This window comes from Triticum dicoccoides, chromosome 1A (assembly GCF_002162155.2).
Source record: "Triticum dicoccoides isolate Atlit2015 ecotype Zavitan chromosome 1A, WEW_v2.0, whole genome shotgun sequence".
NCBI lineage: Eukaryota > Viridiplantae > Streptophyta > Magnoliopsida > Poales > Poaceae > Triticum > Triticum dicoccoides.
Window position 1 is genome coordinate 485077159 of NC_041380.1, and position 70965 is coordinate 485148123.

Below are 70965 nucleotides of genomic sequence, written 5' to 3' on the forward strand. Positions count from 1 at the left end.
AAACCCAGTTGGTATCCCAGGTCTTCTACTCTCTTGGCCCTGATTTTGGTTTCCATGACGAACAGCAGGGCAGGACCTTCTTGCTTCACCAGCCGGCGAAGCTCTCGAACTGCCTCGGGGTTCCCAAGCCCCCGACAGTTCCAGCTTATACAGATCATTGGGATGGGCAGCGCTGCTCTGCAGACGCTGCCGAGTTGTCGGGCGTTGGTTTATTCTTCTTCGGAGCTCTCACCCCAACCTGCTCATCCCCTTCTGTGGCACTTGTTATGTCTGTCTCCTGATGATCAACTTGAGTTTCCAGGATCGGGTTTGTGCCATCCGTCAGGAGAAGTGGTGCTGCTGTATCAACCCGCCGGTAAACTTGTTTCGGCACATCCTTCCTCTTGTTAGATTGTACTCTATTTTTGACCGGGGAATTCACCTCTGCCCCTCCTTTACCGGCGTTGCTAGAATTCTTAGACTCACGCTAGCTGCTAGGACCAGAGTATTGCTCCTTGTTCGAGCTGTCCCCCGATGCAGCTGTTTTCCAGTCCTCTGGTGCCCTCAACTTAGAACCAAATGGCAATTCACCCTTGTCATCACGAGGTCCTGGAGTTGGGTAAAATAATTCTGAATGGCCAAGTCTGCCGCAAGAGAAACAGAAGTGGGGAACTTGCTCGTACTGTATGTCATACAGATATGTCTTCTTTCTTTTGGCAGAGTCAATCAAAATCCACCTCCTCGGAGGTTTGCTAACATCATGAGCAATTCTAGCTCGTAGATATCCACCCACATGATCGAAGTGAACCGAAGTGGCGTTCTTATCAATCTGTTGTGTGATCAGTTTACCCCAGGAATAATCCTGGAGATTGTAGGGGAGATTTGGGACCCTAGCCCACATATAGAGCCGGTCAAACTGGACCTCATCGGGTCGCATACAGTCCTCAAACTCAGCGAGTACTACAATGTTCTTGCTTACATGCCACGGCGAGCCGAGCAGATCCAGATGCGATCTCGATCCCGTTGCGTCTCGAACTCTGCCACAAAGGTGTTCTCGCCCATCGATCTGAATTGCAATCCTCTAGGGTTCCCCCAGGCAGGCCGAAGCGCATTAGCGATGGTCTGGATGTGGAGCAGCTTTCTGTGCAAAACCCTACCCGCCAGAAGCCACTTTTGCGCTTCTTCTTCCCTGTCATCGATGACTAGAGGGGTCGCCTCCTCATATGTGATCCCAAGCTTTCCCAACGCCTCCTCTAGTTGTTCCCTAGCCGTCTGCGAGGAGCTAGGGTCCGTCTTGTTCTGCTTGCCGCCAGCCGATGTCGCCATCTTCTGCCGGAATCAGGTGTCGCCCCGCCGGAGAGATCCGATGAGCGTTTCTCCGTCCACCGAAACCCTAATCGCCGCCGCCAGGGTTTTTAGGTTTTCAGTTGCGTCCGACTGCAAAGTGGCCTAAGCAATCCAGACTGAAATAGATTGTTTTACAGTTTTTTATTCTTGTTCGATTAGCCATGAATTTAGAACCTCGAATCTTAAGGCTCACAAACTTGTAAAGTTCGTCATGTTTGGTTAGGTCATCCTGGAAATCTGATTTCGTCTCAATTTGGTGACCGTTCAATAAAGCTTCGTGGGTTTGTTAAAAAAAATGTGTTTTTTGAATTTTTCTATTCAGTTTTGTGGGGCGGCGGCCGTTTGTTCTAGGTGAGAAGGGTTGACCGAGGCCGGGCGGAGATGGCGGAGGGGAAGGCGAGTCTCCTCGCCGGTGAGGCGGAGATGGTGCGCGGCCAGTCCCCGCATGGGGAGCTCGTAGGCACGAGGCGTGCTTCACAGGGATGGCTCCAGGTTGGAGAGATGTGGGCATGAAGAGGAGCTCAACGGAGCTGCCCCGTCGTGCTCGCCACCAGCAAACTCCAGTCGGTTGGGGCAGTACTAGTCGCCGGCGCCGATGAGGCGCAAGGTATATTTATTCGCCCCCCTGCAGTCCTCGCTCCGTCCAATTTTTGTCCTATGTGTCTGCCCTCCTTCGTGCTTGATTCAGTTCGTCGTGATTCTCGCCGGCGCCGGTGGTTTAGTTCGTTGGTCTTTGGCAGGAATGTTTTGCGGTAGCTTAGTTCAACCGTGGCGATTTTTCTAGTGATTCATCAGAAACGCGCCCTGAATTTGTTGCAGCCACCTCTTCCGCGCGTGTCATCCTATCCCCAAAATATCCCTCGCCAAGTGCATGTTGTCTTGGATGTAGATGTCTATTTTTGTTTCTACGAAGTGTTGAGTGTCAATTTTTCATTTACTAAGCAGATGGTGTGTGGAGCAGGTACATGTATACATTTTCTGGCATAAACTGTTTAGGTGGCAGTCCTAAACTGAAATTATGAAATTTAGTTCATATTTTTGGAGGTATACAAGCAGTGCGGCATGTCACTCGCAACTCATGTTTATTTCAGTCATTCTCAAGCAAGTGGATGTGATCTAGTTTTGGTACTGTAGGTTATGCAGGCCGGCGTGCCGGAGACGGCACCATTCTCTCACTGCGGTGGCATCCATTACCCGACGACGGCGTGGATTTAGGACTGTTATACGTTTATGGAGCCTCGTGTCAGCAATTATCCAAAAACTACAGGGTTGTTGACAGCTCAAACCTCGGCCAACATGGTCGGTCTGAACCATCATGAGCTAGCAGGCAGCTGAGGTCTGCACAGGCTTGCTACGGGCAAAAACGTTAGATGCGGCTAATGCATGTAGGCGAAGGGTTTCTTTCTGTTATGCGGCGTCATAGACAAGTACAGCGGCTCGCGACGATTTATTCAGTGCGAAGAGTCATTATGGCAGCAGCTGGTAGATGAACTTCAGTGACAGCAATGCATGCAAATCAAGTGTTTTTGTGTCGTGTTATTAAGGACAACAGCTAGGAAGAATACATTCAGGTTATTAGTTTACAACTTGATCTCTTCGCCTTCTTCTTCATTTTAATTCTTTTTATTACGTGAATAACATTTTATGTTATTAAGAGTCAGAGCTATAGTGAGCAGTTTGTTTTGTACAGCCATGAGATGCAACATTTTTTTTTACTTTTTACTGTTAGTCATCAAACTCCGCCTATGTCTTCTAGGCATAGCCGGTCCCAAGCCCGGGTAAAGGAGGAGGGTTGTGATAGGCTTGGCGAGCCAACGTAAAAACTAGCCAGTCCCATAGGTATGAAACCGATTTGAGCGAGAGTAGTACTAGGATGGGTGACCTCCTGGGAAGTCCTTGTGAAAGAGTTTCATATCTAAGGGTTGTGATAGGCTTGGCGAGCCAACGTAAAAACTAGCCAGTCTTTTGGGTATGAAACCCATTTGCGCGAGAGTAGTACTAGGATGGGTGACCTCCTGGGAAGTCCTCGTGAAAGGGTTTCATATCTAGCCTACCCCAACTTGTTTGGGATCAAAGGCTTCGTAAGATTCTAAGAGATACTGTTAGTCATCAGTTTGTTTTTACTTTTTTTTGCCGCATTAGTATGTTTGTAGCAGACTAGTAGTACCAGATTATGTGATGTTATAAAGTTGTTCATTTCCTATCAATTTTCCTTAACATAGTTGGTTTTGTTCATGTAGACTCCATCTCACGGCATGGGCTGGGCATATTGAGTGTGAAATGCCTTTGGAAGCACAAGCTGATGTTAAGGCTGCAGAAATGGACGACACCGTTGTGATCCATTAGTATTTGATTCCAGCCAAGTGTCGAGATTAGCAATGTTCAGTCCACCATGAGCTTTAGCCTTCGTTTTGTACTTTTTTTGGGTAACATTTAGTCCATCCTTTTTTATCACGAGGAACATGAGCCGCTGAAGTAATGTGAAGACTGGGTAGTTTCTTCAGTTTCTTTCGTCATTGTTTAGGCATGAGCAGATGAAGTAATGTGAAGACTAGGAGGGCCACACAGGCATTTGTGTCTAAGTTAGTTAGCATAATTTTTTACATTCATTTCAAAGTCCATCATTTTTATCATCGAGAGAAGATCAGTTATCTCTGTTTGTTAGTTTAAGTCATCTTTCATTCACTCACCTTAGTTTCTTATTGTACCTCAGTATCTTAGTTCAATTGGTTTTTCTCTCTTCAGTTGTACATTTTTCTAGGTTTCAGTTTCAGTGTCTCCTTTCCTTAGTTTCGTATCTCCTTTTCAGTTTTAGTCTCATTTGTTCCTTAGTTTCATTATGTCGAAATTATTTTTCCTCTTATTTCAGTCCTTCATGTTGTGATTGTTCAGTTTATTCATTCGATCGTTTCCGTGAGTGCTCAGTGTTCAATTTGTATTCATTCTCTATCTCAGTCCTTCAGTATATATGTCCTCAGTTTTCTTCAGTTTCAGATTTCTGTATTTTAGGTTCAGTGTCATTTTAAGTCTTATTCAGGTTTCAGTTATTTGTATCTTTCTCGTGCTACTCGTTCATGTTCCTTGTCCTCAGTTGTTTTGTCATTTCAGTATTTCAGTTTTAGTAATTGTTCAGATCGTCGTCACATCTTCTGTTAGACTATAAGTCAATGTTCAGATAGTTGACTCATCATTGTTCAGTTGTTCTTGCATCATCTTAGTCATATTCAGTAGGTGTTTTTTTTTCGTTATCTCATGTTCAGTCTTTCTCTGTAAAAGAAATCCAGTATGTGTCACTTTTTCCTTCAGTTACAGTCATGATTATTGTCATGTTTCAGTTTTGTAGTCAGTCTTCGTTGTTATGGTCATTAATTCCCCTAGGACAGTTAGCTAGTTTTACTTTTACCAAGTCATTTTCATTCCTGAAATAAAGGTATTATTATTCCTCAGCCATCAATTATCTTCTTTTGTCCTGAGTGTCCAGTTTGCCTCTTTGTTCAGTCTGCTCATGATTAACTCAGCAAGTCTCCCACACTAGTGTTTATCAGTATCTCAGTTCTAGTTTTCATTTTCCTCATGATTGCACAGTTTTAGTTTTAGTTTCTTCAGTCTCTGTTAAGTGTTTGTATACTCAGTGATTGATCAATTATCAGATTTTTATGCAGGAAGGTGATCGCATTTTTATTGAGTTCTTCTCTGCCAAGTGGAACAACAGGGACACAAGTAAGCCTTATCTAACTCTAGTACATTTTCTTTATGTATAAAATGATTCACAAGTAAGGCAATCACATAAATGCAGCATATATGTATAAATGAAAATTTCAGTGAAGGAAGGGCAGTGTGTTGCTACCTGAGATGATTCCCCTTGGGGTGGCTCCAGGTGGTTGTGCTCTGGATCGTAAGCAGTAACCCTCAGATGCTTCCTCCGGCTCAGCATGCATGCTTGTTTCATTTGATTCAGGTGTGTGTTCTCCACCCGCAGCAACCGATGTTTTTTCAGTTTTCATTAGTCTCTATCTTCGGAAGTAGTTTCGCATGTACCTCTTCTCTAAAGGAATGGAAAGTCGCATACTGTCAAAGCGTTCCCTTTTCAGTCAAGTATTTTGACTTATATCACTCAGCGGACAATGCATGGTTCCTTCATGTTTGTATTATTTCTGTATCTCAGTTTGTTTTTGATTTATCCCCTGCACAGGATGAAGTGCTAAGTGTGTTTCTCCTACTGGCAAGACACGGATGCGAACAGCACATCGTTTCTTCACTTTTAGGTTTTCTGTATTTCATGGTTAGGTTCAGTGTTATTTTCAGTCTTATTCAGATTTCAGTCTTTCTGTAGACTTCTCCTGCTGGGTAATCGTTACGTAAATCAAGGGCTAGGCATACGAACAAACACAGCCATATGATATAATCATTGAATATTTGTAATTTTGGGTAAATCAAGGGCTAGGCATATAGGCAACTCAATTGAACATGAATTCTAGACATATGAAAGAACCGACACGGCGAAAATCTTTTTTAAAAGGAAAAAACATGTGTTCCTCACAATGAGTACTACTAGGAGATTTGCCTTAGAAGTTTAAAGGTTTCTGAACAATTCATCGCCCAACATCGGAGTGCGGACTGAATCCAACTCTAGTCGTCGGTGTTGCCATTGTTCCAGCGACATGGGTCATCTCCTCTTACCATTGTTGTTATCTTCCCTTTCTCTTCTTGCTGCTGCTTCCTGTCAATAACAAACGTTAGGGTGCAGTCGATGGTGAAGCTATCTTCATTTAGGCATGACGCCGCCTCTAGCTCTGTCTTCTTGACGATTAAGGGGTTGAACACGAAGTTGTGGCCGCCTAGCATCTGCTTCCTGTAGAAGAGAGCGTGCTTGTTGCTCTTGTCCAAGATTTGGATGGCGATGTCGATCCCTGAATCTGAGTGCACGACGGAGATGTCGCTTGTTGAGTGTCTCACTGCTTTGATGGAGATGGAGTCGGCTGAAGTTTCGTTAGATCCATTGGGGTAGAGTATGATGCACCAAGCGAAACCGATGAAGCGAAACTTGCGCACAGTCAGCAACGAGGCGGTTGGCATCTGTGCAAATTTTGAGTAGCCCGAGATCGTGATCGAGTGGTGAATCGTCGACGGCGACGGGCAGCTGTAGGGTATCACATCATACTTTTCATCGGCCATCATCATTGATGCCTTAGAAAAGTTGGAGTTGCACTTTAGAGCTAGCAGATTTCGATATAAGCTTCCTCTAAGCCGGCGCCACCATTTGGATCTAGCTGCTGCCTTCTTTTGCCTCTTCTGCTTCTTCGTGTCGATGAACGTGAGAGTGCACCTCACGGGGATGTTGTCGTTGTGAACGCAAGATGTCACCTCCAGATCGCTCCTATTGAGCTTCACGGACACGAGCGGGATGTCACCGCCGAGTTCGTGCTCCTCGTGGAAGATGGTGCGCTCCCAGGTGTTGTCTAGGATTTCTATCGACACGTTGATGCGCGAGGCGAAGCTTGAGCCGCCATGGGGAGAGATCCAGACAATGACACCGTTAGGTACGCCCCTGATGAAATCATCGGGAGTCAACTTGACTTCCCAGGCTGCGCGGAAGAACAACCACCGGATCAGGGTCGTCGGGGAGCCAGGGGGCTTCAGCCAGAGATTAGAGAAGCCGGGGATCGCGAAGAGTTCCATCATGGACTCCGTCGCCGGGAACGTGACGCTTGCCATCGATGATGGTGGATTAAGTCGAAGTCGACCTGGAGATTGGAAAACTCAAAACGGAATGAGCGCCGGCCTGCTTTGCATAGCGTATATTAAGATAAGTATATGGAAGGACAATCGTCGTTAAGATCGTGTTGCCGCCTTTCATAACCATGCATATGAAGGACTTTCTTAACTTGATCGACAATGCATTTTCCGGTAGTAATTTAATCCATGATTTGACTTCCTGTATTAATGTGATTGTGCCCATATTAAATAAATGTTACTTAATCTTGTCGTGATTTAATTTCCTAATTATATTTTAGAATTTTATTTCCTAATACCTTATTGGCCTCACTACAGGAAATACTTCTCAGCCGTGTATGTTTCATACATGGCAAAGGTCATTTTAAACACGGCGAACAGTAAGTTGAGTGTTACACTTGGCATAGTGCATTCGGCTTAGAATGTTTCAGCTTAGAGTCTATAAGCCGAGTGTCACTTATCGGGCATACAACTTATAGGTAAGCTGAGAGTATAAAGTAGGGGCACACGGCAAACAAAGTGGGATCACGACCGGCAACATGAAGCAGACGTGCCACGTGGCCCACCTGTAAGCCGAGTGTTCTTATAAGCCGCGTGCTAGGTAGAATACACGATTTACACGTAAGCCATAACATCTACTTCCTCCGTTCCCAAATATTTGTCTTTCTAAGCATTTCAAATGGACACAACATATGGATGTATGTAGACATATTTTAGAGTGTAGATTCACTCGTTTTGCTCCGTATGTAATCACTTGTTGAAATCTCTAGAAAGACAAATATTTGGGAACAGAGGGAGTAGCTTAGCCGTGTGTTGCGGGAAGTGCATGGCTTACAGATAAGCCGAGTGCTGGTTATAAGCCGAAAGTCCTTTAAGAGTCACCGTTTATTCATATGCCGTGTCTGGCTTTCTAACACTGGTCGGGGCTCGAGCATTTGCCACGTGTCACATATAAACCGTGTACTATGTGGGCCGACACTCGGCTATAACTAAACCGGTAGGTGCAGACTGGTTCTTGTGGTTCTGTAAGCCGAGTGCGTTTATACATACGCGGCTTTTAGATGAATACAAGCCGAGTGCATTTACTGGGCGGTACGGCTTAGCTACATACACCGAGTGTTTTATCATGGGCTAGACGGCTTAGAAGTCGTAAGCTGAGTGTAGTACTCGGCTTATATACCAAACTGCATTTTTCTATCTGTTTGTTGTGACAACCCTGCAATTGAAACAAAAGAATATATAACTCCATCAATATATATCCAACAATAGATACATCGAGTATACACATGCATAGATAACTCCATCAAGTTCAAAATATGCATACATATCCAACGATAGATACATCAAGTTCACACATGCATATATAACTCCGTCAAGTGCATACATATCCAACAAATTTAGAACCAAAACCAAGTTCGCGAGTGCATAATTGGTAACATAGTTGCACATTCACACCAAACATAACCATATTGTTCATCAACACACAGTTCGCACCCATGAGCTCCACTGCTAAGAACATAGCATGTACGTCCACCGTTGATGGCATCCTCTTTGCAAACCTACAAATTCATTATGACAAGAAAATTTAGATGCAAATTTTCAACAACATACATAGTTTCAATCTTGGGTTTTAAGTTTGTAAGTAAACATCAATACAAAGTTTACAAAGAAGTTTGAGATCTAAGTTCAAAATAAAAAGCGTAAGTTCATAACCAAGCTTGCTTCGCCATACCGTTTGCATTTTGTTGCATCATCTGTAAAACAATCACGAAAGATATTTCATCAGTTGTAGAAGAAGAATAGCAAATATAACATCAACAGAAAAGAAGTAACATTTTCCCCAATGTATGCTAACCGTGCAAGATATCATCGATACCAAAATGACGACGAACTGAACAAAGATTATGTTCTTCAGCCCATCAAACCCGGTCTGACCTACACCCTTGCCTACTCCATCATTGCACTTCGCTATGAGCACGAACTTGGAGTAATGATCCTCTGCCTGCTGCCTAGTTGGAAACCCTTTATAGAAGGTATTGTTGTGACCGTCCACCTGTTCACTACATTCCTCTCACGTATCGTACACTCCAGGAGACCTCCCTCTACACACCGTATGCCACCTCATCTACCAAGAGAAGAACACGCATGATTTGAACAAGCAAAACATGAGAAGCAATCGGATTTTGGAAGAAAAAAATAACATAGACAACATAAGCATTAATGATTCAGATACCCAAAAGCACCATCAGAAGTCGACATCAGTAGCTACATTCAGTACATCAGCATCAAACTATCTAACAAGGCTACTCTTAGAATGGAGCTCTATCCAGACTGGTAGTCTGTGAAGCCGATGAGTGTGGAGTCGGAAGAGGTGGGGATCTCCCCCTCAGTGGAGGAGCAAGCTTCGCCGGGAATGGCGGCCGGCGGAATCAGTGGCACAAGGTCGACACTCTCCTTAGGTACTTCTTCCCTCTTGGAAAGATCCTCAATTTTTTTTAATAAGGATGAGTTGTGGGTCCACCTTAAGGAGCGCCGCCAAGCGGTCCTCACTCGCGCGCGACTCCTCGACTGTGGAGTTGACCCTAGAAGAAGCTGCGTCATCGGTGGAAGCCATAACGTCGAGAAAGATGCTAGCACCTTCTACCACACAATGAAAAATAATATAAGTATATATGAAATTCTAGGATGTAATCTCAAACCTAAAAGGACATGTGTGTTGAATTCTAGGATACCAACACACATATCACTATTTTGGCGTGTGGGTTGACTTTTAGTCCAGTGAGTCTGCCTTGAAGAACTCTCAGCTCTCAAGTGGCGGTGTATATGGTGGACACTCTCTCATTAATATTTTGACCGTCGATGATGGTCGCATCCCCTTCTTCCCCGAGTGCATTACCAAGGTCTAGCACAAGGAGAAGAAGAGGATGTGATCCTCATGATAGTAGTCGGGATCCTTCCCTCAAGAACATCGGTGATGGACACTCCCTCAAGATATTTTGACCGTCGGTGATGGTCGCATCTCCTTCTCCGGGTGTATTACCAAGGTCTAGCATAAGGAGAAGAAGAGGATGTGACCCACACGACAATAGTTAGGATCCTTCCCTCAAGAACATCAATCTATCACATAGGAAGCCTGATCAGACTAAAAGTCAATCCTAAGCATAGAAGGCACGCCTTCAACGACTCAAGATCATTTCAACATAAACCATAGCCCTTTCCATACATATATCATCGGTACTTCCTCCGTTTCTAAATACAAGTCTTTTTAGAGATTTCAATATGAACTACATACAGATATATCTAGACATATTTTAGAGTGGAGGTAAAAGCACCCCAGGTACCCTAACTTGCATGGAATGTGATGTTTTAGTCCCAAACTTGCAAAATGCACCTTCATCATACCCCAACTTGCACTCGATGTGATGATTTAGTCCCCGACCTATCATAGCGTGACAAGTGGCAGCCAGGTGGCTGATTCGGTCATCGCCCGCACTTTTACAAAAAACACCCTACAGTTTTTCATAATCAACCCGCGCTACAGGAGAGCACCTGCATTAATTCTGCCTGAAATCCACTTCGCGTCCTTTTCGAGAATATAGTTGCTGTTCATTCAATTAACATTAGCACGACCATTCAATTAACTGAAACTGCACTGCAGATAGCATTAGCATTAGCATTAACTTCGATAATAAGGGTATGTTTTCAGTCAAATCCGCATATAAGATTCACGTTGTAGTGCTTAAAAGGGAGGCGAGCAAGCAGGCTGGCCAAAGTTCAGATAAGAAGGACTAGTTTTCATCGTTGTTCTCTTCTTTATGGAAGATTAGATGCCCGCCAAAAGTGCACCATTTTCTGTGGAGGTTTGCACACAACAGCCACCCAACTTATATGAATATAAAATAGGAGTGGTGTTGATCTGGACACTAGATGCGCAGTCTGCGGGAAATACTTTGAGGATGGAGGCCATTTATTCTTCAAATGCAAACTAGCAAAACAACGCTGGAGAGCCCTGCTACTTGATGATGTCTGATCCGAGCTAGTCCAATTCACCAATCCAAAACAAGTTCTCCAGACATTTTTTGATCTGCCGGAAGAAAAGAAATTACTGACACTTGCTTGCCACTGGCAGTGGTGGTCTGAACGGAATGGGGGAAATCATGGAAGGAAAGGAATGGAGGTTGATGCGTTCTGTGAGACGCCATGTCAGGGATTGGATGGAATTCTTCGCGTCAAAAACAGTAGCTCACACATCGACGCAAACTAGATGGGAGACCCCTCCACAAGACTGTGTTAAGATCAATGTAGACGCCTCATTTAACGCAAGTTTGGGCCATCGAGGGTGGGGTATGATTTGCAGAGATTCGGAATCAGACATTAAGTTCCTGGCAGCAGGATCTGCTGATGACGTTTCTGATGCTCTACATGCTGAAACCATATCCCTCTCACATGTTGTTCAGCTAGCTGACCAACTGGGCGTGGGGCGGGTAATTTTTGAGACTGACAGTCTCAACTTGCAACAAGCAGTGACCTCCAACTCTTATGACTTTGCTCCACTGGGACAAATGTTTCGAGATATCAAGGCCAAACTCAATTCAGAATTCATTAGCACAAGTGTAGTCCATGTCTCGCGTGACTGTAACATGCTATCACATGTACTGGCAGCAAGGGGCGCATGATTAGCTAATGCTGAAATGCGTTTGTAGTTGGACAATTTTCCTGCTGATGTAATATGTAACCAGCATCTCAGCCGTGTCATAAATGGAATAAGAGTGTTCCATGTCAAAAAAAAGAGAGAAACAAACCAGTGTTTGATCAATATGCAGGCAGTTATGTAGTTAATTTGTTACCAAACGTAATGCACTACAGAACCGAAAATGAACACATAGATAGTATAAACTACATAAGAATTGGTCAGTGTACTAGACAGAGGACTCGGTAACTATAATCTGCAATACTTTATCTACCTTATTAATGGCTCCTTTGTCACCACCTTTCTCCAAGGCAATGATATCTGGTGTATCCAGTGTGATGGTTATTTGTTTCATCCCTTGTCTGAGTAGACTGCAGGCATATCTGTGAAAAAGAGCATCTGATTTTAAGTTCATAAAATTGGCCAAATATCGCTATAAGCATCAAAACATCTAGGAGAGATGCTATACCCGATGTTGAGGGCGGTCTCCGTCTTGTCGCCCGTCAGCACCCATATCTTGATGCCGGCCTTAGCAAGTTTGTCGATGCAGTCAGTGAGTTAGGTACCTAGAAAAAGGGAAATTAGCATGCACAAACCAAAGAGAAGTCTTGAACTGTTCCATTTTACAACATGAAAGAAGATAAGATTTACTCACCCCCTTTTGCAGCTTGTCCTCAATGGCGGTGGCTCCAAACAGAATCAAATCCCTCTCTATCAAATCTGTCGCTTCGTCAATCAGCTCATCCCGATCAGCGCTGACAAAATTCTTAGCTGCTGTGAAGTTTCTTTCGAATTTAGTGTATTCGATCTCCTCAAGTTGACGGTATGCAAGAACTAGTGTCCTCAGGCCAGCATCAGCGTAATCATTTATGTACTTCTGTGTCGCTTCACCATACGTACTCTGAAAGTTTGACAGCCTCTCGTACATTATACTGCACATTATACGTACTCTCAAAGTCCCAGTCTTATCCGTGAGAATCGTGTATACTTGGCCCAGCTCCTCGTTCATTGAATGGTCGTGCTAATGTTAATTGAATGGACAACAACTATATCCTCGGACGCGCAGTGGATTTCAAGGAGAATTAATTCAGGTGCTCTCATGTAGCTTGGGTTGATTAGGTAAAACGGCGGGGTGTTTTTTGCAAAAGTGCACATGATGACTGTCCAGCCACCTGGCTGTCACTTGTCACTCTGTGATAGGCCGGGGACTAAATCCTCGCGTCCAATGCAAGTTAGGGTATGGTGGAGTTGCATTGTGCAAGTTTGAGACTAAAACATCACATCTCATGCAAGTTAGGGTATCTCGGATGCTTTTACCTCTTTAGAGTGCATATTCATTCATTTGCTTTTTATGTAGTTTTTATTGGAATCTCTAAAAAGACGTACTGTGGCTAGGCGAGGAGCAAGACGTACGGTGGGCCCCACGCTGGGCCAGCGACGTACATACGGTTCCTTGGCTCGGTCGACTTTGACGGTGGCTGACGCATGCAGGGATGGACAGGGCCGTTGGTGGTGAGCGTGAGAGAGGTGACCCATGCACCTTGCGCGACGATGCATGCATGCATGTGGTTTTGGTGAGAGCGAGCGGCGACGCGAGGCATGCAGTTGCACTGCACTTGAGATTTGCCGGAGGAATTTGATCTCTTTCTCTCTCTCTCTTGGATCGCCTCAAGGAAAAAGAAGAAGAGAAAAGACAGCTTTTTCGAGGGCAGGAGGGAGGAAGCTTGTCGGCTGCGGCGAACGTGGTCGTTGGCGTCGAGGAAGAAGGCCGGACGGGATGGGACGGAAGGCGCGCGAAGGAAGGATGGGACGGGATGGGACGGGAGGGCGTGCGTTGCGTACGTGGGGATTAGTCCTGGCCATGGGCAGCCCGGCACGAACGGCCCAACCCGAAAAAGCCCGATCCGGCCCAGCCCGACGCCGCTCCCGGGCCGGGCTCGGGCCTAGATTTAAGCCCGAAGGCCGGGCCCATCATTTTCGCGTTTTTCTAAAGGACAGGTCAGGCCGGCCCGTAGCCCGACGGGCTTTTACGTGTCCGGGCCGGGCTTGGGCCCAGAAAACAGGCCCGACGTCCGGGCCAGGCCGGGCTCGGGCCTGAGTTTTTTGCGTCGGGCTTGGCTAGGCCCGGCCCGAGGTATGACCAGGTATAGTGGGGATGGATGAATGAACTATGCTTCACTTACGGACATATCCCACGGAAAGCAAGTTACGGACTGTGTTTTCCAAATTCCAATTAACCATTGCGGCATTGCCAAATCAGTCTGTAACTTGCTTTCCGTGGGATATGCCCGCAAGTGAAGGGCAAAATTGACAAATTTGATCTATAGATGAAATCAAATCACAGAATAAATTGTCCGTGAAACTATTTTACGCGGCTGACCTTTTTGTGTAACGCTCGACACGAAGGTGTCACACTATACTGTGCAACGTCTCAAAGATAGGCGCTACACGCCTGGCCAGCGTCGCACCCGTGTGATCCAAAAATTATTAAGTCAGTGTGTAGCGCCTGAGAGCTAGGCGCCACACTATACATTGCAGCGCCTAGCTTCTAGGGTGGTTGCTTCATTTTGTAGTGCAACCACTAGTGCAGCGCCTGAGAGCTAGGCGCCCCACTATACAGTGCAGCGCCTAGCTCTTAGGCTCTGCACAATGACTTAGCAATATTTAGGCAGTCTGGGGTTCAACACTGGCCAGACGTGTAGCGCCTATTTATGAGGCGTTGCATAGTGTAGTGTGGCGCCTACGTGTCGGGCGTCACACAAAAAGGTCAGCCGCGTGAAATAGTTTCACGGACAATTCATTCTGTGATTTGATTTCGTTTATAGGTCAAATTTGTTAAATTTGCCTAAATGAAGCATAGTTCTGGATGGATTGATTGATTTTGATGAGAGAGGAGAAGAGAAGAGAGACAATGAAGGAATAGGTTGGCTGGGTGGGTCCCCCTTCCTAACAAACAAATAAAATCCCAGCGGAAGGATCGATTGACTATTTCTTTTGGAATGGAAGGAAAAAAATGAGGGATTGAACTCGTTGGTGGGTTGTAAAAGCATCTCTAGCAGACTCCGCATCCCGTCGGTCCGCAAAACGCGTCTGCAGTTCACGGAAAAACGGCTTTGCAGGCCGGCATGGACGGACGTAGAGGCAGACCCCCAAACGAACCAGTATAAAAGGATATTTGTGGAATATATCATTTTATGGGTCGGCTTTGCAGGGTCTGCTCTTGCGCCGCTGCATCCTGCATCCCGCCGGTCCGCAAATATCAATACCACACCATAAAAATAAAAAGGAAAATTATATTTTTTATCCCTCAATTCTTTCGCAAGTATAAAATTGGTTCCTCAACTCCAATATCAGCAAAGTTTAGTCCCCCAACTCTTAAAATCGGATAAATTTAGTCCTTCGGTCAAACCCTGTTTAGCTACATGGTCAAAGCGGTATTGTGCAAGCACCGGAGGAAGTGTTGCACCCAAGACCAACACTGCAGCCAGGGACGCCCCACGGGTGAGGCATATGCCCTGTACTTCTTCTGCAGCGTAGGCACGGGCGCTCCATCCTATGATGGAGACGACGGCGATTTGTGGTATGACGACGGCGGCGACGCTCTAGCATGTGGTAACGGATGCGAGTTGTGGCACGACGACGACTTCCAACACAGGCACGGCAAATGGCGACCAAGGGTGCACCAATGGCAGCAGCGAGTGCTGCGCGGGGATAGGCAGTTCGGCGGCGGAGAAGCGTCGGCCCCGCAGAAACCCGAGGTGCAGAGGGCGCTGCATGGCGATGGTTTGCTCGGCAGCAGACGCACGAGCCAGCGACCCCAGTCCCCAACGACAGTTCGGAGCTCCCGTAGATGCGACGAGGTGTGAGAGGCTCGCAGCAGCGAGATTTGTAGAACACGCAAGCGAGCTATGAGTCGGCTAGCGTGCGGACCATGTGTTGCTCGCGGCTGTGCGCCTCCAGACCAGCAACATGTCCGCCATTGAGCATCAGTGACGACTGACGAGGAAGAAGCCAGCGAACACAAGCGCCTCCGCAATGTCTGCAACCGGCGGCCATCATCGACGTGTCGAGAGGGCGAGTCGCGGGACCCAGCGCCTGACATCAACGACTATCCAATGCGTGTAGGTCCGGCCGGTGGTGCCGTCAGCGTGTTCCTAGCTGGTGTTGCGTAGTGGGACGACGAAGTGGTGCCGTTGGCGGGAGGGCAGGCGCGCACACAAGTTGTTCGATCAAATGCTCACTAAAGAGAGATGAGAGGAAGAAGAGATACAATGAGTAGGAGAGAGAAATTTTGCCACGTCAGCGAACACCGGTCAAAACCACGTTGTGTCACCAGTAATACCGGGTCGGCTGAGACAAGGACTAAACTTATCCGGTTTAAAGAGTTGAGGGACTAATTTTTGCCGGTTTTGAAGTTGAAGGACCGAATCTAACTTTCAAAATAATTGAGGGACAAAAAAAATACTTTTCCCAAAATAAAACAAACATCCACACTACAAAATAATTATTCAAATCACGGAAGCAAACTAAATAATTATTCAATACCAGCACAATACAACAATCATTCACATTACAAATAATTATTCAAATCACCGAAGCAAACTAAATAATGCAATACAAAATTTGTCCCGAATACAAATACAAATGAGTAGAAAAATGAGTTTGTTACTGTCCAGCCCTTTGCCAATGGTGCTCAATGAGATCCTTCTGAAGCTGAAAATGGGTGTTTGCGTTTTCAATCTCTTTGTAGGTTTGAAGAAAAGCTCTAATGCGGTTAGGGTCTCTAGCTAGTTTGACACGGCTACCCACATAGTCGTAGAAGAACTCCAAGTCCATTCCTCTCTCATCTTCGAGAATCATATTGTGAAGGATAACACAACATGTCATGATATTTTTCAAGGTCCTCTTGTCCCAAAAACGAGCAGGACCACGAACATTGGCAAACCTAGATTGCAAAACCCCGAATGCTCTTTCAATGTCTTTTCGGGTAGTTGGTAAATTGCTCATATTTCCAACATCTTATGCATTTAATAATATTTTAGATGTAATATATAATTGTATAGTATTTAATACTGTAATTTGTAGTGGGGGCCCTTCCCTCTTAGGGCCCGGGGCGGTCACCTCTTTTGCGCAGCCTATGGGCCAGCCTGGATGTGCTCATCCGGCTGAGAAACATCAGGTCGGCAAGCCTGGCCACAACCACCCAAGCCTTGATCTGCCGCTTTGGCTGACACTGCTGTGCCGGCCGGGCAAAAACGTGCAAAGCAAAGTGAAAGCCGTGTGGTGCGGTGCGTCGGCTGTCGCGCCTGGGCTGTGAAATGCGTAGCTGTGCCCGTAAGACGCCATAGCCTTTGACGTTTTTATTTAGAAACGACATGGCCCTTGGCGTTTTGAGCCTGTCACATCAGTGACGTCAGTGTGGTCAGGGCAGCAACGCTGGCTGGTTTGGTGTTTTGATGGTCATTAGCAACGCCACGGTTTGTGATGTTGCGAAAAGGATCAGATTGCAAAATACTTTCGTGAAGAGTTTATTTTGTGTTATAGTTTTTTAACAAGGTCAAAATAGTGATTTCATCCTATTTTTGTCTGTGTAAGTATGTTTGTGCACTTCTAGTTATGCTGACGACGGTTTCACTCAGTGCGGTTGTATCACTTTGATATGACGATTGAATGAAAATTCTTTATGTATATGGTTAGATTTCTTGTGGTGAAATCAGCACACCAGGATTCAAGTTTGAGACTTGGCACATGTGGTCGCATATTTTTAAGGTTTTCGGCACTATTCATTCACTTGTATGACATGTTCATCGGCTTCGAGATGTCTGTGTCGACTTCATCAATAACAAGATCGTGTCGGCTCAATTTCTTGAAGGTGCTTATAGGGATAGTATGTTCATGTGCGCTTTCATAGCGGATGAGTGTGTTGCATGTTGTGGATGCATGCGTTTGTACGGTACTTCTAAAAAATGTGTTTTTATCCGCAAAGAAAACTGGTTCCCCCCTTGAAAAAAGAACTAGAACAGCTGAATTACAAACAGTGGTATGGTCAAGAATCAAGATAAGCTTACCTAGTGCGAGAACAATGTACGATCAGCTGATCTCATGTGCCATGCATGTTGGCACAAACTGAACTATCGGTTAGTAACCAATCACAATAGCTAAATGCCTAAATATACTTGTCGATGGTGATTACAAGAGAAATGCTGCAAGCAGGACAACCACCCCCACCGGAAAAGACATCTGCATCTGCAACAGCAAACAGACGCAAAGAAAATTGTGAGCTTAGAAACAGCGACAGAACCAAGGTCACGGTGATGTACCTACAGTTCTTCTCAACAGCTCAAAGTACTTGCAGTTTTTCCACCTTGTTAGGTTTTGTAAAGTTTTCTTTTTCGACATCAATGTAGTTGAGAAAATAATGTCTTTTTGGAACAGTTTTAGTCCCGATCGATTTGCAAGTGAAATTTGCATTCAAGCGTAAGTAAGATAATCTGTCCAGAGCTTTCATACTTACCGTCGGCTTGGAAGAAGAGGAAAACCCCGATGCCCTCGGCGACGGGCTGAACGACGCCGCGTCGAACCCGAGGTCGTACACCGACGTGCCGTTGGGGTAGAACAGCCCGTAGTTCCTCTCGGACGCCTGCCCGTTCTTCATGTTCTCGTTGAACAGGGCGAAGACGAGCACGTCCACGGGCACGTCCGGCCTCAGCGGCGTCCCCTGGCCCGCCGCGACCCTCTTCATGAGGTTCCCGTTGTACGTGGCGGCGTTCTGCACGGTGGCGCCCACCTCGTCGGCGTCCCCGGCGGACGGCCACCCGGTCTCGGAGATCCTCACGGCGATGTCCTTGTGCCCCATGGCCTCCATGGCCGCGTACACGGCGTCGATCTGGGCGTAGAGCATGTTGTCGTAGGTGAGGTTGGTGCCGGGGTCGTGCGCACCGGGGTTGGGCTCGAACAGCACATACGGCAGCGACACGCTCCCGGGGCTGGCCTTGTAGGCGAAGAACGGGTACGCGTTGATCAGGAACGGCGAGCCGACCTCGGCGAGGAAGTCCAGCAGCGGCCGCATGTACTGCACGACCTCCTCCCGGAACGCGCCGGCCGACGGCGGGTAGCTGCTGGCGAGCACGTTGACGGACTGGGACGTCGACACGTTCACCTGGCCGTCGAGGCCCAGGTCCACCAGCGCCTGGTGCACGGCCTGCATGGCGGGGAGGAGGCTCTGCATGGCGGCCGCGTCTGTGCCGGAGAGCACCTCGTTGCCGAGGATGACGCAGGTGATGCGGGTGTCCGGGAGGAAGGGCTGGACGTTCTGCGCCACCCATGCGCGCGCGTTGCCGGCGTCGGACATATTGAGGAGGTCCCCGTTGCTGATGGTGAACTCGACGCCTGTGCCGGCGAAGGCCGTGAGGACGGCCGGGTCGGCGTCATAGAGCTTGACCCTATTGACGTTGAGCGACCGGATGAGGCCGGACACCTGCGCCGGGTGCGGGAGGTTGTTCGCTATCTGGCCGTAGTTGATGCCGAACTTGAGTGGCGCATTCGCCGCCGATACAATGCCATTGTTGGCTGCCGTCAGCGTAGGTGCGGCGACACGTCCAAAAGAGAAGGTCAATATGATTGGCAAGAAAATATCCACTGATGACAACATAAAAAAAGTTATATAGAAAACTGAAACAAGTTCCGTTGTCATGTAAACTGGCTCGTAACAATGCTTTCGGCTAAGAGGTCGTACTCGACCAAACACACAAAAATAGCGATGCACGCAACACAATTTGATGAAAAATATTAAACGGAGTGTCAATATCGATACAATGTGCATGCTTTCAACAGAAGGGTCACAAGGATGATGTGGAAAATTTATCGTTTGCACAGGACAACGTGGAAAACTCGCCGTCTTCCCTATCAAAGACACATTGGACAGCCGACCTCAAAGAAGAAGTGAAGAACTATCGCTAGCCACAATTCATTTTGAATAATACCAAGACAGCTGTTTTGCATGATACGGTATATACGGTCAACGTGTCTCATTTTCTCCATGCTCTTGCTCGCAAATTTGTACTACAGCAGCGTCAGTTAATTTGGATCGGATGAAGTATGTTTTCCGCATCAATGTTCAAAACTGGAAACACAAAAATTTGAGAAACAGCTTTCAAGGGCTTAAGCGTACCGAAAGAAAAAAAAACAGAAGCACAACTAAAAAAACAGAAGCTACCATGCAATCACATGCAGTTAATCACGCGCGAAAGATGGAAGGGAAGCGAGAGACGGAGGCATCGCCGGCCGTACCTGAGAGGAGCGAGAGCAGGAGGCACAGCAGAAGCGAGGAAGAAGACGGGTCGAAGAATAAGAAGCGACGGGCGGCAGCGATCATCCTCCTCTCCATTGGCGCGTCGTCCCTTGCTCGCATCTCTTTCTCTCCTTCGTGTCCGCTCTGTCCTTCAGAGCGACACGGAAGGAAGAAGGGAAGGAAGGCCTCCGGCCGCCCCCGTTTCCCCGCGCGTTTATATGGGAGCAGTTGCAGGCTCGGGGCGGCAGGTCAGATTACGCACGCGACGTACTATCCTCCTGCAAGCGCTAGCTTCCAAAGTCCAAATCGCGATAGGCCAACGAAACATCCGTCTCTCAGACGGCCACTCCTTCCCAAACGACTACTAGCCAGACAAGGTAAGGTTATAGACGGGCAAAATCCAGTTTTTCTCTTTCAAAACAAATATGCTCCAAGTGATGTCTGAATATTTTTGAAGTGCAGAAACTCCCCTAACTTATGTGAGAACCGCCGTTCGTGCTGCGGCCGCTCGTCGATCGCACGGCAGCCTCGCTGGAGCTGGCGACAGAAACAAGTCGGCCGGTGAAAGTCGCTGAACAGTATTAAAACTTGCGCGTCAGCACGTCACACCAGGTAGGGGGCTGGGAGCTTCATGGCCCCAAAAGGTAGGAGAGATCGGTCGTCAATGAGACTACAGTTTTGGATGGAACCAAACCGACCTAACTATCTTTTCATATTGAGTTTGATCACTTGCCTCTTGCAGAAAGTTCAGAGCTGGAATAGTGGCATGATTTCCTTGGATGAGAACTCTATTCTCCTCTTATTTAATGAATGAGGCAAATCTTTTGCCTCCGTTTCGAAAAAAAGAAGAACACCATACATGGAAAGGTTCATTGAATTCCTTCGTTGGCGAAGGAATTTCTGAGTTTGATTTGTTTTCTAAAAATTTGATTTGAGGAGACAAAATTGGAGTGCCCTTGATGCTCTCAATGTTTTTTTAATCTTTAATAACCATGCCATTTTATGCTACATAAGAGGAAAAAACTCTACTAGCTTGATTGGGACAACTCCAACGTGGTTGCTCGGGCCGGTCGGCATTGAGCAGTCCCACTGTTCGGTGATGAGTGCATCTTGCATCATATTTTACTTATTGGTTTTGCCTTATAGACGTATAATTTTCATGGACTTTAATAGTGAGCCCATCAAGTGTCCCGCTGTCAGGGACATGTGCACGAAGACTTCCAGACTGTCATCGACAATGTCAAGTCGGCTCCGGTAAGGGAGTGACGACAGCGGCACATCGGCGGCTCGTTCTGGTGGTAGTAGTGGTCGTCTGAGATCATCTCTGAAAGTGATCCAACAGTGGAATCGATAGAAGGGCATCCAACTCGCCATTGCTTCGATCACGGGGCCACGACACCGACATCCATCCTCATGTCACCATCCACGCTCATCATCGACTCTTCCATCAACATCACTGTAATCCAAAAACCTATTGTGGATTCATACATGTATCACTATAAATTGTTCATCTGCTATTAATATGAACACCTTGATGATGTCTAGTGTCCCCATGCCTGAGTAGTTTTTTAGTTCTCGGTGATATTGAGGAACCCTAGTATTTCTATGAACAGAATGCAATAAGATATTTGATCTATGCAATATGGTTATGGCAATGTTCTTCATGGTATTTTTTTTCTTCTCTTTTTATTTTTTATTTTATTTTTTCACATGCTAATTCATGAATATTTATTAAAGTTTCAACCATTTTAAAATACTATGTTTTTTTGGAAATCATGAATTTTTTTTGAGTCCAGGATATTTGTAAAATTTATTAATATTTAAAATTAATGAAGATTTTTAAAAATCTATGAACATTTTTTAATAAAAAATATAATTCACAAACATTATTTGAAATCCATGAACATATTTTAAATTCATGAGCATTTTTTCAAAATTCGTGTTTTCACATCATTTTTTAAAATTCAGGAGTTATTAAAATACATGAACTCTTTTAATTTAATGAACTTCTTTAATATTTACGACAATAAAACTGAACCTAAACGCAACCCTCTCACGCTAGCCGTCTGATCTCCTGGTTGGCCGTCCTAGACCATCAGATCTGAGTGCACTTCCGCATGGGCCGAATGTCCTATAGGGCCGCTACTCCTGGAGAAAAATCTGAGCCGTCTGGTTAACTAGGCCTTTTTCTTCCAGCCCAATTAGCAAATCTGCATATTTTTTTCCTGGTTGACTGGACTATTCTGGGCCATCCGACGGTGAGAACAGACTGCCTTGGGATGCATCTGTTGATCGGGCTTTTTTTATGGGCTTCTGTTGATCGGGCTTAATGGGCTGTTTTAGACCCTTGCGAATTGTGTTCAGTTACCTGTGTCAAATGTTGATCCTCAAAAAAAAAAACCTCTGTCAAATGTCATACTGGGCATTCCGTTGTGTACGATGAATGTTGAAGATTTCTGGAGTTGGAGCCAGAAAAAGAATGGGGTATTCTCAGTCAAATCCGCTTACCGTATGCTTGTAAGCACACGCCAAAGAAGAGAGGCTTGGCTCAAAAATAGGCTCGGTCCTTCCAGCTCAAATACAAAAGAAGGGGAGTGGAAAAGATTATGGAAGACAGAAGTGCCAGGGAAGGTCCGAATGTTCCTATGGAGATTATCTAAGCAGTCCATTCCGACAAATGATGTAAGAGCACACAGACATATGGCGACATCTAGCGCGTGTGGTATCTGCGGCTCCCCAGATTCATGGAGACATATATTCATTACTAGAATGCACCATGTCAAGGTGCACCTGGGCCCTTGTGGATGAGGAATTGGCGCAAAACTTAGCAATCATCACTGAACCGAAAGCTAAACAGTGGCTATTCACTCTCATGAGCACGTTATCACATGATCTATTTGTAAAGCTCTCAGTTACCTTATGGGCCATCTGGGCAGCGAAAAGGAAAGCTATTCATGAGGGTTTTCCAGAGTCCTCAAACCATCAATGGTTTTATCAATAGATACCTGCAAGAACTAAAGATGATAGCTGAGCCTGCTCGGCCCCAGAACGAGCAGCGATATGCACGCCACGCGCCCAAAAGCGCCTCCCCCCGGGCATGTAAAAATCCACGTCGATGCAGCATGTCGCAAGGGACTGGGGGGTGCTTCGGCTGCTGTGTGTCGAGATGCTAATGGTAATTTCCTGGGTAGTTCAGCTCTTGTGATCCAAGGAGTGGATAATCCTGATATTCTTGAAACGATAGCATGCAGGGAGGCAGTGGCTTTGGCGCAAGATCTTAACGCTCTCAACTTTGTCGTGGCTTCCGACTCGAAGGGCGTTGTTGGGGCTATCAACAACAGCAGCAGAGGAGCTAATGGCGCCATCGTCATGGAGATCAACAGTATAGCTAGTACCCTAAACTGTAAATTTACTTTTGAAGATCGTGTAGCCAATGTCGATGCACATAGATTAGCCAAGTTTGCTTTCTCTTTAGGTCCTGGTCGGCACATTTGGTTGAGCCAACCCCACGACCAGAGATGTATCCCACAAACTGTGGATTTTGCTGAATAAAAACTTAGTTTTCCCCTTAAAAAAAGCTATCTCTGTCAAAAATTTCTAAAACAAATAACCCCTGTCAAATAAAATGTTTTCTTAAGAAAAAACAAATAGCAGCAAGTACCCTTGCTATCTCCGGCTTCAGGTTACGCGCTCCTGACCGTTGGTCTTTGTTTGTTCTGCATCAACGGACGTTGTTCCATTTATTTAGAGCTTACAAAAAATTGGGAGCAGCAACAATCATCCGCTCCTCCCTTCTGAGTTTCCGGTCTCTTGTACTCCCTCCGTTTCAAAATAAGTTCTCAACTTTATACTTCCTCCGTCCCACAATGTAAGACAGTTTTTGACACTACACTAATATCAAAAAATGTCCTACATTATGGAACAGAGGGAGTACTAATTTTAACACAAAGTTATACTAGAGTTGACATACTTATTTTGAAGTTATACTAGAGTTGAGATACTTATTTTGGTCGGAGAGAGTCTAAGATAGTCCATGACCCCCCCAAAAAAAGATAATCCATGCTGTTTTGTTTCTTTTTTCTTTTCCAAAAAGGAGGTTGGAACCCCGCCTCTGCACCAATTAATGCACACGTCATTTTATAAAAATACCATAGCCAATTTTGTCTGAGCCAGCAGTGAAGCAAGCAAAAAAAAAAAAAGCTAAGCGAGTGAGTGGGGAGGCTGTTGAGCTGAGAAGCGAGAGCTTCATGTGCCGACCATGGTTTCATGGTTTCAACGTGAAATAAGAGCTCCCAAGTGGCTCACATAATCAATAACGACTCACATCAAGGCCGAACACATGTAAGGAATCCACAACCATGCACCTAATTACTCCACTCTTCTCTCAGAAGCCCAGCTTGATATACGAATGAAAAGAAGACATCGTCAAAACATAATAAAACCCAAGCTAGCATAGATAAACCAAAATGTAACAACCAACAAAATAACCTGCTAGAGAAAAAAGAGTTCCCATGAATGAGGAACGGCGTGACAAAGCACGAGTTAGCCTCTAGTATAAATTATGTGAGCTGGATTACTGGAAGGAACCTTCATCAAACCGTTTCAGTTAGTAGTAGTTTATACTGAAAGATAGAGCATGAGCAGAGCCACCTTAGCCTGAATCACTGTGTTAACTGAACTGACCAACCTGACTTGGAAAGTCAGAATTGGCAAAGACAAGCTAAAGAACAATGAGGTGGGGCAGAGGCCAGAGAAAGGCTAATAAAACAATGCTACTCGTACCATTTTCCATTTTAACGAGGTAACACAATATCAAAATTCATAAGATGCCTTCTTATGGAGTATTGTCTCATGGTTTCCCGCTCTAGGACCAAGCTATTTAGTTATCTAAAATGCAAAGACTAAAAAGTTCAGACTTCTGAACTCCTGACATCCATTCAAGTAACCAAAACAAAATGCAAACAGGGGAGTGGCCAAATAATTCCGAAAGGAAGTGGCCCACAAGTACAACATGTTTTCAAGACTTCCAACAGTGTATGGTAGTTCGAATTGCTGCAATCTGAACAGATGCAGTTTGGATTGACAAACCATTTTACATCAATTATTGTCACAACTCATATAGAACGATCTCATCAAAAGACCGGACTGATTGCCAGGAAGATGCACCCACCTAGCCATCTCTCTAGATAATAACAGAAGGCAACCGAACAACGAATTCACCATGAACTTCAACAATTGCGCCACACAAGCACATGTGAGCCAATTAGTAGAGTTCCTCCTCTTGGTGGGTTTGAATGACGCAATCCGCCTTGGGGTATGAAATGCAGGTCAGAAGGTATCCCTCACCCATCTGGCTCTCATCGAGGAAGGAGCCCTCCGACTGATCGACCTCCCCGGTCGTCATCTTGCCCGCGCATGTGGAGCACGATCCGGCGCGGCAAGAGAATGGCAGCTCCACTCCGGCAGTTTCAGCTGCCTCGAGAATGTAGGTGTCTTCAGGGGCCTCAAACTCGTGCTCTTCTCCGTCCGGGCCTATGAGCTTCACCTTGTGCACGGCCGTGGCAGACACCCTGAACTTGTTTGACATCCTTAGGCCTGACAAGTTTGGTGTTTGCTTGGTGTAACCAACGAAGGAAGCGCTCCTGATCGCCGGAGCAACGGCCCGGGAACCAGCCCCGGATTTAGCAAAGGACACTCCTGGAGCAGTGGCAGTTGACATTTTGCTGATGCTGAAGAAAGAACAAAATTATGTGTCAAAATACAGTACAACAGCAAAATTAAAAGTATCACAACTTTTTAACTTGTAATCATATATTATGGTCACCAAAATTCCTAGCTGCAAAACTTTTAGCTCGTAATCATGCGTATGATCAACAATAGTCCTATCTGCAAAGCTTAAGAGTGATCCATTTCCCGTATGGAACACCCACAGGCAGTACAGATGTGATTGTCTGGTACTCTGGTAGACCAACACCAACACCAAATCACTGTCCCAATTGAAACCAGTTCAAATTAGAAGCCCCTAACAACTTAGCAGGTGGATTTCTTGTACAAAAGCCAGTTCTGTCCCCACTCCCCACAGTCCACCATGATATGGACAGTGGTATAGCGCCACGGGCCAAAAACCTATCGACCGGGCACAGATCCGGCGAGCGCATGGACTCGCCGGTCGCCGGCTCGCCGCGACATGACAGGATGACACTGGAGCCGGGCGCATCACAACCAAGGCGGCGATCTACGGCTACAAACAACGGGGCAGCCGACCGGGGGGCGCGGCGTGCGATCGACCAATAATCAGGGAAGCGAAGAGGGTGGCGGATCGACGGGCGGGGCGCGTACCTCCTCCGACGAAACAGACGGGGGAGAAGGCGGCGCTGATCTCGCAGGCGAGGAGAGGCGGCGGCGGCCGGTTGGACTTTGGGATCGCGGGTTGGTGCGGTGTGTGCGGGGGTGGTGAGGTGGCCAGCACGCGCACGGCGCCTTATTAATAGGGGAGGGGAGGCAGACTCTCTGCTGCAGTGTGCAGTGCTCGGCTCTGCCAGTCTGCCCGCTGGCCCTGGCTGCCGGGGCACGCGCCTCTTCCGCCCTCGCGCTGGGTGGGCCGTGGGTCGCCTCGCCCCGGCTGGCGGCTTGGGCGAAAGGCCGCGGCTGACCGGTGTGGAGTGCCAAAGCATCGCGCCAGGGCGACCTAGGCCAAATTTTCCTCTGCTTCTTATTTCGAGAGGGATCATCGCTGGAGTAGTTTAGTTCACGGCTCTGATTAGATCAGGCGCGCCGCTTGCAGGGCTCAGGGGCCGGATCGGGCAAGCGGGTAGGTGGGCAGGGCACGAGCACGCAGCCCCTACTGACACCGCGGACCCACCAGCCGCTTCCAGTAAAAAAGGAGAAGCAAAGGCGCATCCAGCAGACAAACTCAAAGCGGACTAGCGGTCTAGCGCAGTGCCGCCGCACATCAGGCTTGTGTTCGGTGCATGCAGCATCTGATCCGGGTCAAATCACGCAAACCAGGAATAATAACATAGCACAACAGAGATTGGGCACCATGAGCAAAGCAGATTTATTTTATTCAATCACCAGGTAGAGACAGGCAGTTTACAACTCAGCATATGGTACAATGAATCAGCTCGGTTCAAGTGGACTTTTCATTTCGCGAGAAATATATTAACATTGAGGTTGCCACAATCAATCAAAATCTGCAGTAACTGTTCATCTCACCGATCTGGCAATCGTTGATTAGCACAATGGCATCAGCATGGTACAGTGGTTTTGGACCCAGAAAATGACAATTAGCGGGAGTATCACAGCCTCCTCCGGTGCTGGGTCGCGCCACCGAGGAGCCAACCACAGTTATCAACTGCGCAAAAACGTAGGCAAACCTCTGTCTGCATCGTCTGGCGATCAGAAGCCCATGGATCCTTCTTCACAGGGAACCGTCCATCAGACAGACTGCTTTGTGCGATGCAACGCAGCGGCTGATACATACATACATGAGGGTACTCCGAGCGCAGTGATTGTTACATACACAGGGACCAAAATTAGATACATGTCGCAGCATTCACCTCACTTGACATGCAAAACCAGCAAGCCTGCAACATGGACGAAATCATATCAGCTGAAGAAGTTTAGAGAGACACGTCAATACTAGCTTGGTTTGATGCAGTCTGCCCGTTAGGTTATGTAAATATATATAAGATATGAGAACAGTGGTAACAGCTAACAACAATGTATGTTGCCTACCAAAGAACGTTAAATTGATAAACTTGACCGGTCAACAGTCTGTGAGCAACAACATGCGTCGCCTAAAAAAGAACGTTGCCATCATCATGGATGCTTTGGTCCAATCTTTTCTATTGTCTTGATTCACATAGAGCGAGAGGGCGCGTCTGTGAGCTTGCCCACCCAAGCCAAGCAAGCCACGCCTCAACCAATACGAAAAGGGCTGGCATCGGTGATCCACTTGACGGCCTGGGTGATCTGGAAGGAACGGAACGCCTGCGTGTTTGACGGCGCGCAACCCTCCACCACCCAGCTCATGGCAAGAATCAAAGATGAGGCGGCGCTCTGGGTCAGGGCAGGCGCCACCGGCCTGGGACTGATCCTCCAAAGGACATGGGACGTCCACTAATTCATTGCACCATTTCCCTGTAATTCTCCTGCTCGGAGAACTGAACTGCTAAACTCTCTTTCTGTTCAATGAATGAAACGCAAAGTCTTTGCGTTTTCTCAAAAAAAAAAAAAACTTGCCCACCCACGTTTGAGGTGCAGCCTTCACAGGGTGCTTTGCTTCTATTAAAAAACACCCTGGGTGCTAATGCCTATTGGTCGAGTTTTTTTAGTTTGTATAATGCAGCTTATCTTCTGTGTTGTCTTAATTGACATAATGCAATGGTAAATAAAAAGGAGAGTGAATGTTAAGGATATTAAACTATTAAAGAGTATACAACCTTGGTGCTTTCACAGGTGTTTTTTAACACTAGTCAAGTACTCCCTCTGTTCCTAAATATAGGTCTTTTTAGATATTCCAATATGGGCTACATACGGAGCAAAATGAGTGAATCTACACTCTAAACTAGGTCCATATACATTTGTATGTGATCCATATTGAAATCTCTAAAAAGACTCATATTTAGGAACGGAGGTATTATTTGTGATGGAACATAATGGATGCCAACAGAAGAAGAATACACAAACTAAAAAACTGTTTCATTCCTACACAAGTCTTTGATGTGACAGCTGCAAATATAGTATGCTTACATGAATCAAATATCTGCTTGTTCCTAAGGGATATGGTCGATTGATCTGAAGTTCTGAACGTGTAAAAAGATATATGAAACATAGCAGCATGCACAGAAATACTCACCAAGGACAGCAAGTGCAACTAGTAGTGATGTTGCTACAAAAAGTTGAGGGTGATTGTAGCGTGTAGAATATTCAGATCTACTTAATGTTCTCTTGATAAGTTCAGGCCAGCAATACGTAGTCTGCAAGGAGTAACAATAGAAGGTCATTACTGGGGAATTTAATCTGCAAGATCATATTCAAAGAACTAAGAACCTGAAACAATGCCTGGATTGTAATATGCAAACAAACAGAGAATATAGTAGATCATAGCATACCCTTCCTGATGTACGTAGGTTGAAGGGAGGTAATATATTTCCATTTCTCAAGCCATCAACAACTTCTCCATCTTTCCTCCTCTTTGTAAAGCTCTGATGGTCTCTATTCGTAAACCATAAGTTTCTCATAAAACTGCGGTACTGACTGCTCAGTTTGTTCTTGTAATGATGGCTTGTACCTAACGAATCATCAGCATCCAAACTACACAAAGTGCTACCGTAATGATCTCCTTCGGATGCACTTTCTCCACGTGAACATTGCAATTTTGATGCCCCTTCCACATCATTTCCTGAATATCTGAGTTCACGTGTTGTATGTTCTTGGGCAGAATGATAACCATTTACCATAGGTGCACTGTCGAGCTTAAGTTCAGTAATTTCATTTGTATCAGTGGAGTAGTATGCATGACTATGACTGTTGCCACCAGAAAGGAAAGATGCCAGCCCATCTCCATCCTGTTCACTTGAGGAGTATGGAGATTTCGGAGTTCTACTGAAATCTGTCCTAAGAGTCTTCAAGCTTTCTTCCACCTCAGAAATTTGCTCAGCTATAGCTCTAATGAATTGCCTGAACTTTAAGATTGCATTTTCCCTTGAAGTTGACTTATCAGAGAATGCAGCTGCATTCACCTCCCTCTCAAATTGCTCTAACTGCCAGAGTTAGGAAAATAAAAGTCTTAGAAGAAATCCAGAAAGAAGCAGATAACTCAGAAACATGGATAAATGGACTAGCATGGTCAATGGAAAGCTTGATTGTTTGAACCTGCCACTTGGTAGTTCCGAGAGCAGTAGCCACATCTCTCTCATACTGTATCGGTGCATGAAGTTTTGCATCTGAAGTGTCATCTTGTATAACTTTCTTTTCATGCAAAAGCAAGCGGTAGACACCGTCCATCCTGTACAGCAACCCACCCAAAATTAAATCCAACGAGTACAGTCAGCAAACTGCACAACACACGCTCCATCCTAATTAAAAAATATAAGTACACTGGAGGAACTCTTAACGCTGTACGTGCTTGCATACTACATAACTTCTAGGAAACTGGGGGAACTCTTAATACTGTACGTGCTTGCATACTAGTACATAATTCTGAGGCAGCATTAAAAAAAATAAGTACATCTTTATAAGAAAACATAATATTCTCAGGTATGATGACTGGGTCAAGGCTTGGTGTTTTTCTGTGCTTATACTTACTGCTATAACCTTTTCTCACAAGAGATTTCTAATTGTAGGATTGCCGGCTGCTCCCATGCTAAGTGGAACAGACCATCCATGCTAATTGTAGGATTGCCAGCTGCTCTCATGCTAACTGGAACAGACCATCCATGGAAATTCAGAGATTGTATTTGAAGAGTCCGTACTTAAAATATCATGTTAGTTGGGAGAATAACAAGAAAAATGTAACTACGTACTAGTTTATTATTAATCCCTTTAGATCGGTGCGATATACAGTAATTGCAGGGTACAAGAAGCATATGAATTATGGAGAAAGAAGTACTTCCTCTGTACAGGAATATAAGACCTTACAAAGGGAGTACTTATCAAGAGAAATCCTAAAGATACTAGAGAACATTACTGAACCTCTGTAAACGTGGAGATACATGCTGATGGCTAGTTCGTACCACATTAGCAAAGTAGCAAAGCTGTTTCGCTTTCTGTTATAATAAGGTAAGCTATATATACTATCGAACAGAAGGCGCACCCCAAAGCCTAATTTGACAGCAATAAACTTCTGCAGGCGCATCTAACTCAATAGATAAGCTACAGCCTACAGAAACCTGCCAGTAATTTCCTCATCGAAGGCAGCCATGACACTTTGGGAATTCACCAAAAACATGGACCTAGCCTATTGGTCGCAAATGCCAATCCAGGCAGAAACAATCACGCCGAGAGGTTCCCAAGCTCGGGAACTGGCGCCACGAGCTCTGAACACGCACCGAATTCTCCGCAATGCGGCGGCGAATCCCGCGAGACAAGCAACCGAAGCTCCTACGCGCGGAATTTCCACCAGCGGGCAGCAGATCACGAAAGGAGACGAGGAGAAGGAGCCGAACCTGTCGGCGGAGTCCTGCACGCACTCGGCCGCGGGGAAGAGCGGATCCGACTCCCAGCGCCCGAAGCCCTCCGCCATGGGGCGAGCGGGATCCGGCCGGCCCCGAGCGGATTCGAATCCGCTGGAGCGGGGAAGGGGACGAGGAGGGGGACGACGACGCGGGCGCTGGAGCGCGAGGGGAGGGAGAGATTCTCTTCTCCGGTTGGTGGATTTCTGGCTCTGGACTGGTTTTCTGTTGCGTTCCTCCTGCTCCCCCCTTCCCCTTTTCCTCTTTCGTGGGCAATTTTGACTATTTTGACCTGTAGACGAAATCAATTCATAAAATGAACTGCCCGTGAAACTATTTCACAGCATTGACCCTTTTGTGTAGCGCCCGCCACGCAGACGCCACACCCTATGGTGCAGCGTCCAGCTCGGAGGCGTTGCACGCCAGTCCACCGTGGCAGCCCCTGGGCCCGCACCCAGCAGTGCAGCGCCTCATAGCTAGGCGCTGCACCGTAATGTGCAGCGCCCGGCCCGCAGGCGCTGCACTGTGACTTAGATGCCAGCCGCCCGCTGCCCCCCCCCCACCCCACCCATTCGTTCCAGAGGAGTTACAGAACAGGCGGCCGGCGGCTTCATCCTCTCCCACTCTCAATCCCTTCTTAAAAAATCTTCAAATCTGACGATTTGGCCCGTGGATTCCTTCACCAATCCATCCTAGAAGGTACTTTTCTTCGATCCCCTTCTTTCTATCCATAGAATGTATGCTATTTCGGAGATTTGAGGAACCCTTGTTTGAATCTTGTGTATATTAAATTTAGGGAATTTTTGTTTGAATCTTGCATGTATTAGATTTGGGGAACCCTTGTTAGACTAGAATGTGATTTGGATACATAGGTTGACATGTTATTTATATAGTTTGGATACATAGGTTGACTTTTATTTATATGGAAAAGATATTTGTATTGAATCTTGCATGAGGTAGGCTTAGTTTAGTTTATTGAAATTACATTTGTATTGGCAAGAATGGTTTGGATACATATGCTTTGTATTTTGCATCTAGTAGGCGTACTTTAGTTTATTTGTATTGAAAAGATAATCGTGTTGACAAGAAAGCTTTCTTTCAAAATTGTTAGGATGGTTTGGCTTCTCGATGATCACTGGGACAAACAACACCGGTCGTACGCTATGGCGGTGGAGCAGCGGGTAATAATGAAAGTGGCCTGTTTTATGAATTTTGTATTTATTTCAAACACAAATGCTCCATATGTAATGTTATGAATTGTTTGTTTGTAGGCGCTTGCACCTTTGAAGCTTCGTTCTCACGGGGTCACCCTTGGGTGGATGCGCTATGATGAGCGATACACACCGTATGTAAGGGAGACAGGACTTCTCCCTTTCATTCATATGGTCAGACGGTCGACGCCATCCAACAATGCTCCAGCACTCACCGCGCTTATTGATCATTGGCGGCCGGAGACACATAGTTTCCATCTACGGACCGGGGAGATGACAGTGACGCTCCAGGATATTGCTATGATCACCGGTCTTCCTATCAATGGGAATCCTCTATGTATGAGCACCGGCTCCGATGGGTGGCGCGCGCAGATGCATGCCCTTATCGGTATGGTTCCTCCGGAGCCTCCGGAACCAGCAGCAGAAAACAAGAAGAAGGAAAGAGTCGCAGCCGGTGCTACTTTCACGTACTGAGCACTTTGGTACTTGCCCACCGGAAGCTGATGAGGACACGGTCAAGATATATGCTCGTGTCTACATGTGGTATGTGATATCCAGGACTATGTTTGCTGATGGCACAGGCAAGAATGCTCCATGGATGTGGCTGAAGGCGTTGACCGTCTTCGATAGCAAATGGAGTTGGGGTTCGGCGACACTGGCTTACTTGTATAGACAGGTATGAAGTTGTTTCTTTTTCACTTCATTGCTACATTATGAATGCGATCTTGCTCTTAATTGAACCATGTTCTCTTTTATGTGCAGTTGGACGAAGCCTGTTGTAGGTCATCTGGAGGTATTGGTGGTTGTTTGCTCGCACTTTCCATATGGAGCTGGGAGCGTTTGCCGGTTGGACGTCCGAAGAAGGTGAAGTACGATGATTGGGACGACAAAGGCGACCTACTACGGCTACCCACTTGGGCTTACAAGTGGGATGTGATAAATGCGACGACAGATGATCCCTCGGTCATGTACAAGTTGTACCAGAGTGAGCTTGACGTGATCACGCCTGAGCAGGTGAATTGACATGGCATAAGTGATTATGATGCTTCTATTGCAACTAGATATCAATTTTGCATTCTATCCCATTTTGCAGGTGATATGGGAGCCGTATGGAACAGGAGATAGTTTGGTAACCCTTTAGAGTTCAGGCTGAATCCGATGTGCACTAGGGATAGGGATCTCTGGCGTATGCGGTGCCCACTCATATGCAACTGGGCGGTTGAGCTTCACCTCCCACATCGAGTGCGCCGTCAGTTTGGTTTGTTCCAGGCACATCCGCCGGAGTGGGAGGACACGGAGAAGTTGCTACACGCGTAAGATATAATTAACCTTGAGTACTTAGCAGCTTCTCGGCGGTTTCGATGCTACTAATAGTATGTTTCTAACTTGCAGGTTGGATAGGAAAAGGCAGCGGAAGATTAAGGATTGGGCCAAGCATCACAGAAAGTATGTCGTACAGTTTGCACTTAGTGTGGAGCAAGCTAGGGCTGGAAAAGGAGTCCAGCTTCGTGAGCACTGCCCTATAGCGTTCAACAACTATCTCACATGGTTTCTTGCAAGTACCCGTGTGGAGGTATGCAAGCCGGCGTATGCTGAGGAGATTTTAGAAGAACCCACTGTTTTTGATGAGGTAGCCCAACACCAGTACAACGCATTAGTCAGGAAAGGCAACTCAGTGATCCCTTCGGCTCCAATGATGAACTTTGTGGTATTTGCCCTCTTTGCTTTTCATTCACACTATTCACATCTTCGCTTGCCTAACACGTTAATACCATTTCTGTTCATAGCGTGCCCAGATCAAGAAAGCAACTGATGAGACCGAGACTATTCTTGAAACAACCCCGGCTGGCAAAAGCGATGGAGAAGGTGCACTTCGAGCATTCATCAAGGTTCACATCTCCTTCAAACTAGCACTTAACATGTGTTGCTACGTTCGATGTCTCATTCACTTGTACATGTTGCAGCGCCAAGGCCAAAAGTTAAGGCGGCTATCAAACCTTTTTGGTTGTCGTGACTCCGAGTATGTATCATCAGAACAGTCTAGGTCGGCGACACCATCAGATCCCGCTTCGGGCCAGAGCCATGGTGATCATTTGGAGGATGAGGATGTGGGTGTGGTCACCCAAGAGGTATGGCATGAGCATATATATCCAATTGTTGATGCATTGCTAACTATATCCTCACACACGGTCTTTCCATATCTTTTGTTGATGCATAGATTGCTGATGATGATATGACCTTGGGGGCGTACCAGGTTAGGTTTGCATACATACTAAAGCCTAGAAAGGGAATCAACAAGTACACACCTGAAGACTTCACCGAAAGAGGCAAAAGGACGGTCGGCACCTCGCGGATGGCGGCTTTGGATGACTATTTGGATGACGATGTCGATGACGTGGAGGAACCGGAGCCGGAGCGGGAGCGTGTTCCTCTTCCTAGGAAGGTCAAGAAGTTAGCCAGCAAGAGGGGGGGAGCAGCCAAAAAGCGCTCAAGGAACTAGCTCTTCTTAGGAACCAGCCATAGTCCTTTATTTGTGGTAGCTCTATGTTAAACTTGATCCTCTTTGTATGTCTTAGTTATGTTGAACTTGGAGTTGACGTCTTAGCAATGTTGAACTTGATCCTCTATGTTGCACTTGTTGTCTTAATAATGTTGAACTTGATCTTCATTAGCTTCACCATTAAAGCCCTCATCTTAATCATTCACATTGGCAGTCTCGACATGTTTGAACTGGTCTGGATCCTCGAGGGTGACCTCAACTCCCTGCTCAACCACATTGAACTCTGAACCATGACAATCACCCTCTGGGTGCACCAAGTCCCCCTCTCCCTTCCTCATCTTTACCTGATAATGATTCTGTTTGCAAGCTACAACCCATGCAGCGCCTAGCACCGAGGCGCCACACTCTACAGTGCAACGCCTAGCTACTGGGCGTTGCACCTGTACTTAGCAAATTTTTGGGCACACGCACACATATTCCGATGAGGAGAGATAGTAGCTCACGACACATAGCAAGCAAAGAACTGTGACACATAGTAGTTCACGACACATAGTACTTCACGACACATAGTAGTTTACGACACATGGTACTTCACGACACATAGTACTTCACGACACATACTAATTCATAATACATAGTACTTCATGACACATAGTAGATCACAACCAAATCGAAGAGGAGAGATAGTAGTTCATGACACATACTAGTTCACAACCAAATCGAAGAGCATAGTTTAGAGGATAACACGATTATCGTCCACAAGCAAGTTGAAGATGACATAGCTCTATTGCGTAGAGCAAGGCCCCTTTCCCTTCTTCTTCTTCTTCTCTTCTTCCTCTTCCTCCTCCCTTTTCCTTATGAGGTGGGCCTCCTTAACCACCCTCTTCATGAATATCTTTTCCTCCCTCTCTTTTTTTTCAGCTGCAATTGCCCAAAGCTTCATGGTTCCTTCTTCAAAATCCTTTTGACGCTTCTTCCGTGCCTCCTCACATTTCCTCACCAATGCTTGCTCCCTAGCGCGCATCGCATTTGACGCTCTCTCTTCTTCCTTCCTCTTCTCCTCAAGCTCCTCTTCCTTTTTCTTCTTTAGCTTGGCTGCATCCTCCTCTCTAAGCTTCTTCGCAGCCTTCTCCCACCATTCCGCCATCTCATCTTCGCCATCCTCCTTCATTGTTGGTTTGTTGGGTTGGGAAGCCGCCATACCTACAATGAGTGAAACATAATGGTTAGTAAAGACAATACAAACAAATGGAACATATGAAAAAAAGAACATATGGAAAATAAGAACATTTGAAACATTATAGTTAGTGAGCAACATACGGAAATGGTCCATCAAGGTATCCAAACATTCCTCTATAACGACCTTGCCCTTGTCCATCACCACGGCCAAGTCCATCACCAAGGCCAAGACCATCACCACGGACAACACCACCACCACGAGCTCTACCACCACCACGGCCTAGACTACCACCACCACGGCCTCTTGTAAGTCCTAGTTGCCGACCTCTTTGTTGCCTAGATCCTCTTTGACTAACACTTGGTTGGCTTGGCACTTGTTGGCTACCACTTGGTTGGCTAGGCACTTGTTGGCTACCACTAGGTTGGCTCCCACTTGGTTGCCTTGGCACTTGTTGGCTACCACTAGGTTGGCTCCCACTTGGTTGCCTTGGCACTTGTTGGCTACCACTAGGTTGGCTCCCACTTGGTTGCCTTGGCACTTGTTGGCTACCACGTTGTTGCCTTCGCACTTGTTGGCTACCTCTTGGTTGGCTTGGCACTTGTTGGCTACCACTTGGTTGGCTCCCTTGTGTAGCTCCTTGTTGGCTAGTGCTTGCATCATTTTTCTTGGACCTTTTCCTTGGTTTCGTACATTTTCTTTTGTTGTGGCCATGACCTTTGCATTCCCCACAACGGGAGCTCTCACGAGGCTCTTGGAATTGATTGTTTCCCGCTTCACGGCGGCCACCATGGCCCCATCCGTCCATGTCGCCTCTAAAACGCTTTGTTTTACATCTACCACGTTTAACAACCTTCAACTCCGGATCCGGCCATAGTTGAACTCCATGGTACTCCGGCCATTGTGATTGGTCAAAGTATGGGTGAAAGCGGGGAGCCCATGTTTTCTTGACCGTCATGATTGAGAACTCCAACTCCCTCACGGTGCGTGGGTGATTGATGTCCACATTTCTAACGCGACCGGCGGTATACAAATGTGAGCATGGGAGATGAAGCAACAATGGCCTCCCGCAAGAGCAATCACATTGTGTTAACGACACCTTGAAAGCCCGACCTCCATGTTGCCGGCCATCGTTTGTGGTTCCTCCTGGCTCTTTCACTTCATACTTCCACTCTTCGTTGTCATATAATATAGCTTCTTCTGAGTCCGCCTTTCGTGATTGAAATTCTAACCATTCATCAACCTTGGGTGGGAACTTGTACTTGTACTTGCGCGGGTTCTCACCCGCTATCTGTGCATCAGTTTCCATTGAGTACTTTAGAAAGTACGCATTCATCTTGTCAAATGTGTATTGAACTATTGCCGTCACGGGTAATCCACGTGCACCTTTGAGCACCCTATTGAAGCATTCGGCCATATTGCTTGTCATTTGACCGTATCTTCGGCCATCTTCATCAAAAGCACGTGCCCACTTGTTCCGGTGGGGAATGTGCCTATTCATAAAGTCTTGACCCCCGTGATCAAGTTTTTTGTGTGCGAGCAATTTGTTCAACAAAGTGGCGAACCGCTTCTCGGAGAAAGCAAGACAACAATCTTGAAGATCATCGGCCAACTCCTTAAGGCCACATGCCCTATAGAAGTTCGAACAAAAGTGCCTCATGCACCATCGATGGTGCAACAGAGCATGCCCGGGAATGTCAATCTCCACTGCGTTAAGAATTCCTGCATGCCGATCCGATATGACACAAATTTTCCTTTGAGCGGGTAACACCTTCGTCCTCAAAAGACGCATAAACCACTCCCAGTTGTCATTGTTCTCCGCCTCAACCAAAGCAAATGCCAATGGCAACACCCGGTTATTGGCATCACTTGCTATCGCAACCAACAAGGTGCCCTTATATTGTCCGGTCAAGAACGTGCCATCAATGGAGATGACCGGCCTACAGTGTTTGAAAGCCCTCACGCATTGCTCGAACGCCCAAAATGCACGGCCAAATACTCGGACTTTCTTTCCTTCATAAACTGTTGTTTGGTGCCCATGAGGCTCGACAACATGAACCATGCCCGGGTTTGTGGCGGCCATGGCTAACAACAACCTAGGGATTCGGTTGTATGCTTCCTCCCAAGTACCATACAACATCTTAAATGCGGCTTGCTTCGCCTTTCATGCCTTGCCGTACTTCACCTTGTAATGAAAGATGGCTTTCACAAGGTCAATGACATGTTGGACGCTCATTGTTGGAAGTGTGGATATTGAGTTGGAGAGCCTGTAAGCGATGAACTCAGACATGAGTTGTTTGTGGTCTTGGGACACAATCTTGCCATCCACCCTTTTGCCTCGGCACATGTGAGTTGGCACACAACTCACTACGTGCCAAGCGGGACCTCCTTTCCATGGTCTTGCACGCACAATCCACGGACATATTTCATCTTCACATGCACATGCAACTGTGTAGCGCACATTGACGTCCGAATGCACCAACTTGTGTGGACGATAATGCGTAACCGAGTAGTTGTCGAGCCACATCTTCAATTCCAAGAAGGTTTCGAACTTACACCCTTTACCAATCCGGTTCTTGTCGTCTCCCAAATCACGGTGAGAGCTTGGCCTAACCCCTAGAGATACAGATTTGCCACCATCCACAACGGCTTCATCCGCGAGACTAACATCCTTGAACAATGGTGTCTTGTGATCCCGACCGAATACCTTCTCGAAAGCTTCGGCCTCCTTCACCGTGAACCCCTCCTCATCAACTTGTTCATCGGGACCTTCGTCATCCGAATCCGATGCATATGCACGGGAAAAAGGGATGGAATGGTCCATTGTCTCTTGCAAATGATATTTGTCAAGATCACCCACATTGTTGTCATGGAGATCAACTTCATTGTCATCGTCTGCATACTCATCATTGTCCTCTTGCAAAGCCTCATCTTGGTTGTTTGTAAACGGGCTCAATGTTGGCCTCACTTCTTGGGTCAAAAGAGGTTCAACAATTTCATCTCGCTTCAAGGGTGGGGGGCTACTAGCAACCAAAGGGGAGGGTTTCCGGTTCAAGTCCAAATGCAAATTTGAATCAACCTTCTTCGTTGCAAATAACTCTAGAGCCTTGTCAAGTGAATCGGCCACCGTTTCCTTGTATGCAACCCAACGTTGCTCCGAGTTGATACACATTGTCTTCCAACGGATGTGCATTCCAAAACCTACATTATGCCTTCCCTCCAACTCAACGATATCACTAGGGTCCATCCAATTCAAATCTTTCCTCACTTGTTGCAAGAGCTCCGCATAGCTAGGACTACTATCAAACAACATATCTAGCTCATCCGGATCCGGTTCAATATTGCCTTTCAAGAAGGCGTCTTTGTCCCCATGATGAACAAACACACATGTTCTTCCCATCCCTATAAGCATTCAAACAACACATCGTAACATTGCTTCCATGAGTACTAATTTAAGGATTAACACGGAATACAAACCCTAATATATATATATCAAACAACAACCCTAACCCTAACCCTAACCATAACCCTAACCCTAACCATAACCCTAACAATAACCCTAACCATAACCCTAACCATAACCCTAGCACCAACATAAGAACACCCATAAGAATAACCCTAACATACTAACAAAGCCTAATCATAGGAAATTGGCAAACAAAGATCTCACATCTCCATGCAAATCTCTAGGTCCAAACAAAACTAGGGTTTCCCAAACTAGCATTACTTGGATCAAAACAAGGGATCGAAGAAGATTACCTTGAGGGAGGGTATGACTTCGAAATCCACGGACAAATTCTTCAAATTTGCAAGTTTTGGGAAAGGATTTGAGAGGGGGAGAGAGTGGGAGAGGGGGCAAAGCTCGGGTTGGGGTGTGTGGGGTGGGGGGAGTGGGGGAGGGGGGCCCAGCCGCTGGATAAGTCACAGTGCAGCGCCCGAACGCTAGGCGCTGCACATTACATGTGCGGCGCCTAGCTAGGAGGCGCTGCACTGCTGGGTGCGGGCCCAAGGATTGCCACGGTGGACTGGCGTGCAACGCCCCCGAGCTAGGCGCTGCACCGTAGGGTGTGGCGCCTGCGTGGCGGGCGCTACACAAAAGGGTCAGTGCTGTGAAATAGTTTCACGGGCAGTTCATTTTGTGAATTGATTTCGTCCACAGGTCAAAATAGTCAAATTTGCCTCTTTCGTGCGCCGTCTAATGGGTGGCCGCTTTGCGGATGAGCCCCCGTGACAGCGCAAAATTGCGCGTTTGCAGGGACCAATGAGTTGCGCGTGTTGCGTGCGCGTCAGTTGCGGCTTAAAATAGGCACCTGGCCTGGGCTGAGCTGCCTCGACCACCTTCCATGTGATTCACGATTCAGGCACACTTGGGCCGTGACAAAGCAAGAGAAAATGTCGAGACAATGCTACATACAGTGGTTCAAGACATCGTCGTCTACCAACCTCTTGTCCTGAATTCTTCATCTGATCTTATTTGAACACAACACGAGATCAAGGCTCGATGTAACCCAGCCATCCGGGCGAACACGAGAATTTCACAAGAATCGGCTTATTTCCTGCAGGAACGAGCAAAGCACCAAACAGGGCCATATGATGGCTGAGAAGAGACCGCCATGAATGGTTTACACTATGAAAAGATACGATTTCATATGCACTCTAATGCTATCACACACACGGTCTATCACCTAAAGCTTTTGCAACGGAAGGAAACAAAGCAGAAAGGCATAACTAAGAGTCTACTGCAAGAACTGGGAAGCTTATGACACTGCAAAGATGAGCTAGACTACTTGGGGGGCCTTCAGCCTCTGGAAAACCCCGAACGCCCTTTCCGCTGTAGGAACTCAGGAATCTGCAGCTTCGGGCCTTCGTCCTGGGAGGATGAAGAGAACCGGGAGCTGCGGCCGCGGTTCACGTCGCCTCCAGCCTGAGCATCCAGGATTTACATTAGAACACTGGGCGCGGAAGTGAGCAGAAAGTAGTCAGTGGAACGCAAGAGGGTGTACCTGCGCGGGTCGGACTTCACTTTCCTCCTGGCGCTTGAATCCAGTTGCAATCAAGGTTATGCTCACCTGAAAGGGGTTCCATGTTATTAGCATGTGCGATGATGCCATGGGTTTGTTTACCAGGGTGGGTTTTAACGGTCTTTAAATTGTAAAATATGGTTTACTTGATTAAAAGTAAATGCAATTTTTATATATCTCTCTGGGCGAGAAGACTCTTGTGAAGGACGTTGATTACTTACCTGACCAGTATATGATGGGTCTATGACAGACCCAAATATTAGATTTGCGCCAGGATCTACGAGATCATATATCACTTCAGCTGCTGCATTCACCTACAAAGAGGATGACCAGTGGGGTTCAGGCCAAAAGTAATTCAAAATTTTAGTGGCGTTCTTCCATGTTAGCAGCAGGCTCAGTGCAAGCTCAAAGTTACAAATGAATAAGGCCTTCTAAACTAACTTAGCTGCCAAAGTTGTCCACTACAAACAAATAGATTTGATTAGCTTGCTATGTTGGTCACGATATAAACTAGAATGCATATAACTTTTACAAGCCGTTCTGTCTAACAGAGATTGTGTATATGATACCTCTGTCAATGTTAGGTCACTCCCTCCGGTGATATTCCACACAATTCCTGTTGCTCTTTCAATACCAATATCAAGTAGAGGAGACTGTATGGCATTGAGTGCAGCATCTCTTGCTCGTGTCTTACCTGCAGATAGGCCAACAGAAACAGCAGGAGAAAAGGGGGAAGGGTAAGCGGTTGTTGGTGTGGCTGTGGGCATGCTCTGATGTCCAGAAATGCAGTCTAAGCACAATTAGGAGTCAATATAACTGCATAAAGCCACATAAAAATGACAGCAATATATTTACTGCTGTAAAAGTAATAGTGAAACTTGTGGTTAGCCACATGACTTCTTTTTTTACCATGTACTGCGGGTAAAGCGCCACACAGCTCTTCATTTTATTCATAGGATACAGAACAATATTTACAAGGCCTAGACCCAAAGAAAAGGTAAAAAGAAGATATGTAAAAAGAAAATAAAGTAATTAACTACATTCCACTTATGTTATTACTCCCTCCGTCCGAAAAAGCTTGTCCCTCAAATGAATGTATCTAGCACCAAGTTAGTGCTAGATACATCCATATGAGGAACAAGCTTGGGACAAGTTTTTCCGGACGGAGGGAGTACTTATTAGCACAATATCCTTAGGAGTTTCACAACAAGCATTAACTCTATATGATGAATGCAAGGCATTATACATGTGCATGCAGCATTTGACGTTGAACAAATAGGGTTCCCTGAAATTTAACCTGTTGCTGTTCCAATACCCATCAAGGATGAACCTGCATCTGACATAACTGATCGTACATCAGCAAAGTCAACATTGACCAAACCTGGCACCTGCAAGCAAAAGAAGGTAGCAACAAATCACATCTTAAGCTGCATATATCAGACAACTCTAGTCAGAGTGAGTATGTTGACAAAAACATAAGTGAAAGATATATGAACTTTCAGACTAGTGACTTGGCATTGCAAATGGCATAACAAGCAGAAAGGCAGTGAATGTTATGTAAAGATGAACTTTCAGACTCATGAATTGGCATTGCAAATGGCATAACAAGCAGACAATGAATTTTGTCTCTGGCTAGAAACAATGGAGGGACGAAGTGCAATAGTCAGTCAACAATGGCATTCTACTTTTATCCTGTTGCAGCTAACTTGGTATAGATAACGGTCAAAATTAAGATACAATGATGTAGTTTGGATATTCCAAAGAAATGTATATAATGTTAGATCAGGATAGAACTAGGAACCAGAGACAAACTAATAATAATTATACCCACTGCATAGTGTGAAGGTGATGCTTTTGGAACATAAAAAAAATGGTGAAACAAGGAAATGGTCAAGGGAGATTGTTAATCCATAATTACATGAGTGTGTAAATTGTAAACCAAACTTTATTTTCTTAAGACACGCAAATGCCACTTCTTCGAAATCATACTCGTGAAATGTAAAATAACTAACATGGGGCATAGCATAGTAACATATTATCTTACAGTGATGATATCTGAGATTCCACGGACACCTTGCCGGAGAATATCATCTGCCAAATTAAAGGCTTCTGTCACAGGAGTATTTGGAGAAACAGCAGTCAGTAACTTATCATTTGGGATTACAATCAGTGTATCAACATTGCTTCTCAAGGCCGCAATTCCTTCTTGTGCCTGGAGTGCCCGCCTTCTTCCCTCAAATGAAAACGGGGTCGTCACGATTCCAACAGTTAATATACCCATAGACTTTGCGATCCCTGCTATAACGGGCGCCCCGCCAGTGCCTGTTCCACCTCCCATTCCAGCCTGTAAAATGAATTTGAAGATTCAAAGGCGACCAATAGAGCATATCAATTATCATATTCCTTTCAGTCAAGGCACATAAATGATTATATTTGGGTAAATGAATAAGTACTCCAACTTAACATGTCTATCTAGGATATCGTTACTCTCAAATAAGATCAATTCCTGATATGTTCTAAAATCTATATATTAGATGCCAAGCAAGGTGTTGCAATTCACAAATTCTACATCAATTAAGCAACAGCAAAAGCACGATTTGCACGAGCAGCTGGACGTACCGTGACAAAAACCATATCAGCTCCAGACACTGCCTTTTCTACCAACTCCTGGCTTTCCTTGGCTGCATTCATTCCGATTTCTGGGTTCCCACCAGCACCAAGACCTCTTGTCAGTTCCTGGCCAATCGGCAGCCTATTTGCCGGGTCAATGGGCGACATCCTCATAGCCTGGAAATCAGTGTTCACGATCCAGAACTCCACCCCCTTCATGGAGCTCTCAATCATCCTGTTCACGGCATTGGAGCCGGCGCCTCCAACCCCTATGACTTTAATCCGGGGCTCATTGTAGCGGTACGCAATGGAAGCATCTGCTAGCGGTAAGGTCTCAATTGCTTTTCCGATACCCTGCTCCTTGCTGGGGGCAGCAACTGCGCCATTATCCTCTCCATAAAGCATCGAGATCTCGGGGTGGAGGTCGTACATGGTGTCCTTGGGGGTGCGCCGGGGCCCAGATTGGCGCGAGTTTGCGGAGCATTCGAATCGACCAGGGCGACCAGCGAACCGCCTCTTCCTCAGGAAGTGCGTCGCGCTGACACCGCGAAATGTCTTCCCGGCCGGCGGCGGATCCAGATGGCGTGCGGGGTGTGCACCGGCACACCCGAAACTTGTGGAGAAGCTCATACCTCGGAACGGATGTCCGAGATTGCGGACGGGGTGGAGACGGCGGGGACGCGGAGAGGTGGAACGCGGACGGCGATGGAGGCGGCGGCGCGGGGGGTAAGGGGGCGGTGCTGTGGTAGGCCGGCGGCTCTAGGGCACGTGCCGCCTTTGGGTCGGCCGGCAGCTTTGGGTAGGTCAGAGGAGCAAAGGTGATGGTGGTGGGGGCGGAAAACCCTCTGCTGTTTTCAGCGAAAAAATGGAGAGGGTGGCCGGCGGAAGCGATAGGTTTTGATGGTTCGGATTCGTTGGCTGGGTGAACGGAGGGCGCAGATTTGATGATTTCGGATGGAACCAAGGAAAAACGTGATTACCGAGTCCATGGGGATGGATGCCCTAACAGCATACCAAATCCGATTCAAAGACATCTAAAACGAATCGATGTCAAGAGATGTTTTTGATGCGAACTGAGCATAGCTCGTACTAGCTGAGATGAATGAATAGGTTCCTTGTGGTGGAACCATGTCACCAGACTTTAAATTCCAGACTAGATTTGACATTGTTATGCACATTTTTTGAATTTATTTCAGACTTTCCTGTAATGTTCGTTCGATGGGAGAAGGTTTTTTTGTCGACTACGAGAAGCCTATGATGACTTCTTTAATCTTAAAATGTTGTGTTGTCTGAGTATCTCGAAGGTGCTCATAGGGGTGGATGTGCGTGTGTGCGTGCGTGCATTCATAAGGATTAGTATATATGAGTGTCTCCAATTGTACTGTGTTCAAAAAAGATATTTTTCATGCATCATTTCTTTTGAGAAAACATACGTTATGTGATTGATTATCATGGGTGTGGTTAATTTCCGTTCAAGGCTTTACTGGTTCGATTAAACATTGATTCTTAATTGAGGGATGTTTTTTTGTGGTGTTGTGCTACATCACCATTTTTCTTCGGAAAAAACTAACAACTCCTACGGAAGTAGCTGATAGCAAGCACAATATCATATAAGTAAAGACAATAGACAAATAACCATGAGTACAGAGTTAGGGTTAAGGATAACCTAAACTCCAAAGAGAATAATGTATCCCCATGTTCACTTTCTTGGAGGGCAGCTAGTCACCGTTAGTCACCGTTGGAGGGGCAAATGTTACCACGAAGGCACATCAACGCCACGAAGGCTCACTCTATTCTTCTTGAGGCAACACCACGAAGGCGTTAAGTGGCAGACCTTGAGGTGGTCTTCAAACCTTCACAAACTTTCCAAGGGTAATCACAATGAATGATTTATCTCTAAAGAACTCCTACCACCTAGGAGTGTCCAACCTCCAAGAGTAGCAAGATCAAGGAGAAAATGCTCAAGACTTGCTTAAATCATGATTTTCTTTGGTCAAAAGAGGGAAAGGGAGTGGATCTATCACTTAGCGGAGTTTCTCTCAAGAACTCTTACAAACGCCTCTGAGATCTAGGATTTGGTGTAGAGGAGAGTGAGAGGGAGCACTTCAGGGTTCTTGGGTGTTTTCAAATGAAGTGGTCAACCCTCTCCCGGAGTGGGATGGGAGTATTGTTGGAACTATCAGTGTACTGCAAGTACCAGACACCCGGTTGCTGAAGCAAGTGCACCATGAAGAAACTAGAGCAAATGGCCAAGTGTGAGATGTAGCGGACATCTGGTACATACCAGACATCCGGTGACTCATAGAGCACCGAACATCCCGTAGATGCCAGAAGTTTAGTAATATTCAATTTAAAAGCTTATGTATAGATCCAACGGACATCCGGTGGCTCAAGGAGTACCAGATGTTCGGTGGTTACAAGAAGTCCATGGGTTTTGGCTCTGTATTGGTATACTGGACATCCGGTACTGATCGGACATCTGGTGGTATGGTTCCACCGAACATCCGGCAGTCACCAGAAGTCCGGTAATATTTATTGATTTTGGTTATGTGTAGGTATATCAGATGTCTGGTGGGTATCGGATATCCGGTGAAGCAGTGAAAACCAGTATATTTTGTAAGCAACCTTATGAGTGTATATTGTAAACATCTATCCTAGGGCACTATTGCATGCATGTGTCCATGTGTGTCACAAGTGTATGATGTGAGTGGAAAATATTTACAAGGAACCGTGGGTTTGAGCAAATCTTTCAAAAGCCCCGATGATTCTCTCTTAATAGTGCGGGATCTCTATCATCAAGAACACACCAAAAAGCCTCTGTTTCATATATTTGTTTCTTCGTTCTTGAGCAATATCAAATCAAGTGGGGCCATGATCCACACAAATATGTTTCCACCGGGACTAAAACATGTGATATACTTAACAAACATGATTAGTGTCATGTATGTATATTATTTTCATCGACATCAGAATATAATTAAGGGCATGATTGCACTTTCAACCACTAATTTGAGTTCTAGAAACGAGCGCCTACTGGCACTACTTGTAGCGAAATCTGGCAAAGCTATCAAGCTAACATGCTACCAAAATATAAAGTCTCCAAGCAATAGTTCAAACTGCCTATTACAAGGTACTTATTATAAAAACTTTCTTGGTCGATTCTACATACAAAAAGGACGATCAAGTGGAGCTAAAGTGGGGAGTAAAGCTACTAGAGCGAATAGTAAGGGAGTGTTGGAAATATGCCCTAGATGCAATAATATTGCATTATTTACTTCCCCGTTTATAATTAAGAGTTTATATTCTATGTTATAACTGCTATGATCCTGGAATATGCGATTCAGTGGAAACTCATATGCACATGTGGAGTGATAAACGACAAAACCTGATTCATAGTCTTGCCTCTAGGACTAGCTCAAGTGTTGTTTGTGACCATGTTTTCTGGCTCCCAAAACAACTTTGAGAATATGACGTTGGAAGAACAATCATATTGAATTGACCCAACTTGTTTGTTATACTTTGAGATACTATCATCACAAGCCAATTGTTATAACACAAAGAGTTAACATATGCTTTAATTCCTTAGCCCATGAGAGTATCGTAGTCACTTCATACTATATGATGGACTTTGGGGTTTCTCAAACATCACCTGTAACATGGTGATTATAATGGCAACTTACAGGTACATCAGAAAGTTTGACAAGGCGCTAGATAGCTTAAGAGTGGGATTTTCTTCTCTGGCGATGAAGATACATTCTTAGGGCCCTCTCGGTGTGACGACGTCCATCATCGTCTTTCCAGACACAGGTGGCTAGGTCACAGGGATGACGAAACATGTCAACGAGAAAGAAGAACAAAAGGTAACGAGGAGACCGGTACAGTGAGCATGAGAATGACTTAAAGAGGATACCGATATATCTCACCTCGGGTTTTGTAAAGTGCCACGAAGCAAAGAGAATATCACATGCTAATCAAATGTTCACTCGAATATCATTCGTGTATTCAAAGCGATCAATATGGACGTCCACGGTTATCGAAAGAGTTTTGGGGCTTACTGGGTAATACCAGGAATTGATATATAGGTGAAAAATGTTTTTGAATATGTTAAATTAATAATAATAGCTTTGAACTTAATAATAATAGGTTCTAAAAAGGCCAAGTGGTGGAGTGTTATCGGGCCCTAGGGCCCAAAAACACTTGGTAGAGAGTATTTTAGGACATCTTGTAATAACAAGAGTAACTAGGGATGAAGGTATGAACGAAAATGTAGTTAGTTACCCATAAGGATTTATCGGTGGTAGGGATCGCAGTGGCGAAGGGTACAAGGGTCTCGGGAAAACACCAGAGAGTATCTTCAGAATCTTCTGGTGCACAAAGCAATCATCTGAAGCAAGGGGCTCTCCGGGACAAAGTATTTACGAGAACCTAGAGTTAGAGTTTAGCAAAATGATTTAACCCGAATAGAAGAGGGATCAGATTCCCAGAGTAAAGACAAGGAAAAAAGATCCTAATACCACCCCCAATGTGATGTGGGCCCGTAAGCCACACAACAAAGTTAGTAAAAGTTTTCCAAATACTAGACTCAACTTCGGACAAGGAGTTGGAAAGGGGGATCCTACAAGCAGTCGGCTCTGATCAACTTGTGACGCCCTCGATTCAATCATACACTAATCATACACGCAAATATGTACGATCAAGATCAAGGACTCATGGGAAGATATCACAACACAACTCTAGACACAAATTAAAATAATACAAGCTTTCTATTACAAGACAGGGGCCTCGAGGGCTCGAATACATAAGTTCGAATACACAAGAGTCAGCGGAAGCAACAATATCTGAGTACAGACATAAGTTAAACAAGTCTGCCTTAATAAGGCTAGCACAAAAGCAACATCGATCGAAAAGGCAAGGCCTCCTGTCTGGGAGCCACCTAAATACTCCAGGTCGTCAGCGTCCGTCACGTAGTAGTAGGCACCCTCAGGGTAGTAGTAGTCATCGGTGGTGTTGTCTGGCTCCTGGGATCCATCATCTGGTCGCAACAATCGGATATGGGGGAAAAAGAGGTAGCAAAGCAACCGTGAGTACCCATCCAAAGTACTCGCAAGACTTACATCAGATCTAAACTAAGTATGCATCTGTATCAAAGGAATGGGTTGTATCTGTGGACTAAGCTGCAGAATGCCAGAAGAGAAGGGGAAAGCCTAGCCTATCGAAGACTAGCATCTTCAAGCATCTTGCAGCATTTAGAAGAGTACAGATCAACATAATGTAAAGTAGTAGTAGTGTTATCAACCTCGCCCAGAGATCCTTCCTCGACCCCCTGCGAGAAAGCAATCCCAGAGCCATACTATCCATTTCTCATCACAAGTATCCAGTTCTAGTTGTATCGATCGGGATACAACTCTGAGCGTCCTTTACCGTAGACAGGCTATCGATAGATGTTTTCTTCCCTACAGGGGTGCACCAACTTACCCACCATGCTCAATTAGCTCCGTCCGAACACACTTTCCTGGGTCATGCCCGGCCTCGGCCAAACAATACGTCGCAACCCGACCTAGGCTTAATAGAGAGGCCAGCACGCCGGACTAAACCTATGCCCCCGGGGGTCTTGGGCCATCGCCCCGGGAACTCCTGCACATTGCCTGGGCGGCCGGTGAGCAGACCTAGCTACCTCCTTAAAAAGGCAGGTGCTTACTAGTCCAACCCGGCGCGTGCCGCTCAGTCGCATGACGTCTATTAAGCTTCGGCTGATGAATACAGCGCAAAACGCTCATACTATGCCCACGTGATGGTTAGTGCTATCAGGTCAGAGGCCCCTCGGATCAAATATCCAAATCATAGTGGATTATGAATGCGTGGTAACAAGCAGAGACTCACGAAACATGTGACCCCGTCGCCCCGTCTCGAGGACTCGCGCCAAGGGCTAAGAATGCCTGGCCACACCTCATAATTATCTCGCGGGCACCTTCCAGGTCAACCCGACTCCACATCACTTGCAATTAAGCTCGCGCGGGTACCCCTCGGGGTCGACCCGTCTTTAGTAACATGGTTTAGTGTAAAGTCATAGTAACCATAGTAACCGTGTGTCTAACACCAAGGGGAACCCTGAGGAATCACCCTTGATGGAATTCCACCTGATGTTATCGAGGAATCACGCTCGAGGTCCACACTTGAGGGGGTACACGACAGAGTCATTTTCAGGAGTGGTGAAGGAGGAATCACCCTCGATTACCACAACCGAATAGCTACACTACAGGGTTAACATCAGAAGTGCTGATGAGGTATCACCCTCGGCACTCGATAGTAACTCTGCAGAGTCGTACAACTAAGGGGGTGATGTGCAGTGTCGGGGCCTGGACGTCGATCACGTTGATCGAGTCATGGAACATAAAAGCAGGGGCAACTGGGACAAGGTGGGGGTCACTGATGGATCTCTAACCAACCTATACTAAGTAGTTTAGAATAAGCAGGTAAGGTATGAAAGCAGGTAACAAAACAGGCTATGCATCAGAATAGGATCATACAGAAAGCAGTAGTAGTTCTAATGCAAGCATGAGAGGGAAAGAAATGGGCGATATAGGAATGCTCAAGGGGGGTTTGCTTGCCTGGAAGCTCTGCTATAAAGGAAGAAGGGTCGTCGGAGACGTAGTCGGTCACAGGGGCAGCATCGGTCTCGGGGTCTACCGGAGAGAAGAGGGGGAAGAAACAGTAAATATAAGCAAGCAGAGCATCATAAAGCATAACAAGACGATATGCATAACTAGGGTCGACCTAACATAGTGCTGCATGAAATAGGTGAATGGGGAATTTAACCGAGAATATATTCCCGGTTCCGGACATGTGTCAAACAGATGACCGGAGGGGGAATGCTCCATGTTTAGATAGTTAGTGGCATTCGACAGGTAAACGGACTGCGTATTCAGATTCATCTTGTTTTTCTGAGCAACTTTCATGTAGAAAACATTTTCATCCGAGTTACGGTTTATTCTCTATGAATTTCTAAAGTTTAAAACATTTTCTGAATTTCTAGAATCATTTAACATACATAATTCCTATTATTGCATCAGCAGAGTCAAAGATGATGTCAGCATGGCTGACTAAGTCAAACCAACCACTGGTCCCACATGTCAGCATTTTGTTATTTTCCAAAAAAATATTTTCCCTAACCTAAATATGTAGGGTCCACCTGTCATGGATACACCTAACAATTAGCCTCTAATTAAAACCTAACCTAAACTAAATGGGGTCGACCCCATATGGTAGTAGGCTAAGCCACTGTAGCCACGGCTGTGCTCGGGCACGCATGAGCACACACAGGCGTCGGCGGCCAGCACAAGCCGCAACACGGATGGCCGGCGAGCGGCGGCACAGGGCGCGTCACACACGTGGGGCTCGCGCGGGCAGGCGTAGCCGGGGGGAGCAACAACGGCCCTGGCAGATAGCAGGCGAGGCCATTTGCAAGCGGGCCCTCGTCGGCACAGCGAGGAGCGGTCGCTGGGGTGGCAGGGCTAGCGGTGCACATCGGGAGCAGAAGCGGGGAATGAGAGAAGGGAGCAGCAGCAGCTATGGCCGCGCAATAGCAACTAGCAAAGTAGCAGAGCGCGGCGGCTGCGAGCGAGGCGCCGCCCGGGCACGGCGACTGCAGGCGAGGCGCGTCCTCGGGCGCGCGGGTCTGGGAGAGCGCGCACGGAGGGCCAGCAGCAGCGCAGGGAAGGCAGGGCGCGACAAACCGCGAGATCCTCGGGAGCTCGGGCGCCATGATGGGAGCGACCTACAGCGTGCGGGAGAGCTAAAGGGGAGGAGGAGGGGAGGTGGCTCACTGTCGTTGCAGGGAAGGCCCGGGGAAGAGTCGAGGTGGCTCGGACGGCGTCGGCGTGCGGTGGCCCGAGGCGGGCAAAGGTTGAAGATGACCGTGAAGCAGACGGGGTAGGGGCTCCGAGCTCGGGGAAGTGTACGCAGTGGGCGTAGGCGGCAATAAGGAAGCTCCCGGACGCGGTCGAATGAAGGGCGGCGGCCGGTAGCCACGCGCACGGCGAGGCCGTGGCAATGACGGTGTTCAGGTGAGGGGGAAGAAGGGGATCTGGGGCGAGGGCGGAGAGGAGACGGCGTGGGGACGAGTGGGCGAGTGGATGAGATCGGGAGGGGGAGCTCGAGGGCGCGCGGGGGCTACCTTATCCGCGCCGAGGCATCACCGGTGAGGGAGTCTGGTGGCAACCGCGCCTGTAGCAATGCGCAACCAAGGAATAGGGAGGCGGGGGTGTCCGGTGCGGGGGGCGGGCCGGCTGATGGATGTGGGACGAGGCCCAAAGGGGACAGGGGGGCTTTCTCTCTCTCTCTCTCCTCTGCATTTTCCCTTTTCTTTTTGTTTTCTTTTTCAATTGAGTTGTTTTTTGAACAAAACTTGACACATAATTCTAGCACAATATCTTGAGATGGAACAAAAAGTTTGGAGTCAAAAGGAGTTGTCTAACCGTTTTTAGAAATTGAAAAGGCCAATTGAATTGCTGCTGAAGCACTGAATTAATTCCCAGGGGGATTTTGGGAATTCAAATGAGGCTGGTTCCAACATGAAAATGGTCACGGGAATTTATAGGACAATGTGAACATTTTTGTTTAACTACTTGAAGAAATAAATATTTGACTTGCATTTTAAATTTTAAATTGATGTTGAAGTATTCTTATTTTTTTTCTGAGGGCATGATGACGATGACTTGGCATCATTAGTGTGGAGTTACTATAGCATGATTCTCGGGGTGTTACAAGTCTCCTCTACTACAAGAAATCTCGTCCCAAGATTTAAGAGGGGGAGCAAGGGGGAAAGTTTTGGTTGTGAAATTCTAATGGATCTTCTCTTTATTGGTTGCTCTTCTCGAAGAGGTTGATCCATTACGTTGATGGATTCATTTCTCTACTCCAGGTCATTATGATGAAGCCATCATCTTTTCTTCGAGAACTCCATCATACTTACAAAATGGATATTTGGAAAACTATAGGGAGGATGTCTGCAAGTACTGATCTTCGGTAGTTATCTCAGGAAATAAGGCACAAGGTATCTCTCTAGTTGAAACTCGGGGAAATCGTCGAGAGCAATATAAGATGGTACAAAAAGTTTCGAATGGGTAAGTAATCGTTCGATGTCTAAACCAGAGTGTGAAAAGGGCTCAGAGCAACTGAGATCAATATTGTATCTGATACCAGAATAGCTCTCTAGGAAGGTGGCTGAAAGCACAAGTGCTCCCTGGGTGGTTTTGGAAATTAATGTCAACATATCTCTTGTTGGACTAACACTTTTACCTAAATTGTTTCAGGTAAGTTCAACAATGGAGTGGCATGGACTAGAGGATGTGGAACCCCTTCAAGATGCTAAGGACAAAGGATTGGCTCAAGCTTCAAGATCAAGACTCTACATTTTCTATTTTAGTGATCCAAGATCACATTGAGTCTATAGGAAAAGCCAATACTATCAAGAGGGGATGAGGTGTTGCTTAATGGCTTGCTTGCTCAAAGTGCTTAGTGATATGCTCCAAAACCCTCAACTACCTTCCCACATCCACATATGACCTAAACCAAAAGTCAAACTCGGCCCCACCGATTCTATCTATCCGGCGCCACCGAGTTTCAGATGTCATAGCCACTGCCACAAACCCTAGCAAATCGGTTTCACCGATAGGGATCTCGGTCTCACCGAGATGGGATTGTAATCTCTCTGTGTATGTCCATTACCAAAATCGGTCTCACCGAGTTTGAGCAATCGGTACTACCGAGATTACAATGCAAACCCTTTGGTTAGCTTATTACCAAAATCGGTCCCATCGAGTTTGTGTAATCGGTCTCACCGAGTTTGCCCGACCAACTCTCTGGTTAGCTTATTACCAAAATCGGTCCCACCGAGTTTGTGTAATCGGTCACACCGAGATTACGTTATGCCCTAACCCTAACCATATCGGTCCTACCGAGTTGCATCTCAGTCCCACCGAAAATCCTAACGGTCACTAGGTTTGCTGAATTGATCCGACGGAGTTTAACCATTCGGTCCCACCGAGTTTGGCAAATTGTGTGTAACGCTTAGATTTTGTGTGGAGGCTATATATACCCCTCCACCCACTCTTCATTCGTGGAGAGAGCCATCAGAACATACCTACACTTCCAATACACATTTTCTGAGAGAGAACCACCTACACTTGTGTTGAGGTCAAGATATTCCATTCCAACCATATGAATCTTGATCTCTAGCCTTTCCCAAGTTGCTTTCCACTCAAATCTTCTTTCCACCAAATCCAAATCCTGTGAGAGAGAGTTGAGTGTTGGGGAGACTATCATTTGAAGCACAAGAGCAAGGGGTTCATCATCAACACACCATTTGTTACCTCTTGGAGAGTGGTGTCTCCTAGATTGGCTAGGTGTCACTTGGGAGCCTCCAACAAGATTGTGGAGTTGAACCAAGGAGTTTGTAAGGGCAAGGAGATCGCCTACTTCGTGAAGATCTACCGCTAGTGAGGCAAGTCCTTCGTGGGCGACGGCCGTGATGGAATAGACAAGGTTGCTTCTTCGTGGACCCTTCATGGGTGGAGCCCTCCGTGGACTCGCGCAACCGTTAACCTCCGTGGGTTGAAGTCTCCATCAACGTGGATGTACGATAGCACCACCTATCGGAACCACGACAAAAACATCCATGTCTCCAATTGCGTTTGAATACTCCAAACCCTTCTCTTTACATTCTTGCAAGTTGCATGCTTTACTTTCCGCTGCTCATATACTCATTGCATGCTTGCTTGATATGTATTGTGTTTGTTAAACTTGTGCTTAAACTCCACTTAAAATTAAGAATATTAAAAACTGCAACTTTTGGCACTTAGTGTCTAATCACCCCCCTCTAGACACCTCTTCTCGATCCTTTCAATTGGTATCTGATCTTTGGACTCCATTGCCTTGGTTTAAACACCATTGGAGGAAGATGGATGTGTCTACTTTGGGGAGTCTTAGACATAGAGTGCCTATTCTTGATGGAGAGTATTTTCATGAGTGGAAAAATGAAATGCTTGAGATTTTCAATGAATATCATTTGAACAAGTACATTACTAGCCCTTGTGCACCTCATGTTGATCCTTTGCACCCTACCCTAGATGAAGATATTGACATGATTCGCAATCTTAGAACTGTTGAGCTCATCATTAGAGGCTTGCCTAGAAACTTGATTAGATGTTTGCCTACTCTTAAGTGTGCCTACACCATATGGAGATTTCTTGAGGAACGATTTCCAGATTATTCCTTGAAAAATTTAGATGAAATTCTCCATAAGTCTATTGCCTTGAGTAAGATGAACTCTAGTGATCCTAGCTTTGGTGATTGTCTATTTGAGCTTACCAATCTCATGCGTGCTAAAGGAAATGTTGGAATCATTAGCGATATCATATCCGAAGCTATTAGAATTCATAAAGGTAACCATTGTGATGATCATTTATCTAATGAATTACCCTCTCTAGGAATTAATCAATCACAAGATGATGTTGAACATGGATACTATGATGAAGATGATGATAGTGACTATGATCTTGATGATGCAATGAGGCATTTTGGTCTTATGGCAAATCTTCGCGGCTACATGGCTGGAGGAAAGGAATGGGTCCTTGATAGTGGATGTACTGATCATATGACCGGAGATAAAGATATGTTCCGTGAGCTTGCTGAAAACGACGACCCTCGAAAATATGTCACTTTTGGTGATAATTCAAAGGGTAAGGTGGTTGGCCTTGGTAAGGTGGCCATCTCACATGATAGCTCCATACAAAATGTCATCCTCGTTGAATCCCTTGGATACAATTTACTTTTAGTTTCTAGACTTGCGGATTTCAGTTTCAATGTCTTATTCACTGAAGTAGATTGCCAAGTGTTTCATAGAGACAATCATAAAATGGTCTTTACCGGTATACGTAGAGGAGATCTTTACATTGTTGATTTCACTAAAAAGGCTCAACCTAGAACTTGCTTAATTACCAAATCTTCTAAAGGCTGGTTGTGGCATAGAAGACTAGGTCATGTTGGTATGCGAAATCTTGATAAGCTTATTAAAGGTGATCATATCCTTGGAATAAAAGATGTCATATTTGACAAGGATAGACTTTGTAGTGCTTGTCAAGCAGGGAAACAAGTTGGAGGAAGTTACCGTGCGAAGAACATCATGACCACAAGAAGACCACTCGAGCTACTTCACATGGATCTCTTTGGTCCAAATGCCTACAAGAGTCTCGGTGGTAACTCATTTGGTCTAGTCATAGTTGATGATTTTTCAAGATGTACGTGGGTGTTCTTTCTTGATGACAAATCGCAGGTCCAAAAGATCTTCAAAAACTTCGCTAGGAAGGCCCAAAATCAGTTTGACGTGAAGATCAAGAAGGTTCGGAGCGACAACGGAACGGAGTTCAAGAACGCAAATGTGGACACCTTTCTTGATGAAGAAGGGATTTCACACGAGTTCTCGGCTATGTACACACCTCAACAAAACGGAGTTGTTGAAAGGAAGAACCGGACTCCTATCGAGATGGCAAGAACGATGCTTGATGAGTACAAAACGCCAAAGCACTTTTGGGCGGAAGCGGTTGAGACAGCTTGTCATGCAACAAATCGCTTGTATCTTCACAAGCTACTTGGCAAGACGGCATATGAGCTCCTCACCGGTAACAAACCCCAAGTTGGATACTTTCGAGTATTCGGCTCAAAGTGCTACATTTTTGATAAGCATCGTCGTTCTAAATTTGCTCCTAAATCTCATGAAGGTTTCCTACTTGGTTATGGCTCAAACTCTCACACTTACCGTGTCTACAACAATTTCACCCGAAAGGTTGAAGAGACGGTAGATGTGAAGTTTGATGAATCTAACGGCTCGCAAGTAGAGCAATTGCCAATTGATGTAGGAGACAAAGACCCTTCGGAAGCAATTCAAGACTTGTCCATTGGCAAGATTCGTCGAACGGAAGTGAAGGAGAGTACCCCGTCCGTCCAAGTGGAAGCTTCTACCTCACGACAAGGTGAACCAAGAGTTGATACAGAAGCATCCACAAGTGGGACACGCCAAGATGAAGAAAACGAGGAAGTGCACCAAGATGAACATCAACAACCTCCTTCTCCACCACGACAAGAGAACGACAACATCAAAAATAAAGAAGGCCAAGAAGAAGCGCAAGATAAAGAGGATGTTCCACCCCGACCCAAGCAAAAGCTTTCACGAGTTCGAGCAAGAATTGCTAAGGATCATCCCGTCGAGCAAATCTACAATGATATCCAAACTGGGAGAATCACTCGCTCTAAAACTCGTTTAGCTAACTTTTGTGAACATTACTCATTCATCTCTAGCATTGAACCTCTGAAGGTTGAAGAAGCATTGGAGGATCCGGACTGGATAAACGCTATGCATGAAGAGCTACACAACTTTGAGAGAAATCAAGTGTGGACATTGGTCGAGAAGCCTGACAACAACCACAACATCATTGGTACCAAATGGGTGTTTCACAACAAGCAAGATGAAGATGGACAAGTGGTTCGCAACAAAGCACGTCTCGTCGCCCAAGGCTACACACAAGTTGAAGGTATGGACTATGGTGAGACATATGCTCCCGTTGCTATACTTGAGTCCATTCGCATCTTACTTGCTTATGCTAATCACCATGATATCACCTTGTACCAAATGGACATTAAAAGTGCTTTTCTAAATGGCAAAATTGAGGAGGAAGTTTATGTTAAGCAACCTCCCGACTTCGTCAATCCTAAGAAACCTAATCATGTTTACAAACTTCACAAAGCCCTTTATGGTCTTAAACAAGCTCCTAGAGCATGGTATAAATGCTTGACCAAGTTCCTTATTGAAAAAGGCTTTGAAATTGGTAAAATTGATTCTACTCTTTTTACTAAAAGGGTTAATGGAGAACTATTTCTGTGCCAAATTTATGTTGATGATATCATATTTGGTTCAACTAACCCTCATTTTAGTGAGAAGTTTGGAAAGCTAATGTTGGAGAAGTTTGAGATGTCTATGATGAGTGAACTCAAATTCTTTCTTGGTTTGCAAATCAAGCAAACTAAGGAAGGTACCTTTCTCTCTCAAACGAAGTACACCAAGGACTTATTCAAGAAGTTCAATATGCAAGAATGCAAAGGTATGACTACACCCATGCCTACTAGTGGACATCTTGATTTGACCAAAGATGGTGAACCGGTTGATCAAAAGGTTTATCACTCTATGATTGGTTCATTGTTATATCTATGTGCCTCTCGTCCCGATATTATGCTAAGTGTGTGCATGTGTGCACGATATCAAGCTGCTCCTAAAGAGTGTCATCTTAAGGCTGTGAAAAGGATAGTGAGATACCTAATCCATACACCAAATTTTGGCATTTGGTATCCTAAGAGGTCCTCTTTTGATCTTGTTGGCTACTCCGATTCGGACTATGCCGGAGGCAAGGTTGATAGAAAATCCACTTCGGGTACTTGTCAATTCCTTGGTAGATCTTTTGTGTCTTGGTCTTTCAAGAAATAAAACTCGGTATCCTTATCCACCGCCGAAGCGGAATACATTGCCGCTGGTTCATGTTGTGCTCAATTACTTTGGATGACCCAAACTCTTAAAGATTATGGGATATATGTGAAACATGTTCCATTGCTATGTGACAATGAAAGTGCTATTAAGATTGCTCACAATCCCGTGCAACATTCTCGAACTAAGCATATTGAAGTTCATCATCATTTCATTCGAGATCATGTTGCAAAAGGGGACATTAACCTTAAGCATGTTCGCACCGATAAGCAATTGGCGGATATATTCACTAAACCACTTGATGAGAAAGGGTTTTGCAGGTTGAGAGGTGAATTGAACATCATTGATGCTTCAAACTTGGAGTAGGAACTCCATTTGATACATGCGGGGCATGAGCCTATGACTAATCCTCGATATTTCTCTTATGATGCTATTCATATGTCTTGGATATATTTGTACCTTGCATGCTATCTAACCCGTGTAGGTACTTGGTTGAATCTAAATCTATGAGATTGCAACTCACTCACATCTTGAGCAATCTCTACATCACCAAGTCTCTACACAATGGTGGTTGAAGACAAGGAAGCACGAAACCATTCAAACATATCCTTTGGCAAATTCTATGTTGAGTCTCATGATTTTCATTTTGGATACACAAGTGCTCTTCCTTGCAAAGCTAACCCATGTAGGTAGATGAACTCAAACTCCAAGTGGTGCTCCCAACCCTTGATGAACTACATCAACCTTGAGCAACCCACGCAAGTTCAACTACAACACCACCACCCAAGGTATGTTATTCCATCTTAGAGAAGCTTTACTCCAAGTCATGAGTCAAAGCAACTCGACAAGATGTGAATACATCAAAAGGCTTAAACGAAAAATGGTAACCCCATTTTGAGCTTAAACGATGAGTATGACCTATGATCAAGTGCTCTCACTTGACTCCTAAGTCAATATACTCTAACATAGGTGACTTTGTCGCCGACCATCTCTAGATGAAGTTCTCGTGTGTCTCTCCGTGCTTTTGTCTCTTGCATATTTGTTTCCCCTTTCAAAAAAAACTTCATCTAGAACTTTTAGTTTCTTTTCTTTCCTCTTTGTTCTGCATTTTCTGCATCCAATTCATTGCAAATCTTTCAGTAAATTCCTTGCATATCCTCGTAAGATCTTACTTGTCTAGTGAGCTGAGGTGACAAGTGGTTTCACTCTAATGAACTCGGTCACACCGGTTTGTTCTCTTCGGCCCAACCGAAATATTTTGGTGCAACCGAAGCACACAACCCGGAGTCACCGATTCCACCACAAGAAAACCAACTTGCCACTTATTCCTGATTTCTGTTTGCTCCAGCTCCACTCAATGATTCTTGTCCTCTACCAGCATCATATTAGACATGCTGCTTTGCTCTGTGACTCGAGGACTGTCGGTGTCAAAATCGGCCGATCTCGGGTAGGGGGTCCCGAACTATGCGTCTAGGCCGGATGGTAACAGGAGGCAAGGGACACGAAGTTTTACCCAGGTTCGGGCCCTCTTGATGGAGGTAAAACCCTATGTCCTGCTTGATTAATATTGATGATATGGGTAGTACAAGAGTAGATCTACCACGAGATCAGAGAGGCTAAACCCTAGAAGCTAGCCTATGGTATGATTGTTGTTCTGTATGTTGTCCTGTGGACTAAAACCCTCCGGTTTATATAGACACCGGAGAGGGTTAGGGTTACACAAAGTCGGTTACAATGGTAGGAGATCTACATATCCGTATCGCCAAGCTTGCCTTCCACGCCAAGGAAAGTCCCTTCCGGACACGGGACGAAGTCTTCAATCTTGTATCTTCATAGTCCAGGAGTCCGGCTGAAGGTATAGTCTGGCCATCCGGACACCCCCTAATCCCGGACTCCCTCAGTAGCCCCTGAACCAGGCTTCAATGACGACGAGTCCAGCGCGCAGATTGTCTTCGGCATTGCAAGGCGGGTTCCTCCTCCAATTACTTCATAGAAGATTTTGAACACAAAGATAGTGTCCGGCTCTGCAAAATAAGTTTCCACATATTGCCATAGAGAGAATAATATTTACAAAAATCTAATCTGCTGACGTATTCCGTAGTGTGACACAACACGGCCAAGCCTTTATCCGAGTCGTTTTATTATCCCACCTCAGCACGTCATGTGAGGCGGTTTCCTTGGCACGTCTTGTTAAAGCAGAGATCGTGTCCCCTTATTCCGGGATTCTCATCAATATGGGCATGGGTAACCCAACCGCTTCTAGGACTCCTAGATTATAGGCAAGTCCAAACGGACACGGAGAGGTCGCTTGATATTCACCCTCTTTATAAAGTGACAAGGCTTTTATTTTTCCCTCCCGTGCTCAATCGAATCCTTCCCCCACCTCAAGCTCAAACGCCCAGAGTTCAGGTCAGGTGCTCTGAACCTTCAGTCATGTCCGGATCTAGCCTTCAAGGCCGATGGGTGCCTTCCTCCGTCACGGAAGAAAACATCAAAAAGTTGAGGGAGGCCAGATATCTAACCATCGAGATTTTGCACCGGCTGCCTCCCCGAGGGCAGGCCCTCCCCTCCCCCGAACCCAACGAGAGCGTCGTGTTCATCTCCCACTTCCTCCGAGGTCTAGGCCTTGCTCTGGATCCTTTCGTCAGGGGCTTGATGTTTTATTACGGGCTAGATTTCCATGATCTAGCTCCAGACTCCTTTCTTCATATCACGACATTTATTGTCGTGTGTGAGGCCTTCCTCCGGGTTACCCCTCACTTTGGCCTGTGGCTCAAGACCTTTGAAGTAAAGCCGAAGATGATTGAGGGGCAACATGCAGCGTGTGGAGGTGCCTCAATACGCAAGATGACGGGAGCTCCGTGGCCCAAAGGTTCCATCCCAGAGGTGTCTAAATTGTGGCAACAGGAGTGGTTCTACATCACGGCTCTTAGAAGTGCCAAGTGGGCGGCCGCCCCTGTTTTCCGCTCGGGCCCTCCATCACAACTGATGTCATGGATCAGCAGAGGTCTGAGCTAGGGTCCAGCCAAGGACGTGCCTATACTGCAAAGCCGCATTCGAGATCTCTTCAATGGAGACTTCAGTTTGGTTGCGGTAATACAAGTTATGCTGGTTCATCAAGTCCAGCCTTGCAAACGCCAGCCCCTTCGCTTGTGGGAGTTCAATCCCGAGGGACCGCGTGTCATTCAAAATTTTCTCGGCCTGACGCACGAGGAGATGTACAAGTCATTCTTCGGACCTCAGGTAGAGTGTCCGGAGATCACCGAGGACGTGGGCCTGAGTAGTAACCGTGCCACCGAACAGGTAAGGAATCTTCCGGCCGAACATACTATCTCTCCTTTGTTACGAAGTTATTTCCGAGAGTTTGCTTTTTGACCAGAACTGGCTAACAAAGGCGAAGTTGATTCGGTGTTCGGCCCCCCTCCCTGAGGGTTTGGAAAATCCGGTATTGGAAAAGATGCTCCAGACCGCACCTTGTCTGGAGCCCTTGAAGGAAGATACTGTGGAGGATAATACGGGCGGACGCGGGCCCCCAACGCTGCCCATTCTAACTGAGGGAGCGAGTGTCTCCATGAAGGAAGACGACCAGAAGAGGAAAAGGACTGCGCCCGGGGATTCGGAAGCCGAAGCTTCCAAACGGGAGAAGAAGTCTCCCACAGAGGCTCCTACCTTGGGGGGTGCTGTTGCCGCACAAAGTCCGCAAGGGGATCAATTCTCCCGCGAGTCGTAAGTGACCCGAAATACTTTAATAGTACAGATATGCCATCTTTTTCTTCTGAGAAAATAACCACCGCATATATCTTTGCAGTTCAGGCCTTAGCCCCTCTCAAATGAGCTCATCTTCGGGGGATCTTCTTCCAGAGATGATGGAGAGCGAAACGCCTCCTCCGGACTCCTCCACTCCGGAAGCGGGCGACCCTGAAGTGTCGTCGCGGAGGGCCTCTTCGACTCCGGTGAGGCCAGAAGATAATCTCATTGACCCCCGAAGGTCCCAGTGTCCGGCTCCTGAAGAGAGCAGACAAAACAGTCCCGCACCGTCTAGTGTGCGGTCGGATGTTCTGAGGGAGTTGGTGGGGCGAGCGGCCATCTCAGATGAATACCGTGTGCTGATGAATACGGTGATGAAGAGAATCTCGTCCGCCGAAAGCGGATTGCATGAAGCTTTTACGAGTCCACTGACAGGCTTTGAGGTACGTAAAAGAATGTATGATAGTCCTGCACATGCTTGGTGTGCCCTGTGTAGATAGTAGCCCCCCCGACGACGAACAGAGGATCATATTCCTAGGTAATAACCATACTGCCTCTACGTGCAGGTGATGGAAGCTCCGGTGGCTAGCCGGACTAGCGAGTTTGCCCATTTAAAACGACAGTTCGATGCGGCAGACGCCGACATCGAGCTTGTTAACAAAAGGCTTGACGAGGCACAGGGTAAGTGTCATTATCTGGTAAACGCCACATAGGAAGAACAGCATGATACCAGTATCTTTAATATGTTGTGACTGTAGATGGAGCTGCCACTGTTGAAGCCTTGCGGGCAGAACTTGCCCGAGCCAAGGAACAAGCGAGGTTGGGTAATGCGGCTGCTTTGAAGGCGGCCGAAGAGTTGCAAGCCAAGAAGGCCGCGCATGGCGAGAGCCGAGATAAGATGGCCCAGATGGCCATAGAGTTAAAAGCCGCCGCCGACCGTTGCCGGGTTCTTGAAAGGAAAACCAGGCAAAGGCATCGGACCTTGAGAAGGCTGCTGCGACGAGAAAAGAACTCCGCTCTGCTATGAGGGCAAAGAAGGAGGAGCTGCGGGAAGCCGGGGATATTGTAGCTGGGAAATCCTTTATGTTGCGGAGGAAGTTCGGAGATCCACGGTATGCCCCTCTGGATCGGCTGTGGAGTTCGGAGGATGTGTATATGGATTTGGCGGCGAGCGCTGCCGATGCGGCCAAGTACTTCCAGGGTCAGACGGACCGTGAAGTAGACCAGCTGTTTTGGAGAAAGTTCCATTCTCCCGAGCGTCCGCTTTCATCGACTGACCAATTAGCCGAATGGGCCGAACTGAATAGGTTGTCCGGACTCGCCATGAGGTCTGTTGTGGATCAACTATGGCCGGAAAGGCCAAAACCGAACAGCTATTTCAGCTTGGTGCAGCAGTTCCTTGACGTGGTGCTGCGCATTAATGCGATGAAGAGGTCGGCGTGCATAGAGGGCTCATGGATGGCCTTTGCCCGTGTTAAAGCATACTGGGCGGAGATGGATGCTACCACTGTTGTAGCGCGGGATTCGGCCATAGGTCGAATGGCTGCTGAGCACTACTTTGAAGAAGTTCTTGAGGGTGCTCGTTTGATAGAGACCCAGTGCTCAAAAAATATTATGTTTGAGTGATATGTAATCTCATTGTAAGCGAAATGCTTGTATAAATTTTTATAAGGCTATTTTTATACATTTGCCTGAAAGTAATATGATGCCTCCTGGGCGGCCGTTTATGTATACATGTATATAACCTGAAAGATTGCAGTCTTCGGCTTCAACCCCCACGCATATAATGCGGAGGTGCTCACAAAAACATGCGTTCACACTTAAGCCAATGTCTTGGTCCTATTAAGGAGGTGATAGCGGAGCGAGCGAGGCAACCGGACTATAATGCTTTAGCACTTTCACTTAGCCATAGGAGTTTGATAGTGGGGCTACTAGATAGCCCCTGGTGGCTCCGCACTCTCCCGATCCCGGGGTGCATACATGCCTGGCCGGAAAACGGCCCTTCGTTAAGGCAGAGGAACTCTAACATTCCAACAGGTCATCGAGTTGTTGACCAGTCTCACGCTATATCATAACAGTCAGTTTTCGGCTTTCTCTACTGAGGTGCTCGTCCGGATGAACCAGGGCACAATCGCAGTAGTTCTCCTGGTGCTACCTTAGCCGGTAAAGCGGAACGTAAGGCACCAAAACACAGGAGCCGGGCAAACCCAACATTTGACCAAAGACAATGATTCGGAGCTGATGCATATAAGGCCAAACTCGCGATGCCGAACACTCCCTAAGGTATTCGGTCTTTGTGGTATAAACCGGGCCTAAATAATGGCCTTTGTAAGAAGCCCCTTGTGTCCAGGTACATGCATTGTTCTGGCGTGGCCACATGCCAAGACGTCAGCATCCTTCTCAACGGTGGATATGTATCAACAAGAGACAGTAAAAAAGGTTTACGTAGGGTCTTAATCTAAAAAGAATCCTTGGAGCGGGTCCCTGCTGCACGTCTGCGCCTGTGTCTCCATTGTGCCGTTTCCTGGATGGGTGTAGCACGATGATCGTCTGTAAAAGAGAGGAATTTAGGTGAAAAAGTTGTTGTGCAAAAAGATAGTTTTTAAAGAAACCATGTATAATTCAAGATGAGAAGAAATTGCCACTTGTCTGCGCGCGTTGAGCCCCTTGTATTGACAAATAGGGGTGTGACCGTTTATTCGGTATAAATAGCGGCGCCGGACTTGATTAGTTGTGTCTGAGGTCTTGACGACCTATTGGATGCTTTCACTGGTCCGGGCGCCTTTAGTGTGCGGCTGCCAAGGCAGCCGCATTCTCTTCGGCGCGCAGAGATCGCTTGATATTTCTGTTCACTGAAATGATGCCGCGTGGACCGGGCATCTTGAGTGTGAGGGAGGCGTAGTGTGGTATTGCATTAAAGCGAGCGAAAGCTTCGCCTTCGAGCAGTGCTTGATAGCCACTTTTGAACGGAGCGATGTGGAAGGTTAAATGCTCGCGACAGAAGTTATTGGGGGAGTCGAATATAACTTATAGTAGGAGGTAGCCCGTACAACAAGCCCCTGGGCCTGGCGTTACTCCTTTAAAGGTAGTATTGCTATGGCGAATTTTTGTTGGGTCTAGCCCCATCTCGCGGATTGTATCCTGATATATTAGGTTTAGATTGCTGCCACCGTCCATCAAGACTCGTGTGAAGTGATATCCGTCAATTACTGGGTCTAATACCAGGGCATCCCATCCTGCGTGTCGGATACTTGCTGAGTAATCGCGATGGTCGAAAGTGATCAGTTGAGACGACCAGTGGCAGGACTTCGTGGTGACAGGCACTTGGGTATGTTTTCCTTGGAGTGCCGCGTTGTTTTTTCCCTTGATCACGTGTAACGCGTTTACTGTTTTGACTTCTGGTGGAAATTTCTTTTGTTCCCCATTGTCTTGCTTGGGAGGCTCGTCCCGTCTTCACTTGGTGTATCCTCCCCTTTGTGTATGGCGTTGAGCTTGCCAGACTGCTTGAAGACCCAACATTCTCTGTGGGTATGATTAGCAGGTTTACCAGGGGTACTATGGATCTGACATACCTGGTCCAGAATTTTGTTGAGGCTGGACAGTTCATCCCTGGTGCCTTTAGAGGGCGGCTTTTGACCTGGCCGAGAGCTTTTGAATCCGGCGTTTACTGCCATGCTCTTCGTGCTGTCTTCTTTATTCCGGCATTTGTTATTGCTGTTGTGCCGTGATTTCCTGTTTCCATCTCTAACTTCAGATGTACTGGGGTCGCTGGTGCTGCATCTGGCTAGCTAGCTGTCCTCGCCCGCGCAAAAGCGGGTCATGAGGCTTGTTAATGCGGCCATCATCCTCGGCTTGTTTTGGCCGAGGTGTCTGGCGAGCCATTCATCACAGACGCTATGCTTAAAAGCTGCCAAGGCTTCGGCGTCTGGACAGTCGACAATCTGGTTCTTTTTAGTAAGAAACCTGTTCCAAAGTTTTCGGGCTGACTCTCCGGGCTGTTGAGTTATATGACTCAAATCGTCCGCATCTGGAGGTCGGACATAAGTCCCTTGAAAATTTGCCCGAAAGGCGTCTTCGAGCTCTTCCCAGCTTCCAATGGAACTTTTGGGGAGGCCTTTAAGCCAGTGACGAGCTGGCCCTTTGAGCTTGAGGGGTAAGTACTTGATGGCGTGGAGATCATCTCCTTGAGCCATATGGATATGAAGGATGTAGTCCTCAATCCAGACCCCAGGGTCTATGGTTCCGTCGTATGTCTCTATGTTTACGGGTTTGAATCCCTCTGGAAATGCATGGTCCAGCACCTCATCGGTGAAACATAGAGGGTGTGCGGCGCCCCTGTAGCTGGGTGTACAGTGTTGTTCGGATATTTGTTGTATTGCATTGTATGCTGGGGCGCGCTAGCGTGGTCCATAGATGGATCTTGTTGCGCCGTCCTTTGGGTGCGAGCCCTCGCATGGGTCGTGTGTTGTATTGTGAGTGGCGTTGTATGCTACTCTGTGTTGGTAGTGGGGTCGTCTATCTGGCCAGGTGGCTGCCTTGATATTTGGTTGTGGGGGGGTCTGAGGCCTCCTCATCGAATTCAGGTAGCAGTTTCCGCTTTGGGTAGCTCTTGGAGGGGCGATTGTCGCCGTACCTCGCTACGTTGTTGAGTATTTTACTCCATCTGATTTGGAGTGTGTCTTACGCAGCCTTGAGCCTTTGCTTCTGCTTTTTAAGACTCCTCACGGTGGCAACAAGCCTTTTACGGGCATTCTGCTGCTCCGGGTGCCTGTCCGGCGTTATGTCGTCCGGACCATTATCCTTGATAGAATTTGTTTGTTCGGTTTGATTATCCGGATTGCCGTTGTCCGGCAGCGGTTCACCCTGCTCCAGCGCTGGGTCTGTGTGATAGTTATTTCTGCCGAGGCGGGATTTGGGGCGGCGCTTGCGTCGCTGCTTTGACTGCTTCTCGAGGGAACAAGCCTTCGGTGCGTCCTTCTGCTCCTCGTCGTCATCTTTTGGCGCGTCCACCATGTATACGTCATATGACGAGGTGGCTTGCCAGGGCCCAATAGGCGCTGGTTCTTCATCGTCTCCTTCATCGGCGTCCATACCGTCGATGTCTTCGGAGTCGAAGTCGAGCATGTCGGTTAAATCGTCGACAGTGGCTACAAAGTGGGAGGTGGGTGGGCTTTGAATTTCTTCATCGTCCGTATTCCAACCTTGCCGACCGTGGCCCGACCAGGGCTCTCCTGATAAAGAGAGAGACTTTAGTGTCTTCAGAATATCGCCGAAAGGCGAGTGCTGAAAGCTGTCCGCGGCAGTAAACTCCATGATCGGCGCCCAATCGGATCCGATCGGCAGGGGCGCGGAGGGTTCGGAGTCCGGAGAGGAGTCCGGCTCCTTGGAGTCATGAGTCTCGTGGAGTGCAGGGCTGGTGTTCGGCTCGATTGCCGTTGGGATCGCAGCCCCCGAGGCGGTGTCCAACCGCCCATCCTCGATCGGCGTAGTTGGCTCCGAATTAAGGGTCGAAGCCAATGTGGGTGTGGCCTCCAGGGCACTGTCCGGCAGCAGAGCTAGATCATGCTCGTCGTGACAGTGCGGCGCGCTCGGCAGTGGCTCGAATCCGTCGAAGATCAAGTCCCCGCGGATGTCAGCCGTGTAGTTTAAACTTCCAAATCTGACCTGACGGCCAGGGGCGTAGCTTTCGATCTGCTCCAGATGGCCAAGTGAATTGGCCCGCAGTGCGAAGCCACCGAAGACGAAGATCTGTCCGGGGAGGAAGGTCTCACCCTGGACTGCATCGCTATTGATGATCGTAGGAGCCATCAAGCCTGATGGCGATGACACAGAGGAACTCTCAATGAAAGCACCAATGTCGGTGTCAAAACTGGCGGATCTCGGGTAGGGGGTCCCGAACTGTGCGTCTAGGCCGGATGGTAACAGGAGGCAAGGGACACGAAGTTTTACCCAGGTTCGGGCCCTCTTGATGGAGGTAAAACCCTACATCCTACTTGATTAATATTGATGATATGGGTAGTACAAGAGTAGATCTACCACGAGATCAGAGAGGCTAAACCCTAGAAGCTATCCTATGGTATGATTGTTGTTCTGTATGTTGTCCTACGGACTAAAACCCTCCGGTTTATATAGACACCAGAGAGGGTTAGGGTTACACAAAGTCGGTTACAATGGTAGGAGATCTACATATCCGTATCGCCAAGCTTGCCTTCCACGCCAAGGAAAGTCCTTTCCGGACACGGGACGAAGTCTTCAATCTTGTATCTTCATAGTCCAGGAGTCCGGCTGAAGGTATAGTCCGGCCATCCGGACACCCCCTAATCATGGACTCCCTCAAGGACCAACCCATTTGTATCACATGTCCAGAGGAGCCCTTCTTGGAAATTGATGTCAAAGGGGGAGAGAGAGATCACATCAAAGCTTAATGCTTCCTATAGGGGGAGAAAGAGAGAATACTCAGGGGGAGAGAGTTTCTCAACTAGGAGAAAGTAATATCATCAAAGACCCCAGATGCTTGGTGTTCAAGAGGAGAGATGTCACATGTCTTTAAGAGGGGAAAGACATGTTTGGTTGCTTGCTTTAGCTCAAGCTCTGTTGTTTCCTTTTTTGTTGCTCTAATTTTCTGTTCCCTATCTTCTCCCAATATCCCATGCAGATTCAGGGGGAGCAAGACATCTAAGGGAAGGAAATCTCTGATTTTATTGCATATCTTTACCTTTTGGGACATGTCTATATCCAATGTGGTACTTAGTACTCACTCTACATGTCAACCCAGTCTTGGTTCTCTTGTGGTTTCTCTTGCTTGCTCTGGTCAGTAGGTGTATCTGTGTTATTTAACCTTGTTTGCGCAGGTTCATCCCATCCTAAGCCAACTCAAGACCACAAGGTAAGTATATGCATCACAGTCATGTGAATGAGAAGTTCTTGCTGATGTACATACTGTTTGCAAGAAGGACTCATGAGTATGAAGGTACATTTCTCACATTCACATCATTGCTTTGATGCATATAGCCAAGATACATGTAACACATTGCTTACTCTGTCATGTTTACACATTCACATGCTCCTACATTCAATATTCACATGATTGCATACATGTAGGGGGAGCCTATGCATGTTACATGTCTTTCCAATGCTTTACTTGCTATTCTCTATATCTTTATCTAAAGCTTTGATGTATGTTGTCATCAATTACCAAAAAGGGGAAGATTGAAAGCACAAGTGCTCCCTAGGTAGTTTTGGAAATTAATGTCAACATATCTCTTATTGGACTAACACTTTTACCTAGTATGTTTCAGATAAGTTCAACAATGGAGTGGCATGGACTAGAGGATGTGGAACCCCTTCAAGATGCTAAGGACAAAGGATTGGCTCAAGCTTCAAGATCAAGACTCTACATTTTCTATTTTAGTGATCCAAGATCACATTGAGTCTATAAGAAAAGCCAATACTATCAAGAGGGGATGAGGTGTTGCTTAATGGCTTGCTTGCTCAAAGTGCTTAGTGATATGCTCCAAAACCCTCAACTACCTTCCCACATCCACATATGACCTAAACCAAAAGTCAAACTCGGCCCCATCGATTCTATCTATCCGGCGCCACCGAGTTTCAGATGTCATAGCCACTGCCACAAATCCTAGCAAATCGGTTTCACCGATAGGGATCTCGATCTCACCGAGATGGGATTGTAATCTCTCTGTGTATGTCCATTACCAAAATCGGTCTCACCGAGTTTGAGCAATCGGTACTACCGAGATTACAATGCAAACCCTCTGGTTAGCTTATTACCAAAATTGGTCCCATCGAGTTTGTGTAATCGGTCTCACCGAGTTTGCCCGACCAACTCTCTGGTTAGCTTATTACCAAAATCGGTCCCACCGAGTTTGTGTAATCGGTCACACCGAGATTATGTTATGCCCTAACCCTAACCATATCGGTCCTACCGAGTTGCATCTCAGTCCCACCGAAAATCCTAACGGTCACTAGCTTTGCTGAATCGGTCCGACCGAGTTTAACCATTCGGTCCCACCGAGTTTGGCGAATTGTGTGTAACGGTTAGATTTTGTGTGGACGCTATATATACCCCTCCACCCACTCTTCATTCATGGAGAGAGCCATCAGAACATACCTACACTTCCAATACACATTTTCTGAGAGAGAACCACCTACACTTGTGTTGAGGTCAAGATATTCCATTCCAACCATATGAATCTTGATCTCTAGCCTTTCCCAAGTTGCTTTCCACTCAAATCTTCTTTCCACCAAATCCAAATCCTGTGAGAGAGAGAGTTGAGTGTTGGGGAGACTATCATTTGAAGCACAAGAGCAAGGGGTTCATCATCAACACACCATTTGTTACATCTTAGAGAGTGGTGTCTCCTAGATTGGCTAGGTGTCACTTGGGAGCCTCCAACAAGATTGTGGAGTTGAACCAAGGAGTTTGTAAGGGCAAGGAGATTGCCTACTTCGTGAAGATCTACCGCTAGTGAGGCAAGTCCTTCGTGGGCGACGGCCGTGATGGAATAGACAAGGTTGCTTCTTCGTGGACCCTTCGTGGGTGGAGCCCTCCATGGACTCGCGCAACCGTTACCCTCCGTGGGTTGAAGTCTCCATCAACGTGGATGTACGATAGCACCACCTATCGGAACCATGACAAAAACATCCGTGTCTCCAATTGCGTTTGAATACTCCAAACCCTTCTCTTTACATTCTTGCAAGTTGCATGCTTTAATTTCCACTGCTCATATACTCATTGCATACTTGCTTGTTATGTATTGTTTTTGTTAAACTTGTGCTTAAACTCCACTTAAACTTAAGAATATAAAAAACTGCAACTTTTGGCACTTAGTGTCTAATCACCCCCCTCTAGACACCTCTTCTCGATCCTTTCAGTGGCTCGTGAATCTCATACGAAGCCAAGCGGGTGGAATAACCTTGGAAACGGGGATGCACA

General features: G+C 46.4%; 4 protein-coding genes and 1 long non-coding RNA gene across 6 annotated transcripts; 1 reads left to right on the forward strand and 4 right to left on the reverse strand.

Annotated features, from left to right (window-relative positions):
• Window positions 1-1643: 1643 nt before the first annotated feature.
• LOC119281177 lies at window positions 1644-5816 on the forward strand. Of its 2 annotated transcripts, XR_005138291.1 has the most exons (5): window positions 1644-1933; window positions 2461-2897; window positions 3567-5046; window positions 5149-5284; window positions 5519-5816. It is a non-coding gene; the product is annotated as an uncharacterized LOC119281177 (long non-coding RNA). The 2 variants fall into 2 exon arrangements; XR_005138293.1 differs by lacking the exon at window positions 2461-2897.
• Window positions 5817-17792: 11976 nt separating this feature from the next.
• On the reverse strand, window positions 17793-20256 carry LOC119281142 (glucan endo-1,3-beta-glucosidase 14-like). Its single transcript, XM_037561759.1, has 3 exons — window positions 20039-20256; window positions 18264-19318; window positions 17793-17995 (listed from the first exon to the last, which is right to left on the reverse strand). Exons 1-3 carry the CDS (start codon window positions 20157-20159, stop codon window positions 17939-17941), a joined length of 1233 nt encoding a protein of 410 aa, XP_037417656.1. The 5' UTR covers window positions 20160-20256; the 3' UTR covers window positions 17793-17938.
• A 4699-nt stretch (window positions 20257-24955) lies between these two features.
• Window positions 24956-26730, reverse strand: LOC119281166 (ferredoxin-6, chloroplastic-like). Its single transcript, XM_037561771.1, has 2 exons — window positions 26379-26730; window positions 24956-25768 (listed from the first exon to the last, which is right to left on the reverse strand). Exons 1-2 carry the CDS (start codon window positions 26711-26713, stop codon window positions 25303-25305), a joined length of 801 nt encoding a protein of 266 aa, XP_037417668.1. The 5' UTR covers window positions 26714-26730; the 3' UTR covers window positions 24956-25302.
• Window positions 26731-27072: 342 nt separating this feature from the next.
• LOC119281153 lies at window positions 27073-31457 on the reverse strand. Its single transcript, XM_037561764.1, has 5 exons — window positions 31211-31457; window positions 29919-30051; window positions 29156-29806; window positions 28900-29020; window positions 27073-27625 (listed from the first exon to the last, which is right to left on the reverse strand). Exons 1-5 carry the CDS (start codon window positions 31285-31287, stop codon window positions 27600-27602), a joined length of 1008 nt encoding a protein of 335 aa, XP_037417661.1. The 5' UTR covers window positions 31288-31457; the 3' UTR covers window positions 27073-27599.
• Window positions 31458-40677: 9220 nt separating this feature from the next.
• Window positions 40678-44582, reverse strand: LOC119281130 (cell division protein FtsZ homolog 2-2, chloroplastic-like). Its single transcript, XM_037561750.1, has 7 exons — window positions 43745-44582; window positions 43170-43469; window positions 42423-42513; window positions 41695-41819; window positions 41347-41439; window positions 41108-41173; window positions 40678-41028 (listed from the first exon to the last, which is right to left on the reverse strand). Exons 1-7 carry the CDS (start codon window positions 44363-44365, stop codon window positions 40903-40905), a joined length of 1422 nt encoding a protein of 473 aa, XP_037417647.1. The 5' UTR covers window positions 44366-44582; the 3' UTR covers window positions 40678-40902.
• Window positions 44583-70965: the final 26383 nt, after the last annotated feature.

Bases quoted from the DNA above. Each gene is read 5' to 3' on its own strand.
- LOC119281142 (XM_037561759.1), bottom strand. From the start codon at position 20,159: ATGCGAGCAAGGGACGACGCGCCAATGGAGAGGAGGATGATCGCTGCC. The intron at 19,319-20,038 runs GTACGGCCGGCG...CGCTGACGGCAG, and splicing joins CCTGCTCTCGCTCCTCTCAG to CCAACAATGGCATTGTATCG. The intron at 17,996-18,263 runs GTAAGTATGAAA...TTGCTGTTGCAG, and splicing joins CCTCTTCTTCCAAGCCGACG to ATGCAGATGTCTTTTCCGGT.
- LOC119281166 (XM_037561771.1), bottom strand. From the start codon at position 26,713: ATGCTTTGGCACTCCACACCGGTCAGCCGCGGCCTTTCGCCCAAGCCG. The intron at 25,769-26,378 runs GTACGCGCCCCG...TTCTTTCTTCAG, and splicing joins CGTCTGTTTCGTCGGAGGAG to CATCAGCAAAATGTCAACTG.
- LOC119281153 (XM_037561764.1), bottom strand. From the start codon at position 31,287: ATGGCGGAGGGCTTCGGGCGCTGGGAGTCGGATCCGCTCTTCCCCGCG. The intron at 30,052-31,210 runs GTTCGGCTCCTT...GTTGCTGTACAG, and splicing joins GTGCAGGACTCCGCCGACAG to GATGGACGGTGTCTACCGCT. The intron at 29,021-29,155 runs GTATGCTATGAT...TACTCCTTGCAG, and splicing joins ACCTACGTACATCAGGAAGG to ACTACGTATTGCTGGCCTGA.
- LOC119281130 (XM_037561750.1), bottom strand. From the start codon at position 44,365: ATGAGCTTCTCCACAAGTTTCGGGTGTGCCGGTGCACACCCCGCACGC. The intron at 43,470-43,744 runs GTACGTCCAGCT...TTCATTTTACAG, and splicing joins CTGATATGGTTTTTGTCACG to GCTGGAATGGGAGGTGGAAC. The intron at 41,820-42,422 runs GTTAAATTTCAG...GCCTATCTGCAG, and splicing joins GGGTATTGGAACAGCAACAG to GTAAGACACGAGCAAGAGAT.